The sequence below is a fragment of the Rhipicephalus microplus genome, chromosome 5 (genome assembly GCF_043290135.1).
Source record: "Rhipicephalus microplus isolate Deutch F79 chromosome 5, USDA_Rmic, whole genome shotgun sequence".
NCBI classification, from domain to species: domain Eukaryota; kingdom Metazoa; phylum Arthropoda; class Arachnida; order Ixodida; family Ixodidae; genus Rhipicephalus; species Rhipicephalus microplus.
The window spans coordinates 47,590,743-47,662,831 of NC_134704.1; the positions used below are offsets into that span (position 1 = coordinate 47,590,743).

General features: G+C 46.5%; 2 protein-coding genes across 3 annotated transcripts; one reads left to right on the forward strand and one right to left on the reverse strand.

Moving 5' to 3' along the window:
- Positions 1 to 347: 347 nt before the first annotated feature.
- Positions 348 to 9,743, reverse strand: LOC142817767 (uncharacterized). 2 transcript variants are annotated; one of them, XM_075895374.1, is made up of 5 exons: positions 9,453 to 9,743; positions 7,756 to 7,821; positions 4,719 to 4,737; positions 2,485 to 2,578; positions 348 to 602 (listed from the first exon to the last, which is right to left on the reverse strand). In XM_075895374.1, exons 1-5 carry the CDS (start codon positions 9,613 to 9,615, stop codon positions 504 to 506), a joined length of 441 nt encoding a protein of 146 aa, XP_075751489.1. In that variant the 5' UTR covers positions 9,616 to 9,743; the 3' UTR covers positions 348 to 503. The 2 variants fall into 2 exon arrangements, with proteins under 2 accessions (XP_075751489.1, XP_075751490.1); XM_075895375.1 differs by lacking the exon at positions 9,453 to 9,743 and adding an exon at positions 7,915 to 8,387.
- A 5,818-nt stretch (positions 9,744 to 15,561) lies between these two features.
- On the forward strand, positions 15,562 to 59,672 carry LOC119174607 (transforming growth factor beta activator LRRC33-like). The gene is made up of 3 exons (XM_037425591.2): positions 15,562 to 16,533; positions 52,010 to 52,158; positions 58,974 to 59,672. The coding sequence occupies exons 1-3, from the start codon at positions 15,842 to 15,844 to the stop codon at positions 59,165 to 59,167; spliced, it is 1,035 nt and encodes a 344-aa protein (XP_037281488.2). The 5' UTR covers positions 15,562 to 15,841; the 3' UTR covers positions 59,168 to 59,672.
- The last annotated feature ends 12,417 nt before the right edge of the window (positions 59,673 to 72,089 follow it).

Below are 72,089 nucleotides of genomic sequence, written 5' to 3' on the forward strand. Positions count from 1 at the left end.
AATCAATGGGCTATGCTAGTGGTGATCAGAATGTACTGGGACAAACAGCATTACATGGCCAACCAGAAAGCATAATAAATGTTGTAACACAGCTGAGAATACTTGGCCAGATCTGCAGTCCTTGCATTTGGATAACGAAGGCACATGTTTCTCAGCCAAGTTTTGGGCGTGCATATGGTAGGGATTTCAGTAAGATGTCTCTCGCTTTTCCACTTGCTAGTGTTTTTTCTTCTGCTTGTATATTTGTTAGCTTGGTGTATATATGTAGTTTGTGTCAATGTGGTCGAGGTGTTTTTCGATAATCTTTTTATACTAGGAGGAGTACTCCTCAGTGAATGAAAGCTTGGTTTCTCTTGGATACTCGTGCTTTATACAGTTTGAAAATTTCTATATTTGAACACCGTTAAGCAAGCAATGATCTGCGTCAAGTGCTACATACAAGTCATATTGGGGTAGCCAGGGCTTAACTTGCCCTTGTTTCTTGCCCAGAATATCTTCGGTGACTACAGATTCTTTTTGCTTGAAAAACTACCTCCATAAAGCTTGGCCATCAGCTGTTGCAATGCATCCTTGATTTCTTGAACCTTCGGGTTGGTACTACGCTGTAAGCAGGATAAAAATAATAATAATAAGCAGCGAGCACTCGTGCACCCATATAAGCTGATTGTTGAAATATAAACTAGTTAGAAGATGGCAGTGGGGTTACTGAAATGCCAATGCTTCATTAGAAATACTTTAGCAGTGTTTTGGTTTCACTTCACATGCTTATACATAAAATGTAGATTCCTGTTTCATGCTGCTATTCTGAGCACTGCTGTTCTGTGCAGCAAAGCTTTTAAGCTTATGCAGCAGGAGAGATTAACAAAGTACTGACCGAATGTTCTGAAGGCGAGATAACTTGTGAGATAAACTTGTGTAGGACAAACACGCATCATGTACAAAAATACCAGCAGCTAAAACAGCCTAGAATGTACGTATGCGTCCGCCTTGGTGGATCAATGGCTAAGGTGTCCGGCTGCCGACTTGAAGGTTGCGAGATCGATCCCGCCCGATGCGGTCGCATTTAGATGGAGGGAAAACGGTAGAGGACCGTGTACTGTGCCATGTCAATGTACGGTAAAGAACACGAGATGGTCGAAATTTCCACAGACCTCTACATCAGTGTCTCAATATCTTAATTTTTGGATGTATATCCCCACATATTTATTTATCATCATTAGCCTAGGATGTATTTAAGTTCAATTTTAAAGTTCATGTTGTTCTAGTGTTTATGAAGAGCCTCCTCGCACGACTTACCACAAAGTTGAGTAACAAACGACAACCCACAGACATCGCGGGTTTTGTGCTAACTGCCAAAGTCCTAGCAGACCTTTTCAACAAAAAGAGGGGGCACCTCTTTTATGAGCCTGCACAAGAGATCACAAGCTGAATCCTTGCTTCCCCAGTGCATTTTCAGGGTTTCATGCTTACTTATCAGATCCCATAGTTACTGCAGCACCCACTGAGACTTTGTTGAAAAGATTTGCCAACATGGTGCTCATGCAAACATAAATGCATTAAAAAAATTTTTTGTGCTCACATAACCAGTTATGCTTACATGAATACGATTCTGGATCCTGCCTTAATCTCTTCTCTTTGAAACTTGAGGAAGCCCTTAAGCATGTTTGCAAGTAATCATGGAATAAACTAACTAAAGGAGCTTATTGTCTCACGAATTGACTGCTGCATGAATTTTTACAATTTGTGCAGTACGAGCGGAGTTATAAAAACTTGTTGCACGCTGCAATAGCCCTCTCTCTTCTCTCGTCCCGACAAGCACTGGAAGCTAAGCAGGGAAAGAAGGCGCGGGGGAAGGAGGTACTTCATGCATGCCTCGCAACATTGAGCACTTCTGCTGTTTAATTATTTTCATTTTTTTCAAGCGTACTACTTTTCAGTGCAGTCGCATACGCACACACGTTGCAGCCTTCCAGGGCAGCCCCAGTAACTCCAGAGCATGCCTGCTCAAATCAGCCAATGGTGTGATACTTGGGCCTATGACCCAATGATTTTTTAGTATGAAATCACTTGTCGAGAGAAGGGAAAGCAATGTTAGCTGAGTTTGAGAACTTATTCTGATTTCGAGCCTGCGTGCTGCACCATATTATTTGGCTCACGTTTTCTCGGTAGCCTCAGCTATTCTATGGCAGCGTATAGTGATCCTGCTCAAAAAGTGTTGCAAGGCCCTTTCAAACTGCGACTTGTTTAAATAAGGCTCTCTAAATAATTAACCATTGCATACTCGAGCATGATCAGTGGTCATGAGCAGGTCGTTAGGTACTTATTTTAAGTGAGAAAACAAGTTGTAAAATGTCTTGCCAGGATTCCTTTAACTTAAGTAAAGAGTAGCTATAAATAAATAGAAAAAATAGGGTGGACCACTGTTGCCGCTTGATGCGATGCATCCTATCAAAGAATTCCGAGAATTCAGTTAGCATTACTTACAGATTCAGATGACGCATGTCCTTGTAAGTCCTTGCCTGTGTCAGCCCTCCCTGAATATACTAGATTGTTTCTTGATTGGCCGTGATAACCGCTTCTGAGGGAAACGTGTATGAAAAAAAAAAAAAAAAAAAAGCTTGTTGCTGTGGACACACATTCAAGCATGCTTGTATTTCCACTTTTTGGAACTTAAGCAGATTGCCCTTACGAGCTCTTAAATATAGCACGTGGTGTTATGCAATTGCTTGCTTATTCATGAGTTTACTGGTTAGCTTTGGCAACTTTGTAACGGCACTTCCGTGATTTGATGTCCCCAGTCACAGCTCTATGTCAACTCATGGCGAAGTCGCTGTTGTGCCCATGCTATCAGCCCAGTGGATGAATTCCAAGAGGCAGTGTACTATCAGATATCGTTCGGTCGGCTGCATCGCTGCAGCTTTTGCCCCGGAATACGTGTGTTGTGTGACATGGCAATCATGTGTTGGGGTTTTTGTGCTCTTTCCTTACTTCTTTTTGCTTTGGTCATGTTGCACTATGCACTTGACTAATAGTATTTACTTGCTTCGTGCATAAATGGTTCAGTTGACATATTGCAGCCAAACCTTGTTTGGATTATCAACTTATCTGTATATCTGCACTAAAGGGCACAGAAAAAGGTCTTAACTTCAGAATCCCTCAAGATTTAATGCAATTTGTGTGGTGCCACACATATAAATCAAAATGGCATGTGCCTTAAGGGGGAAGACTGGTCTAACGGACCAAAAAGTGACAAAAATACATTTTTTTTTTCAATTGACAGTATTTGGTTTCAGAAAGTATTTTTCTATCTTTTTGCAAATTCTCATGCCCCAGAAAGTGTTAATTTTTTTTTTGTAATCTTGTTCTGACTGTCCAGATTCTTGGGGTTACCAAAATGCAGAATCTACGAAAAATGGGGAGCCTACTTTGAGGCTTTTTCATAATTTGCCAGCACCTGTGTTCAAAGCTCTGCTACGAATTTATGAGCATTTCAAAACACGCACACCGTGATTGTTGTTTTCCGAAAAAGCTGTGTCGCCAGTTTTTACTGGTTTTTTTTTTCTCGAAAAAGTCAACTTACCGTCTCAAATTTTGAGGCCTTAATATATCTGCAACCAGGGCAAGTACAATAATGATACTTTTTGCTATGGCAAACTGTATGTGTGCAGAATGCAAGTATGGGAGCAGAATTAGAGCACAAGCTTTTTTAATTAATGGCTCATCAAAACTGTAACACAATTTCAACTGGTTTTGAAAATGGAAGCTTCATTTTGCTGTAAAACAATCAAGAAAGGGAAAAAAAAACAAAAAAATCTTGCATACTTTCAATCTCTAGTTATTTGTCTCTGTTGCTATATCTTAAATAGCATATTCAATTAAGCACTTGTTTTTTTATGGCAGCCTTAACCTATAGGGGTGAACTTAAGTTATCTTAGAAGCAAGATGAGTTACAGAAAAAAGTAATAACATATTTGAAATCAGCAGAAAAAACTGCATAGGCCTGTGCAGTTCAGCTTAGATCCCCTTTAATGGCATTCATAACTTAATGCCTTTGCTAAGACCCATTTTACTGAGGTATTTGGGCTCTCGAATGAAAACTTGCTCCTTGCAGTATACAAAAAACATTCCCGATGTTACCATGTCGTGAAATTGCATGTTTTCTTTCCACCTGTACTATAGCGACAGTCACTTCAGAATTGCAAAAGCTTCAGCAAGAGCGGTTCTGTTGCAGATTTCATGAATCCGATTCTGCTTGCAATGACCGAAATTGCTGTGATTAGTCGCAACATGGTAAAAGACTGCAACAAATTCAAGCTAATGGCACCATAGTATCCTTAAATCTACATTTTGCCATTTTCTGTAAAAGATTTCTCTTTATCCCTGAATGCAGATTAGAGACGTTACAATGCCTGATTATATTTTATTATAACCCAAAACTGTCGATTTCGACAGACGCTGTAATCGACACCATCTGGCGACATGCCATTAAACTCAGACGTGTGACTGCTTCACCAAGAGAGATTTTATTTGGGAATTCAATGCCTTAACTACTTAATATCATTTCTTGCGCCCGTGTGGCACAGTTATTTGGCTTTAAAACTGGACATCTCCCTCTGAATATGCCCGACTTGCCTTGACGAGCTAATTTGTCATTAACGATCAAATGCATCTCGCACGCTGCAATGTACTGCTTGGAAAAAGAGAAATTATGTACTTACTGTGATGCTTCTGCACATCCTGCAAAATTGGCAGAGGGCATATATAGTAGCTGTTAAGTGACATTGTGTAAAATAAGATGTTTCACACTATATTTCGATCATTGCTTCCTACATCGACATTATCCCCTTCAGCAGTGGTGGCTACGTTTGTGTGGGAAACTTGTGTGTGCCAGTTGTGTCAACTTGAGGTCAAAAGGGAGAAAGGTACATTGCTCATTCAAGGAAGTGAACCTTCTCCATTGTCGGTACGTCTTGACTTAACCTCAGTGTTCTGAGTGCGACTCACTTTGGTGATGGTACTATGATGTTCAACGGCAGTGCGACGTGCCACGTTCCAGAACTAAGGTCGAAAGTATTACTTTACTGTCCTTGAAATCAATACAACCAAAAACTAATTGCACACACATTTGGGGCCCATGTTTTCATTCTTTCTATATCAAAATGGGCCAGGACTCATGGGACAATATTGAAACCTTAATTACATCCAAATTACAATAACTGAAACTTATGCCAAACAACAAATTGCTTCATTTTCTGTATTGGAATGTAATATTGATTGTGTTGTAATTATGCCATGTCAATTGGACACATTCGTAGACTGTGCATCATAATTGGTGCCGGAAGCAAGTTATATCCTCGTCATACCACTTTGCTAGTGTATTGACATACAGTAGTGTATGATCAGTGCCTTGGTTGAACAATAGATCTTGAAGTTCCTGTAACGTTACTTGTCATAGTGTTTTCAGAAAGTGGGCCAACTCCTTCATTAAAAACTAAATGAAAAAAAATTAACCTAAAAAACAATGGAAGTACACGTATCTGTAGTGCCTTGGCATTGAAAGTTCACCAGCCAAGCTGATATGCTGCACAGGTGTGATAATTGCCCGTTGTCGGAAAAAAAGGGCCCTGGTTCACTGGCCGAATCTTTCCTCAACACTGGAGGCATCGAAAATAATGTTTCGCTGTTCAATTAAGGACAACTGGGCTACAAAGAAACAGACTTTAAATAGGGTCGTAATCTGCTATCGTTTGTTTTTCTTTGTTGCTCTTTCTTTTTCGTTTTTATTTTTGTAGTGTCCCCTTTCTATACTCTTTTATTCCCTTTTTCACAGCATAGGGTAGCCAACTATTCTTATGAATTGACTAACCTCCTTGTCTTTCTGCGTGTTTGTTCTGTCCTGCCTTCTGTCCAACAAAACTCATGCTCTGTTACCTTTTCTGCCTTTCGTCTGCATTTATTTCTCTGTCCAAGTTTATAGACAGTCAGTCTTGTTGTACAATCATAGCTAAATTATTAAAGGAGAAAATCAATGTAGAAGTTTCAGCTTATATTAAACCAGTGCTGTAACTTAACCCAATGCTAGTGCGTTAGTGGGACGTATATTTCAAAGATTGCTTGTTGGGAGTGAGGCAGTCCACTGTGTAGCACGAAGTTTTTAATCAACCGAGAGGTGGACCCTCAACTCTGGAATTATCTGCAGGAAGGGATTATCACGTATAAAAAAATTATGACTTATCATAGCAAGACATGTGGCTCTACAATCTGGCCTGTACTATCTGGAGGAAAATCCCCAGCCCTCATGGACTGTTTGAAATTTACACAGGATACATGTAACCATACCACCAATATTGCAACCAAGAAAGCTATTCAAAATCACTTTACTTGTGAATACAAGGTGAGCCCTCTTTTAAAGACTACGCTGCCAGCTTATTCTGTCAATGTGCGGCAGTCAGTTTTGTCGGCAAGTGGCTATCGCATTCAGGCTGACGTGGTTAACTGGGGTTGAAATGTTTGTGACTAGCTAGTGGCTATCACCTTTCGAACCACCAGCAAGTTAGCTTCAGCAACCTCATTTTCTCGTGAATAGTTGTTTCTATCTCGTTTTCTTAGTCTTACCACGTTGGCTGAATGAAAATTCCCAGCACTGGCAGTGTCAACACTGCCGCTCCCTTATAACACAGCATACTCAATTTTTTTATCAATAACATGGTTATACAGGCTCAGGTGTTGCGAAGCTCTGTGACATCCAGGCAAACAGGTGAGGCGTTTTCTCGTGTCAATGGGTGTTCTTGGTTTATGGAAGACAGACTCACGCATAAAAGTAAAAGGATTTTTCTCTTTAGTGGACCTTTATTGAATTGCTATAGATCTAGTTGCTCTTCATAAAATAGTCACTTTTGCTCGGTTTTGCAAATAAATGTGTACAGTGTGATTACTTCATCTTACTAATGGGTAAATATAGCTTTTCAAGCACTCGCATATACATGGCTGCCTTCTCTGTATTTTTGATTCAGCCTTCAATTTACAGATATTCTTTCGCATTATCTGTCACCTTGCATAGGTGAATCCTTGTTCCTGAACAAACTTAATGTAGCTGTAACACTAATCCGTGGGATCTAGAATATGGGTTTTACCAGTGTTATCGCACACAGTGCAATTTCCTGAATCGGCTCTCTCCTATGCAATATCTACAGAATGCATGACAAAGCGAAAAAAATTGTGGCTATAACGGGCCTAACGTGATAAAGGCCAATGCACATGAGCTGAAAAGAAACTTCAATGATGAAATGCAGTGATGCAAAGCTAGGCGTAAATGAGCATGGTTTGGCACTGAAGACCCTCCCCCCCCCCCCCCCCCAACTTGACCACCTCCATGTCTCTAACCTCAATCTCACTTCCGATGTACTAAGCTATACTCAACCTCCTTTCCCTCACTTCTGTACGCACCCATTAGTGTACACATGGCTATTCTATGCTTTTCCTTTCTTCTTTACATCCTCCTTATATTTCCTTTTCTCGTGCCTTGCTACACTCCATACATAGCTATGCCTTTGCCCTCCCCCATCCTCACCCTCACTGTCCTACCGCTAGGCTTTTCTGTCTACCCTTCTCGTCAACCTCCTTCGCCGTGCTGCGAACATCAAAATACCCGTCTGAGCTCTGCCTTAACAGTTTCGCTGTGAAAAGTTGGTCAGTTCGAAGAGTGACGCGTCAACTTTACCCGGAGTCAAGGTCCTAAGCGTAGCCAGTACTCACCGGCCCATAAGTCAGAGGCTACAATGGCGCAAACGATCAGCAGGCACCAGGAGCACTTCATTGCGGCTGCATAATAAAGAAAAAAAAGCAGTACAGAAAAACGCCAGTGCTTCGCCGCATGGGCGGAACATCGAATGCGATAATATATTCGAACATTACACGAAGTCAGGCCTAGCAGAAGTAACTCTTCTGAATCCGGTCTCTCGTAGCTCAGAATGCCGCCGCTTCTGGAAGCGAAGTGATTTATCGTTTGTGTTCTCTCTACTCTACACAAAGCTGCGAGTGCCATGTCTTTCGATATTGAGCGCGCCCTTTTGATGAAAGTTCGCAGTTGCTGTTCGATTGACGCCACTAGAGTGTGCTAGAACTGTAACGCAACACCTCCCCCCCATCCCGCCACGGTGGCGCAGAAAGACTAGCGGGGCGATTTTTTTCCGCTTGACGAGCCATCGACATGGTCGTAGGCAGGATCTTTTCTTGGGAGTGCAAACCACTGTTTCATGGCGGCTGGGAGAGGGGCAAATCACTGGTGTAGCTTGGGTGAGGGCACGTACTGGTGACGCTTGAGGGGCAGCTGCCCCTTTTGCACCCTCCTGGCGACGCCCGTGGCCATCGATGCCACGCCTCGCAAGAGGGCGGTACAATCGCGTGCGCCCTAAAGCCCCTAGATCTAGGGGCTTTAGTGCGCCCTTCTTGCGACGGAGACCGCGCTCACTTGCTTAGGTCCCTAGATGTTTCATCTAGGGACCTTAGTGCGCCCTTCTTGCGACGGAGACGGCAGTCTACCGCGCTCGCGCGCTTTCATTGGCGCGCAGAACATGCGATACGTGGGTTGAAGTCATCGTTTGGATTTTTTGTGGAGCATGACGGAAATCGCCACGACGACAACGGCAAAGACCCGCCGAGAATGACCGCATAATTCTTATCGGAATAAATTATAACGATTACCGCACAGACTAAGCTCCCAAGTGGAACACGCTCTCTTTGTTTGCGTTGATTGGGTGCACATTAGAGAATCCCAGGTGGTCGAAATTTCCGGAGCCCTTCAATACGGTGTTTCTCATAATCATATGGTGGTTTTGTGACGTTAAACCCCACATATATTATTATCAATATCGCTTTGTTTGCACTGTAAGCGAATCCTTGACGATTTTCTTAACTCTAAAGTCATCATAAACAGTCAACAGTAACCTCAATGTATCCCACTATATACAAAGTGCACGTTGTCTCCCTAAACTGTTGATCGCTAAAAATGACATCTCATTGGTGGCAATGACGGTGGTCTAGCCGACCAAATCTTTTTTCAATGCAGTGTTTTTCACCGTATATCACTTCATGCCAGTGGGGGCACGCCCCCACCCCCGTCATAATTCTGCCCAACAACCCCCCCCCCCCCCCCTGGTCTCTGGGAACAGTGTAGGCTATAATTGACGCAACCGTGGGAAATCCACCCCCTTTTTTATGTAGATATTTGAGGTTCGGAAAGATGCTCAATTTTGCAGTCCGACGCCGCGTTGTGGCAGGAGGGATCACGTAAAGAAGCAGTCTCTATGAGCAATGGCGCTATATCACATGGCTTGAAAGATTCATGTTTGTTAATTAATAGTGATTCCAGCGACCGCAAAGACTACGCAGACTCCGTTCACATTTGCAAAACTTGCAGTTTTAACCGAAGCTAATTGCGTAGGTATGCATACCCGACTCGGAGAGGACTGGTTCAACGCGTCGGCTTTGGCGCTTCGAGTTACGTCGACAGATATTTGGACGATAGCGGGTTATCTTATAACCGTTTAAATCGCGGCCACTGGGGCGCCGGTTTCTGGGGCTCGCCTTTCTTTCGATTCCATTATCTGGGAACATTGCATAACTAAACTGAACAAAAGAGAAAAAGAAATGGGTGAGCGCACCGGGCGGTTATTGTTCCAGTTTTAAATGTCGTTCTGTTCCGTCCCTTATCTGTACGTCTGAAACAGCTTTTTTTTTTTTTAATCGGGGCCGTAGGGTTTTCCGTTCGCCGCCTACACTTTTCTTTTGCTTTTCGCGAGCATGCAGGGACGTGTGGGTGACGTAATGACCTAATTTTTCTTTTTCGCTGCATCTGGATCGGCATGGGGCGAGCAACTAGGTAATAACTTAAAAAAAAAACGGATACCCCAAGGTAAGCCTACTATACGTACCTTAGATCATACCTGAAGGGGCACACAAAAAAATCCGCTTTTATTTTAAAAATAAATACACCTAAAGGTGAACACTCAGTGCATGTGCTTACGATACCATGTTGGTGCGTGCTGATTTCAATGGAAACTGAAGGGGTCACCTCATGTCACAAGATGCTGCCAAATTTCGTCTTTGCCTGAGTGTGAACGCATAACCTCCGGTGCCGGCGCTGGTACGTAGGCCATCGTGTGCACGACGCGTGGTCACGCCACGCGCGCTACAACCAATCACAGCCGTTTCGCGTCCGCCGAGGATAGAACGTAAATGGGAAAGTATACTAAGAAGAAAAGTAGTATGCCAGCCGCACAAGCAGGTTCACTTGCTCCCATTTTTCGATAGGTAAAGAGTTCCTACATTTCTTTCTATATTCCGCATATATTAGCTTGGACGCCGTGATTGATTGATATGTGGGGTTTAACGTCCCAAAACCACTAGATGATTATGAGAGACGCCGTAGTGGAGGGCTCCGGAAATTTCGACTACCTGGGGGTTCTTTAACGTGCACCCAAATCTGAGCACACGGGCCTACATTTCCGCCTCCATTGGAAATGCAGCCGCCGCAGCCGGGATTCAAACTCGCGACCTGCGGGTCAGCAGCCGAGTACCTTTATCCACTAAACCACCGCGGCGGGTCTTTTATTTGCAGAACAAAGCATTGCGTTGCGTACATGATTGCTAAGCATCCGCATAGAGCCACACTGGTCGACACATCGAAACCGTCTCATGGCCAACAAACACGTCACGCTTTTTTCAATTTTTTTTGTCTAAAACATATTGTGAGGCAAGTTGGTTAGTATCCATGATGGAGTAAGTAAGCGCTACTCCACAAGGTTGAAGTTTGTTTTTGTTTTCCTACGGCCTCGAAAAATTGCCCTCACAGTGGCAAAACAGGCCCCCCCCCCACCCCCCCTCCCAGCGAAAGTTCTCGCTATGGCATAGAGCGCGAAAAAAATTGAAAATTTCAATGTGGTGCCTCCCCCCCCCCCTAAAAATTCTGGCTATGCTCTTGATTGCGACGTGTATTTTTACAAATCCACGGCGTAATATTCAAATGCGTATCAACAGCGTTTTTTTTTTTTGGAGGCGGCAGAATGCCAACAGAAGCGCAATAAAATTTTGTAAGCGAACACATGCCTGCCAACCAGATCCTGTCGCTTGCAAGAACATTCCGTGACAAAACTCCCGTCAAAGGGACGTATGGTGTATATCAATGCAGCGCAAACATGGACTCGAATATTTCTCCTTTCCGGTTACAACAAAGGTGACGGGGGTGTTTCCCGTGGCTTGCGCGAGTTGGCTGATTATCCCCTGCCGAGTCGCACTTCTTCCCGTTGCATGGTAAACATGCGCTGGTCGACACGCGCCCATGCCGTACAATGGCTGTTGTCGCTATCTTCATTGGACAGGCCGGTTGTGGCGAAATGCTTGTTCAAATAACGAACAACATGACTAAAATCGCGCCTTCGAGCGCTAATCTTTCTGTCGGTACCCATGTACGTATTCTCTGGAGCAGTACAAAAAAAAAAAAAAACTGTCGCTTATTCCCCTACCTAGTAATCAGTATAACAAGAAAGTGAAACTTGTCTTCACAGAAATATAGTTGAGCGTTTATTGTGCTTTATTTCAGCAACATCAACAAATTGCGAACTCGCGTGAAGAACGGCAAGCAGCCTGAAACTTGCAGCGCGCACCTCACGCAGAAAGCACGCACGAAATAAGAATACACCAGACGAGCGGTGACTAACGACTGTCATAGCTCGACACTTGAAGCGTGCTGTTCAAATGTAAAGAATGACGCACGAAACAAGAGCACTAGTATACACAGGACAAGCGCGAACAGCTGTCACAATTCTTACTTCATCGTGTGGCAGCAGCGTGCTTCTTTCGCTAACGCGGCCGCGGCAGCGAGCGAAGGGACCTTCGTCCGCTCCCGAATTACGAGTATGATAAGCGCGCGCGCAAGAAAGACTATACGCTCCGTGGAGCCGACTAACTTCAGAGCGCACCCATCGCTGAGGTCCCTACATAAAACTTGCTTATCTAGGGGCCTTATGCAACGCGAGCCCGTCGCGCCATCTCGCTACTGACAACGAAAACGCGCTAAAGTTTCGGAGCTCCGAGGACCGCCAAACGATGTATGGCGTCTATACGCTTTGTCTTCTTCATCTCCATGTACTGGCACGTAGCAATATAAGTAGCTTGCCGTTAGCATCTTCGAGAACGTACGCTCCGTGGCATAGTGATTAGCGCCGTGCGCTGCGAACGAAGAGATTGCTTGTTCGGCGCTGCACAACAAAATCTTTCCTTCTTCTTTTCAGGGGCGAAGCTTCCGTGGGTCGTATCTTTCGTGTCGTCGTAGTAACGAGTTTCATTGCATTGCATGTCAATAAAAATGTTGTCACAGAATATGCATGAGGTGAATGATGACGAGTGGGGCGAAGCGTCCGTCCGTGCTTTCGTCCGTCCATCCGCTTCGCCCCACTCGTCATTCACCTCGTGGATATGCTGTGATTTGTTTTATTTTGAATCTGTTAGTACATATTTTACAACGTCATATCCGTGACGGAAATACGTCAGCGAAGCCGTGTGCAAAAGGGGCCCTTGCGCCACTCGATCCTTAGGCGCTCCCCCTTCACCCTCCCCCACAGTGATTAAATACGGTTTTGCATCACGATTGACACAAAACTATAAGGGTGTGCGAATAGGGACATTCAGGAATAAATCGAATCCGAATCGAATACTATTGGTAAAGTAAGGCAGCCATATCCACTACAGGCCTAGTATTCTGCAGCTGTTCATGAACATTAAGAACCTAACATATCCCGTTGCATTTAACCGAAAAAGGATACCACGATTATGTAAACTGAGGTAAGCTCGTATACAGTAGTGAGTATAGAGCATTAGAGTTAACTGCAGGATAAATACCGCAGTTACTTCATTATTCTAGGTGGTAACTTGTCGCCAACTTTTTAGTGACACTAAGGCCTAACCTCGTATAGTGTCTATACCCTCGTAGTCTCTATATTCCCCGTAGGCCAGCGATACCGTACAACTCCCCCATCGATGTAAGACGGTGCATGTGCCGCCGGGGAGCCTCCATGAGCCATGCGCGTGCGAGTCCGACGAAGAGAACGAAGATCTCTCGCCTTCTGAGCAACCGGTCAGCTGTGCGACCACTGTCGTAAATGTATATTGTACGTAGTCTATGGTGCAAGCTACTTGTCATTCACGTAACAGCGCTTCACGAACGAACATCATGAACCTCAATATAATGCTAGAGCATTGAAGGCGCATTAGCTTCGGAACACCGGTGCTTAAAGCAAAAAAACTAGTTCATCTGATTATGAGTAAAGCTTCGATAATCCTGTAAAAGCGTCAACAGCATGCTTATTCACTAATTAATACCAGAATCACTATTCTTTGTTCTTTTAATATGTTGGGCTTTTTTTGTAAATTTCCTTGCCGCTACAGATGATTCAAAAAATGTTCGGTAGCTCGAATATGCGCTATATGATTCAAACGCTGAATCGAGTAGAACGCTTGTTATTCGAAACTTTCGGAATATTAGCACACCCCTCCCTATAGACGAAATCCAGCCGACGCCCAAGATCGCACAAATGTGACTGCATGTAAGTCTACTCGTTATTACCCACGATGCGTGTGAGTCATTCTGGTGCGACCTAGAAGGTTTCAAACCCCCGCGTGCGTGACATGTACATCGTCGAGAGGTGTGCACGGGTTCCGGTATTGTCCGAAAGCCCGAACCTGGCCCGCGGGCCGAGCCAGGCCGGGCTCATGTTGGGCGACGTTTTTTTTTTTTTTTTCATTTCGAACCAGTTCTGGTTCGGACTGCGTTTTTTTTTTTTCTTTCGGGTAGGCCGGGTCATGTGCAATACACGAATCAAGCCCACCTTAAAATTCCGACCGCTGAACAACGCGACAAAGTGCATGTGCAAGTAAGACGGCTTATTTCTTCGTTTCAGAAAAATAGTGCGAAATGGTAAAGAGCAGCCTACCACGAAAGAGCCTTGCTTAGATGTATTCAGTGAGTACAGTAACAATGACCAGAATTTCCCAGTCACGTATAAGGTGAGCTGTGTGATTGTACAAATCGTCCTGTTGCCCTGAATCTGAAATACTAAACTTTTGGAAGAATCAGCCGGGTAAATATCCCAAATTTACCATCACCGGGGAAAAAATACATTGGTAATTATGGCTACCAGTGCGAGCAGCGAAGGGAACTTAAAGATTTGCCTGATACGGGATGTATACAGGAGCGCCGCGCTTCACTGAAGCTCGAGTTAATGAACAGCTTCCTATTTTTACACAACTTGTAATCTGTGTACATATCGCGAATGTGTCGTTTGCGTGTGTCTCACTTTGATAAGTTGAATAAAATGCCACATTACCGGAAGATGATCTTGTCTCCAAAGCAAACCTCTATAATGTCGGGCCGTACCGGGCCCCGGCTTAGGGCTTTTCGGCGCTGGTCTCGGGCGGGCTTTGTAAGCAGTCAAAGGGCTCGGGCTGGGCTCGGGTTCGCAAACTGCGACCCGCACACGGCTCTAATCTGATGCGCCGCAAGTCACAAATGGAAAAATGGTAAGGATATCTATGTATCGTGGCCATACGTGATTTCCTTTATTTTTTTATGGGCGTAGGGTAAGCAGGCGGTGGTGGGAAACCTAGTGGCACGAAATGAAGTTGGTTTGTTCACCTGAGAATAAACCTTCCTTCAGGATCAGCCACGACACCCAATGCCCGAGAGGATTTTTCGGTAAAAAACATAGCCTTAAATGAATGGCGAAAATAAGTCTGCGTGGCCTGTTAAAGACATCGTAAGGTGACACTGGAAAGAGCTCTTCTCCACCTGAAAACACGTGGCGCCTTACTGAAGAGCTGGTTAGGCCAGCATCCTTTCAAAAAAGACTGTCGAATGGAACGAACAGGATCTGTTAAACGAGTGAGTGTATATATATTCGGGCCACACAACCCAGCCAAGAAGATGGTGATGACACAAATAAACCGTCGTCGAAAACCCCCAACCACCCCTGTATCTACGAAGAACCAGTTCTCAGTTCCGAACTCCCGCAGAACGGCAACGAGTTCTTCGTGGGACACTGTCCTCGCATCCGGTATGCACAAGCGGGGGGGGGGGGGGACTATATTATTAACTGCCTGTTTGAAGCCCGTATCTCAGGCATGTACGCTTCTAGACTTGCCGCGTGGTCGTGCTTTTCCTTCTTCTTTTTCTTGTTCTTCAGGAGCGTGCTACGCTGCGAGACGGGTCGGTATACTCTATAACGACAAGTAACAAAAGGGAGAAACGAACGTGCCCGGCCTTGCCTTATCGGGCTTCTTGTCGCGCGCTGCACTCCAGGGAGCGTATAGACTCCCCGCGGGCGTGAACGCAATCTTCCGCTACCTGGTGTCGTATCTCTGAAATTCGGCTGTCTCTTATCAAAGCGATGCGCGATGTTAATTCCCCGCCTGGACATTGAGGGCGACACGTTCGTTGTAACGGTTAGAGAAGAAAAAAAATGTCGGAAGAGTTCAACAAAAAAAGGCAATGAAAAAAAATAGAAAAGAGAGAAAGAAGGTGACGTCCAGCGAACGAGCAGGTGAGGCTGCGGAGTCACTATCAGTCGCCGCAGCGCTCCTCTCCTCAAACCTCGTTGGCGCTTCTTTTCGGTTCCGGCTGTGACAGCAACCGCAGGCGGCAGCAGAAACGTTGGCCCCGGGTAGCGAGGCTTGTGGTAGCAGAGGCGAGGCCTGGATCGAAGGACGGCAAATACTACTCAGACACGGCGCGCCGGTCCGAATCTGGCCATCTACGTTGCAACGACTTACGCGCCGTTCCACGTCTCTCATGGCTTCCCGAAGACCAAGCCGTGCAACTGTTGCTACCCTGGCCACGCTGCGGCTGCCCCTGCTCGTAATCCTCCAGCTGGCGCTCGGGCCGGTCGCCTCCTCGTGTCCGAAGAAGGACGCCCTGCGGCCGTGCAGCTGCTTCAGCTTCCAGAACTACGTGCGCGTCGAGTGCAAGGACGTGGACCGCCGGGCGCTCAAGAACGCGCTCACGACGCTCCGCGGCGCGTTCGTCTTCGAGTTCGAGCTGTCCAAGTACAACCTCAAGGACGTGCCCTCGGACGTGTTCAGCGGCGTTCGCGTCACCGAGCTGTACACGTACATGGCCGACTTCACCAACGTCTGCAACAGTAGCAACCTGTTCGACGGCTTCGACGACAACCTGACCATGATCGAGATAAGGCGCGCCAAGGGACTCGAGCACCTGCACTGGAGCGCCCTGGGACGCCTGAAGAACCTGCAGCGGCTGTTCGTGTTCTCGTCGGACTTCCCCAGGCTTCACAAGAGCTTCTCGCTCATGCCCAAGAGCCTGACGCACGTCATGGTGCAAGGCGGAAGCCTCGAGCACGTCGACGAAGGCGCCTTCGCCGGCCTCGAAATTCGGGACCTGGAGATATCGTTCACCAGGTTGGACAAGATCACCAGGAACGTCTTCCCGACGCCGGCTACCAGTCTCAGCGTCCTGTCTCTCAGGTGCGTCTTCTTTTTGCTTCTTCTTTTATTTCGTGGTGAACCCAATGTACATGATAAAGTCAGTGAGCGCAATTTTTCGAGGACGTAGAAGGAAAACAAACACGAGCTTCGTCCTTGTGGAGTATCGCTTACTTACTCTATCATAACGTACTAGCACGACAACACATTTCAGCCCAAAAACAAAAACAAAAAAACGTAACGTGTTTGTTGACCATGAGACGGTTTCGACGTGTCGACCAGTGTGGCTGTATGCGGATGCTTAGCAATCCTATACGCAATGCTTCGGTCTGCAAATAAAAAAAATATCAACGCGCGAGCAAACTAAACTGCTTGTAGATAAGCAACATTTTGGTTTCCGGCAAACCTGAGTGTAGGTTCGGCTGACATTGCTCGCGATGTATCGCCGCTCTGTAGAAATGATTGATTGATTGATTGATTGATTGATTGATTGATTGATTTGTGGAGTTTAACGTCCCAAAACCACCATTTGATTATGAGAGACGCCGTAGTGGAGGGCTCCGGAAATTTTGACCACCTGGGATTCTTTAACGTGCACCCAAATCTGAGCACACGGGCCTACAACATTTCCGCCCCCATCGGAAATGCAGCCGCCGCAGCAGGGATTTGAACCCGCGACTTGCGGATCAGCAGCCGAATACCTTAGCCACTAGACCACCGCGGCGAGGCACTGTAGAAATGAAACCACATTGATGAAAATGCTTTTGACAAGATAACTTATGCGAACTCAGTAAGTTAAGTTAGAGTGTACTTAAATTCCAATGGTCGATATCCTGGGACTTATCGTGAAGCAATCCTTTCAAGCTGTGCTGTTTTATAAATTTAGTGGAAAACTCTGTTTTATGCATTTGGTCGGATTTTCAGTTACGAGGACTCGCACTTACTGAACAGTACTAGTACTATAATGAGCTCGTGTGTCCTAGACAACGAGAACCTATAGCATGTTTTTGTGTGTCGGGGTTCACGCGGGTCTCTCACAATAACTGTGCACATCTGTCGTGTTTGGAAACTAATAAAAAGCACCGATTAACAGCTTCTCTATAGAAAGCTTACGAAACATTGTCTTCGCGTATTTGCAAGCTTTGGCAGCTAACATTTCTCTGCATTGCAATTATGAAAAGTCACGAAGCAGGTCACAATGCTGGTCTCTTTCTTATATTACAGACCGCATGTTCCATCTTTACATGTGAAATCCTACGTTTGAATATGAGACCTAAATCGAGCCACTATAGTGTAGACAACAAGCTATGGCTCGGAATGTAGATGACAGTCAGGTTACAATGGTGGGCTTGAACCACGCTAAGGCTACCACCGTGCCCTGGTTGGCGATGCGGTTGAGCAAGGGCCGATGCGTACTATATCGGTTCATTGAATGTGGTACACAGCATACCTCTGTCGATCGCAGTGATACGACTCAATGGTTTAATATAGCAGTCAACTATAGAAGCGTGCGTACGCACGCTCTTGCGTTCCTTTGTAATCTCAGGTGCACCCGGGGAGAATTCAAAGGGGCGCAAGGGCTTACGTGCGCAGTTACTTCAGGGCCCGGCACTAAAGCTGGAATTAATCTACTTCGAATACTCGGATGCGACAGAGTTAACCTTGTTCCGGGCTAACTTTTCGTCCTCGTGGTCACTGCCACGTGAGCAAGATAGCAGGTTCTCACAGGGCGGTAGCCAACCGAGCCGGCCGTCTTGAACCGAGCGAGCCCCCTCGACGAAGCTTAACTGACGTCGGTCGCGCTGCATAGGAGCGGCGCGCCGCCGATAAAGCGTTCGGCGGGTACTTGACCTTTTTCGTTTGCTTTCCGCACTTTCTCTGCGAAACGAGCGTGCCCCACATTGTTCGATGTCACGCAACTGTCCCATCATCGCGCTGGACCTCTGCGCTGCTCGTATGTAAACGCTGTGTCCAGTCTGCTTATTTTACCGTCCGTGTGGTTTCGTTGCAGTACGCTTAAATGTATTGTTACGAGTAACTTACTTATTAAATTATTTCAATATTATTTCAATATTATTTTGTAATCAATATTATTTTCGTAATTTCCAAGTGCGTTTCTCTGGACTGCATATTTACCCCAAAAAATGGTGGTACCCGTCATGCTTCAAGCCGAGACGCGGTCGTAGTTGACCGTGCTGTGGCTGATCTAATATGTGTCTTTATATCAACAGAGCCGACTCTAAGCTTTCCACGTCATAGCATAAGCAATCTGCGTTTGAACAGGCTGCTTGCAGTCACTAGCCGCCATTAGTTGTTTATACTGCATAGCATAAAAGATAGCTTTACAATTTTGAAAATAATCTTTGCCTCTCTGTCCATTTCCTCGCGTTGTTGCGCTGCCCTTTCAAAATGAGTTGCTATAGTAGCAACTAGTCCATCAGTACGTTCTTTTGGGCATCGCTCAGGCCTCTCCTCAAGTGCACCAATTGTATATGCTTGCAGCAGCCGGTTGGCCGCTTGTGCATCAGTGTTATTTCATTGTTATATTTTTGTTGCATATGTATGCACATTCTCACGCCGTAATGATAGCACACACAGCCGCACCGCATGCTGGGTCGTCGTGCTATATATTCAAGCACGAAAGGAAGATTGTAGCCAACACAAGGTAACAGCTGCGGACGGCGCCAGAGTCCACAACCAAGCGGTTGACCGCTTTAGACAAGTGTGATTCAAACTGTGACCTGCGCTGGCTAAATGTAGGCCAATACTGGCTATGCTGTGGCTGGTGCTGGCAGATACTACTGGGTAATCTTTCTTGACTGTGATAACAGCAACATTGTCTCTGTTCGATCTTAATGCAATAATTCAGTGGCATGAAACATTTTATAGGAAATTTTATTATGATTGCACGAAAAGTGAAATTAATAGAGTGGCCCTCACACTGTCCGTGCAAGTGCTAAAACGGTTTGTGTCATGGTGCGGAGAAAGAAGCCGTGAATTTGATTACCAGCCTTCGGGGTGTCGCATTTTGGCGCCTGCTGGGTGCAAAACAAGTACTGAAGTGCTGTGCTATGTGAAGTACCGAGGGCAGGAACCGAACCTGCGACCTTCTAATAACGCTATATATATATATATATATATATATATATATATATATATATATATATATATATATATATATATATATATATATATATATATATATATATATATATATATATATATATATTAATATATGGGATGTGACACAACGGGAGCGTTGTCAACGAGGATAAATATATTTATTTCCCAACAGTTTCGGCAGTTTATCTGCTATGGTTGGATAAATAAATTAAATAAATAACTTTTCTTTCGGTGCAGTGAAGCAGCAGGGACATCGAGGTATTTCAGACTCAACCATGATTTCGTAAGTGTTTCAAGTGCTTACTTATAGGTAAGCGTATGAAAGCCAGACCCGTCTTGCTGGGCTTAGACATGAGAAGTCCCGCTGGGGCTAATAATCGTATGCGTGCACGAAGGAAATTTCATGGTAAACGCACACGAACCGTAGGCATGTGCAGGGTTCTCCATCACAATGGGTGGCTGGGGATGGCAGGGTTCTTCAATTGTATCAATTGTGAAACTGTGTTACTAAACCGGGACGTACCCGTGACCGATATAGCGTGGGGGAGGGGGGTGCTGCAGTTTATATAGCGTCATCTATCAGTGATACAAAACTCAACTCCTTAGGGCCTATCCTTGTTGTCCGCGTCTGTCAGGCCGAACCTAAACACCTGCCCAACGAAAAAAGAAAACATTTACGTAAAAACAAAAAAAAAACGACGCTTTATGTCAATCAAGTATATGACAGCACAACGGTCTATGCGTCAATTTTCTCCGTCCTTTATACTAGTCGGTGTCTTCAACGTAGGCATTGTGGACCTTATGACCTAGCTTCGTCCACTCGTCATGATTCGTATAGAGTGGCCGTGGCCCAAGTGTTGCATACCTTTCTGAGGTTGAGGGCGCGGGTGTGAAAAAAAAAAAAACAGCAGACCCGTGCGATATCGGCCAATGCCATACACATATTTTGATCGTGTCCTATGGGAAGTTTCGTAATTCGTAAATGATCCTTGGGTAAACGCGCTTTTATCTCGTGGAGCTGTGTTAAACGGCCAAACGAACTCAATCGCTTACAGTGTATGTAGAGAATAGAAAATACTTTAGAGCAGTGGGAGGCACTCCTCGCTAGCTCAGACCCGGAGGTGCAACTAGCACTCCTGGACCACGTCCGGCTGGCGGCGCGAGCCAGTGGAGCCTTGGACATGGGACCCCACCCATCTGCTCGTGAACCACCTTCTTTTTCAACCCAATAAAGTTATTTCTTTGTAACCGTACAGGGGCGGACTGGACCCACCATAAACACAGAGCGAAGTGTTTGTGGCCCTCAAAATGCAACACCAAATAGCCACTGTGGCTGCTCTTATTGTATATGATTGTGCTCAGAGGAGGGGGGGAAAGGGGGCAAGATTTACTACAGCTCGCCTCCCCCAACTGTGTCGAGTGCGAAAGTAAATACTCGTAATCAATGAAAATTAAACGATGACGTGCTTCGTACAACGGCTTGCCTTTGGTTGCTGGCTCAGGTAAAGGTGGGAACGATTCTTCGAATGCGGCAATTTATTTTATTTATTTAAGGAATACTGCAGACAGTTTTTCACCCTCCTAGCAGGAGAGGGTTACATAAGGTTCCTAACACAGAGGTCAAAACTAGAAGAAGTCGGAGCGTGCACGCAGTCGGAAAGCAGTGAATTCCAGTCTTCAATGGTTCTTACAAAAAAGGAGTACTTGAATGTGTTATTTTTAGGAGCATATGGTCTTACAGTTTTTGAATGATTTAACCTTGCTGAGCGCTGAGGGGGTGGCAGAATGTACAATTCTTTATTTAAACCAGATTCATTGTTGTATAGTTTATAAAAGAAGACTAACCTTGCAATTCTTCGCCTACATTCCAGTGGTTCCAGCTCACATTTATTTAACATTTCAGAAACGGAGGAGAGATGCCTAAAGTCTGAAAAAATGAACCGTGCGCTTAGCCGTTGAATCCTTTCCACTTTATCTATGTCTTTCTTTAAATATGGGTCCCACGCAAGGGATGCGTATTCTAGCACTGGTCGAACTAGGGTTTTATAGGCTGCAAGTTTAACTTTCCAATCACATGACCTCAGCTTCCTTCTTAAGAAGCATAGCTTCTTGTAGGCCTTGGCGCAAACGTTGTCGATGTGAGCGTCCCAGCTAAGTTTCGTATTAATGGTCAATCCCAAATATTTTACGGTATTAACAAATTCAATACTTTGGTTACGGGCATGGTATTTATATTTAAGAGGAGGTTTCTTGTGTGTTACTGTAAGAGCGCAAGTTTTTGAGTAGTTAACAACCATCTGCCACCTCTCACACCAGTCAGCAATTTTGCACAAGTTGTCGTTAAGCAATGATTGATGCAAGGGGCTACTGACAGTTGTATAAATAACACAGTCGTCTGCGAACATTTTCACAGTCACTCCCGCGTCAATATCATCGCAAATATCATTCACATAGATCAAGAACAAGAGTGGTCCCAAGACCGACCCCTGGGGCACTCCTGACAATACATCAAGGTTTTGTGATTGGCAGCCGCTAATTTCTACAAACTGCGTTCTGTTATTCAGATACGCAGAAATCCAGTCCACGAGGCGGGGAGCAATCCCTACACGCTGCATTTTTCGTATCAGTAAAGAGTGTGGTACCCTATAAAAGGCTTTTGATAGGTCCAAAAATATTGCATCTATTTCTTTTCTGTCATTGATAGCATCAGCGAAGTCGTGTATGACTGATACGAGCTGGGTCGTCGTTGATAACTTTTTTCTAAACCCGTGCTGGAAGCTGCCTAATATGTTTTTTGATTCCAAGAACGAAGTTATCTGGCTGGAGAGGATGTGCTCAAGTAGTTTACAGCAACTACTGATTAATGATATTGGCCTGAAGTTCGAAGCGAGCAGTTTGCTTCCATCCTTGTGGACTGGGACAATTTTTCCACACAGCCAATCAGAAGGTAGGCATCCGTCATCCAAAGATTTATTGAACAAAATATATAAGTAATGTGAAATAAGATCCGCATAACGCTTCAAAAAGGCATTAGGGATACCGTCAGGGCCAGAAGACTTCTTGGTATCAAGTTTTAGAAGAAGAAGGCGAATACCATTTACATTTAAATCTATATCCGGCATTACGTTGGGCGAGAGAGGAGATGGTTCCGTCGGATTATTGGTTAAACTCTGTTGACTGAACACACTGTGGAATGTTCTGTTTAGCTCATTAGCAATTGCGTAAGGATCAGTAACTGCGCAGCCGTCAACGCGAAGCTGTTCAACAGATTTTTTGTTTCCGGACAAGTATCCCCAAAACCTCTGCGGAGCGTTTTCCATGAAGTTAACAAGTGTCGTTCCAAAAAAATAATCTCGAGCGGTCCGCATTTTGTGCTTCAGTGTTACTGAGAGGGAAGATATGGCCTGGTTATCTTTACGCGTTGCTTTACGTTTTCTTGATATTGTTCTTTTCAATTGTATTATATCGCGTGTTATCCAGGGGTTGCACCGTTTCTTTTTCTGAAATTTCGGTACGAATGTATCAAGACACGATGCAGTAACGTTTTTAAACGTATTCCACAGACTTAATACGTCTCCTCCTGCCTCAAAGTCACCGAAGCACAAAACAAGTTTATCTATAATAGCTTCGTCATCCGCAGCATGAAAATTAAAGACACTCTTGCTCGCAGAATTCTTTTTGTCCGCAGAATTTTTTGTTTGAATAGATGTCCTGGGTCGCGACTATCGTAATATATATATATATATATATATATATATATATATATATATATATATATATATATATATATATATTCATAGCTCCACGCTTTAAAAATGACGTGAAATGGCCGAATAAGTAAGGATATGCACAAGACAAAATGCGCCAGTTTTTTTTTTTTTTAATCAATTCCCCGGTGCATGCACCTTTTCCCTAGCGGAAAAGCCGTGAAACGTCTTTCTGTCTCGGAGGCTTTCTGCAATACCGGTTATTCCGGCCCCTACAAAAAGTCTACCAAAGCGTCAGATGACTGCACTCTTGATAAGGTCCCGTTTAGAGGGCTGGATATAGCCAGGAAACCGGGCGTGTTGCATCTGGCTTCCTGGATGTAGCCAGCGTGTGACCAAGGTCTGTCTGATTAGGAGTATAGGGCGCGCGCACCACTCTCCTCTCAGCCCATGCGCATGCTTGTGACCTTGCGGCAGAGTATAGCAACAGGCACATTTACGAAGAGCCCACCAATCGGATATCGCTATCTCCCTGCTTAAATATTACGTGGTGTTCTATAAAGAGTGCAATGACTGCATTGTGCTTCGGGTTCGGCTTTGAGTACGCATTGTGTAAAAACGACGCGGGTGATACCCTTCCCTCTGAATTGGACTAGGGGCGCCACTGAACGTATTGACCGCGCACTGTGAGAGCCTAAACAATGCGGTGCGATAAGGACTGCATGAGCGTTATTGTGGAGGCTCTATATAGAGCTTAGCGAAAGAAAACAAAAATATCGTAAGACAATAACAGTGCATAATCTGATCTCAGTCTGCGTTCTGCGTCCTTTGACGGCAGTGTAGCCTATGTTGTTTAGTTTTGTTGTACCGCTGCCCGATTGGTCATTTGAATGACTGCCGTACGTAAGAGTACTAGACAGTGCATCGAGTGCGAAACGTGGCTATAACGATGAACAACGCAGACGCTTTGGTAGTTGCCCCATGCCTTAGTATTTATCTGGTATGCTTCTCGCGATTTGAACACTGTAATATAATATAAAAAAGCCCAAACGTTTATGCTGAGAGTCCCTTGCTTCGTACCACGAGTTGATGAATTGAGTGTAATGTCAAGTTCGACGTAAAAACATTTCGCTATTTTAGTTCGTCTAGAGTAGGCGAAAACTCCTATAGGAACACCCTCCCCCACCTTATCTCCTGGTCGCTCCGTGACATTTGGCGTGGGAAAAAAATAATGATTCGCACCATAAAAAGAGCCGGAGAGGGTGCTGACAAGTATGGCCTGGCAGACTACCTCCCCTAATAGGCGACTCCAGGGTCAATATTGTTTGTTTGTTTGTTGCCTGTCAACTCTGGCCCATACCCACTTTGTAGGATTGGCGAAGAAAACTAGTTGCAGTGTATGTACGATAACTACACAATGATTACCATTCTATTAGTAAAATGTACAAAAAATAAAAAAACGAAAATAAAGAGTAAAGTGACAAAACTTAAAAAAAGAATAAACGTTTCTTATTTCTCCTTCTCCTCCTCCTCCTATTTTTTGTCTTCTTCTTATTGTTGTTGCACTTCTCTTTTTTTGTCTTCTTAGCGCGTACGAGCCATGAAAATTGGGCTAGTTCCGCTACTTAACACTGGTTCACTACAAACGAAGTCTTCGGCGAGCAAAAAAAAAAAATGTGTCATATAATCTGCGCAAATTTCCACTATCACCGCTGGTCCACTAATATGAAAAAGGGAACATATGGACGACAAACACCTACTAATATTTTTGAACAGGCCTTACAAATTATCAAGAAAGACGTTAATGAAACGTCGGGGTTAACCCAGTGTTCACACCGGGGCAGCACCTTTCTACGGAATGCTTGGGTGGTGAATTTCAATTCAACGACGTTATTGTAACGTCTTTCTCAACAATTCGTTAAGCCTATTCAGATATCCTAACTGGTGTTTGTCGCCCATATGTTCCCTTTTTCATTTTAGTGGACCGGCGGTGATAGTGGGAATTCGCCCAGATTATACGACACGAACATTTCTCTCTTTATCTCTCTCATCGTACAAGTGCAATCGCCCTTTTAAAGTATCAGCAATGCTGCCTCTGAAGTTTAGCGCAGTCAGTCGCAAAAAAAAGGGGGAAAAAAATCTCAGACACGCGTGTAACAGGACGTCAGTTCCTGCTTTACATGTGCTTTCTGGGCATAAATTTTTGCACTGTTGCTACGTTTACTCAGGTTATATGCCGTAGTGAGCGCGCGTCGAGAGAGGAAACATATTTTGTGAGGTACACATATTGGTTATATGATTTTACATCATATATATCTAACATCATTAAGCGCAGGTGTGGGAGAGGACGAATAAAAAATATTTATCGCAAGAAACAACGAGAAAGTGGTTTTTACGAATGTTTTTTTTTATTATAATCTCAATTACACCCATCGTGGGGTTTTCGTGAGATTGGCTGTTATTTAGTGATAACGATTCGATAGAAGACTTTGAGTGGAGCACAGCGTCTCTGAGTATACTCTGTTTCCGTACTTCGTCGGAAGTTGACGGCTAGAGAAGTACATAAAGTCGTTGGCTAACGCCGCGTCCCGTTTTGGCCCCACCTGATTTCTCTGCTCTTCGAAGCTCTGTGCTGTCCGCATTGCCTCCCACGTTTCTTCGGTGGCTTGTGAGTGTCCCGAGGTTTCGAAAGTCTTGGGACACTTACATCGTAAAGTTCGGCCATATTGTCATGTTCCGCTATTGGTCAATACTGACGGGTTCATAGGGCTTCATTGGCCTTTTTTTATGGCTTATAATATAAAATGCTGCTGTTAAGAAATTTCACAACATGATGGAATATGACAGTGTCCATTAATTATTTTTCTCGTGGCGGGGGCATTCGGCACCGTTTTGTTATAGAGGTCTGGTGCAGGCCCACTTTAGACCGAAGCGACGATGTCATGTGATGACGTCGTCATATGATGTTAAAAATTTCGGTGCCTTGTTACGTCGTGATCACGTAATATGGTAAAGTCATCACAGATGACTCTAGTTATCTTTTTGCGTCACTGGAATCGACGACGCATTAACACATTTGTCGGGAGCCTCTGTTATGCCGGCGTCACACGGACACATTTGAGAGCGATCAGGGCGAATCCAGATCCGATTTCTTGATCGAGATCAACAATGGTCGCTGTGGCATGGTCCAAATTAATTCGTATCGAGCTTGGCGCAAACATACGTCAAATCGCGATCATCTAGATCCTGAGATCGATGGTTTTGTGACGTTAAACCCCACTAATCAATCAATCAATTGATCCCGATTGGGCCTGATTGCGATTAAAAGTTGCTGTGTAGCAGCTCCTGATCCGGATGAACCTGGATCGCGATCGAAAGTGTCTTTGTGGCACCCTTATTAGCTGTTAGAGTACCCGGCTCCGCAGGTCGCGGGAACGAATCCCGCTTGTGGCGTCTGCATTTCCGATGGAGGCGGAAATGTTGTAGGCCCGTGTGCTCAGATTTGAGTGCACGTTAAAGAATCACAGGTGGTCGAAATTTTCGGAGCCCTCCACAACGGCGTCTCTCATAATGATATGGTGGTTTTGGGACATAAAACCCCCACATATGAATCATCAGAGTACCCGGCTGCACGCTGTAAATATTCTTTATGTCGTGCGCCCGAATATTCATACATCTGACGGATTGGTTGTGCGGCAGCTTCTCTGTGGCCGTTGTTACAAGCCTTTGTGTGTTTGGCCGCACAGAACGAAGCTGAGTCGGACAGCCCGGGTCTGGCGGCAGCAGCTGATAGGCGGAACGCGCGACCCTGTCTTTCGCCTTCGCTCGCACTCCAGAAAAAGTGCTGTCGGCCGGCAACAAGGCGCTCCGACCGGTTCGAGAGCGGGGCACGCGTCAGTCGCGGGGCACGCGCGATTCTTTGCGGGTCGCGTCGAGTCGAGCGGCTCTGAGACAAACGCCGAGCCGATCACTTCGCAAGCACCAACACTTTATGCGTTAAGAATTCTTTGGCTACATATGGATCTGGGCAGATGGATCGATTTCACAAACTCGAAGCACGATGCACAACTCTAATCATGTATCCCCATCTGAAACGTTCATTGACGTGCGCACCGGAGGGAGTATACGCAGAAGGTGTGCCGCCCCACTCCCTGGTCATATGAGCGCGCGCCTAGTCTCCCACTTGCCCTTACTTGTTGATTGTGCGAGGTTACGGCCGTGCACGTTTTTGATGAATATGGCGGCTGAGGGCCCCTCGGGTTGCGTTCCAGGAACGGTTTACTTCTCGCATTTGTGCCCGGAAAGCCGTGTATTACGTACAGTCTGTTGTGACGTCATTGCGACTCTTTATTTCTTCGACCAATCCGTGGTTGGGGGAGGAGGAGCACTGCAGTGCCCTCACTTCCTCCCCCGGTGCGTAGCCAGAAATTTTTTTCTTCAAGGGGGGGGGGGGCACCTCGATTTAAGGAGGGGGGCTTTAAGTAGCCATACTATATGCAATCGCTATGCAATGGCAAAAAAACAATTACGGGGGGGGGGGGGGGGAGAGCATGGGCCCGGTGTGTCACCTCCTGACTACGCACCCCCTTTTCCCCCCCACATCTTACCCTTTCTATGAAAAACCCTGCGTACGCCTAAGATTGTATTTTTTCCAGCGTACTAGTTCACAACTATGTTTTACATGCTATTCCGCATCGAACCATCAAACGGCGCAATGTATATTACCAGTACATCATATATAAAGTACAAAAAGCACAGTTTCACCGCGTGCCTCTTTTTCGGAGTCTGTGGTTCGGTACGCGTATGCTTATGTCGATCGTTGACCAGCACATGGATCGCAGTCTCCACGTCAAGCCGTCTTGTCTCGTGCGCACTATAAATCGATGGAGAGACACCGTCCGCATTATATGATCCCAATTAGTAATTCCGCTCTTTATGCGTGCTGTATGCGACAATGTCCATAGTAGTCCAAACTAGGCAGAAGTTCAGAGTCGAATGGATGATAGACGTTTGAGCATGCAACGTTGCTCCAGTCAACGTTTCGACAACAGGAGTTCTCAGAGCGGCGATTTCCTCTGAGTAAAAACGAGTCCGCTTGTCGAAACATCCGACTCCAGCGACATTGCGGGCTCGGTAAATTTTTAGTGATTCTTCAGTAATCCGTTTTCATCTACTATTATACTGCCTTGGTTTCTATGTCACGTACAGACAGCAAAGAACTCGGCACTTTCGTGCTGCTCCATCGGAGGGCGGCAGCGGCGGCCGCACTCGAACCCGCGACTTCGATATCAGCAGTGCGACGTCGTGGTTTCATGGCTTATTCGCACTTCTTGGAACTAGACGGAAAGACCAAAGAAAATACTCGGGGTGATGCTGACAACCGATTAGTCTTTTGTACTTTTATCTACTTCCTGACAACTAGAGTGAGCGTTGAAGTCGTACCAACTAGCACTAACAGCAGCCTTGTTTGCTCCGACCTGGTCATCTACCTATTTGCTCCACCTTGCAGAAATGACGCTGGTAGTCGCATAAATGCGCAAAGATGAGTCCACAATGTATCGTTCACACAACGTAAGCTGTACCAAAAGTATACAGAATAGCATTACCGATATGGGAGCGGTGTGATAGTATACGCGTTAATAATCTTGGGCCAGGAGGTCTGTTCTGAAGAAACTTTGCAGGCTATAACCGCTATATCATTCGCACTTTCTTATATAGACTTGCGTGAGGTGACCTACTTATGGATTTGTTCTTAATGACTCATACTTGCTCTTGATAATTAAGCACGACTTAGTTACGTGCGATGCTATAACGGAGACTTGTTAACGTTACTAATACGATGATGTGAACACTGTTTTGAAAGCGATATTGAAAGGGAATCGTATACGCATTCGGGAATTATTCGAAAAACTATTAGATATTCCATTATAATCGTTCTCAGAACTGCACTATCCGCACTCCTTTAAACATCAGGTGAAAGGACTGGCCGGCGTACCCAGAGTGTTGTCGACTAACCACATTCACAGTTGCCAGGTTGAATGAATACAATCGATTGAAAAAAAAATCAAGACTTATTACGCCTTCGAATCGCTTTAGGCAAATGCTAAGGAACCTTGTAACTTTCTGTTTTTTTCTATTTCTTCATTACTTTTACCAGTGGCGTAGCCAGTGGGTGACACTCCGGGCCCGTGCCTTTACCCGAGATTTTTTTTTTTTCGCCATGCATATGCATAACGAGATATCACCATTTGCCTGCCCCCACTATATATTGAAGAGGTACCCCTCCCCCCCCTCAAAATACAATCAATCCTGACATTTACGCTAAACACGGTGGCGCAGTCTCTTTGACGCAGACTTCGACAGGTGTCAATGGCGGTCGTGCTTACGGGCAGCTTGCGCGTACCTTATCGCTGTTAAGGCCGACAACGAGGGATCTGCATACGAAGCGTACGCGCCCTCAAGAACGGCTGCGGTACAGTTTGAAGTGTTTTCAATGCTGGATCCATGTATACTGTTTACGTACGTGCATCACCACGTGCGTCTCCACAAGCTATTAAAGCTTAGAAAACGCACAAGCGTGTACGTTTCATATTATCCTCTTGCAGTTATACCGTACAAACAAACGTAGCAGTGGTTTCATACGTTGCTGGAAAAACGGTCACCAATACCCCAGACACTCGGCAAACATAATGTCATTTACACTGAATTCCATTTGTTTGTATTGTCATTTGTTTGCTGTCACATTGGGAAACTTTTATAATTTTTGATTATCTTATTATTTACTAGATAAACTTATTTCTGGTTTGACGACATAACAGCACGCGCGAAAGTTTCTAAAAGGGAGCCACTCTCGACTACAGTGACTGGACGCTAGTCACGTTTCGTTTGTGCTATTTTGGCGTTGTTGCCTGTGCCGGGGCTGTTGATCGTCCGATTGCACGTGTTGGGGTTGACCAAGATGGTGACTACACGAAATCGCCGCCATCGTCTTATTTCTGCAGTCGTGGAATTGGTCGTGCGCCTCGCTTAACTTCTGTACGCACGCCTAGTCATATCGCTGGCCATTGGTTTTCGAGTGTGTCGTGCAGCGGTGGCAAGTAGTGTGAATGGACCGCCTTTATATTCCAGGAGCGCCTTTTTACCCATGAAAACGATCTTTGAGGATACAGGCATGTTACGTGCAAGTTTTATTCGATATTTATTTCTCCAAAAGCGCGGCTCAGGCGGGTCAAGGTCATGTTCATCATTTTAACATGACATTTGTTTTCGTCGTGTGACAGCAATCAGGTAGAATCACATTAGGTCCGCTTAAATGACATTGGAATTGCCGTACAGGGGCGTTGCTTTTCCTGTAACAATGAAACGAAGCTGTCAGAGTCATATAAACACAAGGGTTACAAAGACATCGTATGGGTTGTTATGCCAGCGAGTCCTCGTCAAACGACCGTGCCTCTGAAAAAGGCAATCTGGCTCAAGGCCAGCCCGCAGTCTGCCTGGCGCGTTCACCTCGACGGCGTGAACACGCGCGGCGCTCCTCTGGCCCACGTGCAGTGAGTCAGTTGCGCACGTGACAGCGAGCCGGCGTCCTCGTGTCAGGTGGTCTGACGCATGGCGCGGCGGCCCCCATTGGCGGAATCTGCCCGGACGACCCGCGGCGCTTCTGATTGGACACTTTGGTTGGACCCGGTGCAAATAAAAGAAGCCCTGCGGCGTGTCGCGATCAGCGGTCTTAGGCGAAAGGCTGAACTATGTGTTAGAGAGAAGAGCTCGGCTCTTCGAGTCTCTGTCGGCCCCAGTGCCGAAATTGTAACGCCTCTGTATATATGCTGTACATAAACCTTGTTTAACTCACCGTCGTCTCGTCCGCTCGTCTTATCAGCTCTGCGCAGAAGCAGTCGCGAGCTGATAAACATACGCTACCAAACGGCTGGTGACCTTCCCGGCGGAGTTGAAAGCAGTGGCGCCTCCGGGGCCGTGTTGGCGTCGCCGTCTTTCGCAACAGTGGTGGCTTCGGCGGGATCGGTCCGTCGTTTCTCAACAGTGGTTGGCAGCTGCGGGATCGGCCGGCGTCAGCGACATCGATGCGGTGAGTGCCTGATGTTTTCCCCTCAGTTCACCAGACTACTCTAGCTCAGGTTGTAGTAGTTTAGAGAAGGGCTGTGTGAAGCATTAGAGTGAGCTTTGATCGTTTCAAGCAAAGTCGAAGTGCTTTGAAACCAAAGTTAATGCGGAGGGGGTAAACACGGGAGAGTGAAAAATTGCTTGCGCGTCTTGCTAGTTGACTTATAGTGGGTACGGCAAGTAAATTGTTAACAGGGGCAAACAGCAAGAGGCTAGTGTGAACGATGGAGAACCTTAAAGTGAAGGAACTCATCGAAATTTGTGAGGAACTCGGCATTACTTTGGGCCGTGCGAAACGAAAGCAAGCGATCCTTGAGATCATGAAGGATGAGGGAGTGTCGGCTGAGGAAGTCGATGAGGCCTGGGTGGATATTAAAGCACGCCGTGAGGAGGCTGAAAGGCGAGAAGTAGAAGCTCGCGAACGTGAGGAGGCTGAAAGGCGCGAAGCTCGCGAACGTGAGGAGGCTGAAAGGCGCGAAGCTCGCGAACGTGAAGAAGCTGAAAGGCGCGAACGTCGCGAGCGCGAGGAGGCCGAGCGACAAGAGCGCCTAGAGTTGAAACGACTAGAATTGGCAATCCTACAGTGTTCGCAGGCGCCTAGCGTAGCTTCTCCGACGATTCAGGTCAGCGGTTTCAGAATTCGGGACCAACTGCCACCGTTCGTAGTAGGCGAGGACATGGCGAAGTATCTCGTCAAGTTTGAACACGTCTGTGAGCGAAATGCTTTGGAGCAGTCTCTTTGGGCGCGGAACCTGCTAGCTCTTCTTCCCGGCGAAGTGTCCGACGCATTAACTTGCTTGTCTAGGGAAGCGTTTGAGAGCTATGACGAGGTTAAGGAAGTGCTCTTGAGACGTTACAAGTTGTCACCCGAGGCTTTCAGGCAAAGGTTCCGGTATGCTGAAAAGGGGAATGAGTCACACGTTGACTTCGCGTTTCGTCTTAAAGCCGATTTGATTGAATGGCTCAAGGGCGAAGGTGTGTATGACGACCGCGATAAAGTGGTGGAATGCGTTGCATTGGAGCAATTCTACCGCTGCATCGAGGAGGATGTCAAACTTTGGCTGCAGGACAGACTTGGGGAAGTACAGTTAAATAAGGCAGCTGAGTTAGCTGAGGAGTATTATACTCGCCGAAAGTTGCATAGCAGGGCAGCGCGCGTTGAAAAGGATGAAAAGAAAGAGGGCTTTTCAAGGAAACCTGATCAACGGAAACCCGTTCCGCACCGTAATTTCAAAAAGGACCCGTCTCTTACGAAGGACAGTGTAGGGGAAGGGCAAACAGAAGCGGAGAGATCGAGTGAGGTTTCTACCACACAGGCATTAGAACCGGAAAACAAACGGAAGCCGCTAATCTGCTACAACTGTAAAAAGGAAGGGCACATCGCGAGAAACTGTCAGGAAAAGTTTGCCTTCGCAACGATCCGAGAATCAGAAAAAAACATGCGGTTGTTGGAGCCGTATCTCCAAGAAATTAGGGTCAATGAGAAAACGTGCCGAGCACTTAGAGACTCAGCGGCAACCATGGACGTTGTCCATCCTTCATTGGTGTCTCCGGATGACTTCACAGGAGAATGCGCGTGGATCAGGCAAGTCGCCGAGGAGCAGAGTGTGCGCTTACCAATCGCCACCGTTGTCATTGAAGGCCCGTTCGGTAAGCTTTGCACCGAAGCGGCTGTGTCTGCCGCGCTGAATGGTCGTTTTTCTTATCTTTTCTCCAACAACTCGGAGCAGCTTCTCAAAGAGCAGGGCAAATCGTTCTTCCCCAACTTAGCGTGCATGGCTCCCACGCGATCGCAAGCGCGAAAGCTTTCGCGGAAGCTTGACTTGGTTCCATGCGGTGAACTCTCAAGTGACCTTGTCGGCGGGTCGACGGAACCCCAGAAAGGAAATTTTCCGCATGAGTCATGTGAGCAGTCACGCGAGCGGCCCGTCGCGGGAGCGGCCGGCGCGGTATGCGCTGGGGGAGACGACGTGGCGCCATTGAGTCAGAGCGAGAGGGTTGCAACGCTCTCGCCTGTAGCGGAAAGTGGGAGCGAGCTGCCGAGAGTTGATCGAGAGACGCTCATTCGAGGGCAGAGTGAGGATCTCTCGATTGAAGCGCTAGTGGAAAGCCAAATTGAAGCGCTCGTGGAAAGCCAGAAAAACGCGGCAAAAGTGCTGTCGAAGGAGCACTACGAGAAATCGGGGAAGAAGCGCGTTTTTGAAGTTGATAATCAGGTAATGCGGCGGCAGCCATCCAAAAGGAACAAGCTTGAGGTTGATTGGGAAGGGCCCGCCAAAGTATTATCGAAGCCTTGCGATACAAATTATGAGGTGCAAGTAGGAAGGCGGCAGAACAAAATTTACAACTTGATGAAACCCAATGTTCAATATCAAGCGGTCGTAAATCAGCTGTTGAAGGCTTCAGAGGAAGAGGAAGCAGAAAATTTGAGTTCTAGTGAGGTGATCGAAGGGGGATCGAAAGTAATTTGGGAGCAGATAAACCTAGAGCCTAGCTTAAGTGAAGGAGGACCTGAGAAAGAGGACCTGAGAAAGATTGGTTCCGAGTTTGAAGACGTGTTTTCGGACCGCCCCGGAAACATGAGGGTGATCGAACACGATATCGAGCTAAGCGGTGAGGAGTCAATCAGTAGCAAGCCGTATCGTTGTTCCCCTGTGCAACGTCGCAAGTGTGAGCCGCTCTTGGTGCCGCATAGGTATCGTCGCCTAAAAGTGGCCGGTTACTGAGGTGGAGCATGTTGCTCCACAGCGCAACTTTGACGTTCGCTAAAGAAAAAAAAAAGGGGAAAGGTAAACGCTAATGCAGGTGCATTGAGCAGTGCGTTCCAGCTAGTAACTTCTCAACCTTTCGGTTTCTGGCTGGCGATTCGGGGCAAAATTTTGACCTCATCACGACCTGGGCTGAGCGCTCTCGTTCAGAGTGATCTCAAGGGGCCAACTTTGTGGTATTCTTATTCGTTACGTTGTTGTACGTGGGAAAAAAAAATATTGAGTTGTCATTTTAAGAGTCTTGTGTCCCACATGTGCCTCTTGATGTAGAGGGAACAAAATTCCGATAGACACGTAGATAGGTATATGTTGTACTATACTTTGTCTGGTGTTCTGTCGGGTGACCGAGGGCACTTGCTTGTGTCGTGTGTTGTCTGTTGTCGAACCGTTCTTAGCAAGTTGCAGAACCATCGACAAGTGCTGAAACCGAAGATGGTCAGGAGAGACGAGCGAAGTTGGCCAGCAAGTTGTGACGACGAGCCAGTGGAGCTGGGATCTGTCGTCAAAAATGGGATGTGTTCCCGGAACAGTTTGGAGCTGTATTCTCCCCATGGCCCTGGAGGCGAACCTGGAGGGACCTGGCGAACGAGCGCACCTGACATCCGAGCCCCGTGGAAGCAGCTCGTCTTTCCGGTGCATTGTCTGGCGGCGGGGGTGCTGTTATGCCAGCGAGTCCTCGTCAAACGACCGTGCCTCTGAAAAAGGCAATCTGGCTCAAGGCCAGCCCGCAGTCTGCCTGGCGCGTTCACCTCGACGGCGTGAACACGCGCGGCGCTCCTCTGGCCCACGTGCAGTGAGTCAGTTGCGCACGTGACAGCGAGCCGGCGTCCTCGTGTCAGGTGGTCTGACGCATGGCGCGGCGGCCCCCATTGGCGGAATCTGCCCGGACGACCCGCGGCGCTTCTGATTGGACACTTTGGTTGGACCCGGTGCAAATAAAAGAAGCCCTGCGGCGTGTCGCGATCAGCGGTCTTAGGCGAAAGGCTGAACTATGTGTTAGAGAGAAGAGCTCGGCTCTTCGAGTCTCTGTCGGCCCCAGTGCCGAAATTGTAACGCCTCTGTATATATGCTGTACATAAACCTTGTTTAACTCACCGTCGTCTCGTCCGCTCGTCTTATCAGCTCTGCGCAGAAGCAGTCGCGAGCTGATAAACATACGCTACCAAACGGCTGGTGACCTTCCCGGCGGAGTTGAAAGCAGTGGCGCCTCCGGGGCCGTGTTGGCGTCGCCGTCTTTCGCAACAGTGGTGGCTTCGGCGGGATCGGTCCGTCGTTTCTCAACAGGGTGCTGTTTAGCGCTTGAGTTATAGCCGCCAAAACTATTAACAGGCGAGTACTTTTGCATTCAATCTGTTCCTCGCAATGTGGCTCTGGCAGCCATGTGAAGCGAACCTCACCAGCTGCAGCACGTTACAGGTATTGCGTATAATGTTACAGGTAGTGTGCGCCTGAGTCGCATCATCAGCTGATGTGGCTCAGAGACTTAACAAATAGTGCGAGTAAGTTTCCGAAGTATAATTGCGATAGCAATTATGCGGACACCCTCGGCTGATTTGTGCCGTCGCCGTCATGTCCCGGAGAATATATATTTTGAGGAATGAACAAGACAGAGACAGCACCTTTGCTGCAGGCCGGCCCGGCTGTTCCAATCTGGCTTCCTCCTCTTCTACCTCCATCCTGCGCCCGAACCCCAGCGTCTTTCTCGGTCACCGCATTCGACCATGACTGCGAAGCGTGCGGAGAGGCCGTCGATGCTTCTGGTGGCCGGCGCTGTCTGAATCGTGGTGGTGGGTCCCGGCCACACTGCGAGTTGTTTGGTGGATCTGCAAGGGGTCGGGTGGTCGGCCTCGGCCACACTGGCATCCGGCATAGACAGCTGCCGATGACGACTCCGGTGGACGCCATTGGCTGTGTCGCGGCGCTTGACAACCTTGGCCACGCTGTGAAATTGCAGGAAAAACTCTCCCGTTCTTTTCTGAGCGTGCAGATTTGGACGTTTCGTGGTGCTCGAGTTTCGGGTTGTGGCGAAATCTCGGCGATGGTTCTGGCAGGTGACACTGACTGTTTCAGCAAGGTTGGAGACCAACCCGGAAACGTTGGTGTCTGTCCCGCCGCCGCTGGTGGGCCGAGCTGCAGATGGATGCTCTGCGAGGCATCCGTGTGAACGCATGAGCCATTTCTCGACGTGAGATGTGACGCAGCTCATGGCCGGGCAGCACTCTCGCAACAGAACTCTCGGACATGGTTGAGCCGGTGGCTTCTGGCGAAGTATCACGTGTACATGCGGTGTCCTGGGAGGCAAAATCAGGAGAGCTGGTCCGCGACGATTTCTCAATGGCAATCCCCGCAGCCTGGTTAGCTACCTCAGTTTTCTCGAAGGAGACATCCCTTGAGAACCCAATATTTGCGTGACTGAGCGTCTGTGCGTTTTCAAAAATTAATGTGTGAAGCGTCTGCAAAGATGGCTGTGTCTGCTTAGGGCTCATCTTGTTCGCATCCTCAGAAAGGCCTGCTTTGTGAAGTGGTAAAGAGTACCTGTTGTTTTCGACGATCGTGCAAATGGTCTGGTAGGGTTCAGTGGTGCCTGGCCCGATAGGGTTCGGAGCGCCTCCACGTCCTCGGACACCGACGAGCACTAGGGCGGCATTTCCTGAGGAAGGTCTCGTGGTGGTATTTCCGGGTCTGATACTGATGCAGAGTCCGCGACCTGCAGAGGAGGACTGTGGTCAGTCCGGTCAGGGTCAGCAGCAGGAAACTCCTCGATGTATTCCGTTAATGAACTGGAACGAACCATTGCAACCTCGAGGTGGTGCCAATACTGAGCTCCGTCCTCGGTGAAAGACTCGGACGTGCTCAAGGCACCGGGAATCCGGCCGGAGGTTGCTATGAGCTCCAACCGGTCCAACACTGCTTCCGCACGCCTGCCGCACGACAATATATATTTTTGTTGGTCCTGTCGTACCTGCGAATTCGTATCCCATGCGCACCGCGCCCCACTATCATTGATACGGACTAACTCAACTCACTGCATCAGATGAGTTGTGGTGACGCTTGCGCCGTTAAAACATCGCCCCACTTCGTCGTCGCAACAGCCAACATCTCACCAGAAGTCTTGCGGACTGACGTCATCAACTTCTTGCTGCACAACTTCCGTGCGTTGTGCACTTACAGGATGGGTCGGTAAAAGTCACTGGCTTGACAACCAGTGGCTTGTCGCGTTTCTCGATGCCGAACTTCGACGTCGCCTCCTCTCCGACACAGGCGACTATCCACAGCAACACCTGTTTAGATATTGTGGTTACTGGAGGAGGACAAGAACAACAAGAAAGAAGGCAGGCAGGTTAACCAGGTACATGCCCGGTTTGCTACCCTACGCTGGGGGAATGGGAAGGGGGCATAAAGATGAGAGAGAGAGAGATGAAAGAGAAAGAGAAAAAAAAGGATTGTCAGTCAATGTTGTGGTTACTGCATTCCTGTCCATTCGAGCACAATCGACCATGTTCACTACATTTCGTATGGTTCCTCAATCTCCTAGCCTTACTTCGTATAACAACGGCCCGAATGTTGCTATCGCATTCATTGCTTCGACCTTGTGTCGACATTGTGACTTTTTAAGTCGACGCTCAAGATAGCTTCTAAAAAATCTTACATTAAGAGCTATGTCTTGGCAACGTGTGTATGTGTTCGTACAATCATATGAAAAATCAATATCTCCCTTTTATAGCCTGGCATACTTGGTCGCACAGATAACGTTTTCAGTCCGTTGTAACTTATCTGAATAGAATGGTGTCGATGCCCTGTATCCCGCACAAAGCACTTGAAGAAAAGCAAGGTCGTATAGCAATTTTGCATTGTAGGGTACTTTTTTATTCTTGCTTTCGTTAACTCAGCGTGTCGTCATTACCATGGATTATCTATTATAAACGGCGGGCAAAGCTAAGATATACGCTTCTGAGAAGAAAGTCGCACCATTGATTTACTTATCTTGATCTTTGTTTATTTTATTTAATTATCCCTTTGTCAGGAATTCCACCCTAGCAGATAAGTTCGTTATATGGGTCGCAACGAACCAGATTACGCAAAAGCTCAACTGAAGTTTGCGGTGAAACAATCTACATTGTCTTGTTCCCCGACGACCGGGCTTTAGATTTTTCAGAAGCTGTGGTATACCGGGAGGAAAGCAGTATTTTTTTTTTTGCTAACAAATCTGTGAATAGCAGCGGTCGACAATGAAATTTGAGTGATAATGGCAAGCGCTGACAAAATTTTTCTGACTCTTATATTCATAACGCCAAGATAGGCTTCCATGTGCGCAATAGAGGTCAGGCATCATGATAAATTATCGTCCTTCGGGGAAATGAATTGCCGGTACAACGAGAACAACGAAAGGACTGTTTTTTAAATTATTTTTTACGAGTAAATATTTTTCTATCTTTTTTCTTGCATATGTTAAACTCCAAAGCGTCCAATGTGACCAAATTGCAACGTAGGCCCAGTTAGTCACAGCGCCAATCTGTGTCGTTTATGTGTCTTCCCTCCGTCTTCGTTTCCTTGCGCTGCACATCACAGCCTCAGTTACAAGCTATAGGTTAGGTCAGGTCACACAGTCACACAGACCTTGGATGTAGTCTAGTCAGCCCCGCCGCGGTGGTCTAGTGGCTAACGTACTCGGCTGCTGACCACCAGGTCGCGGGTTCGAATCCCGGCTGCGGCGGCTGCATTTTCGATGGAGGCGGAAATGTTGTGGGCCCGTGCGCTCAGATTTGGGTGCACGTTAAAGAACCCCAGGTGGTCGAAATTTCCGCAGCCCTCCATTACGGCGTCTCTCATAATCTAATGGTGGTTTTGGGACGTTAAACCCCACATATAAATCAATCATGGATGTAGTCTACGAAAAGTCACATTCATTCGCTTGGGCATCGTCGGTTCCGAGCTTCTATTGGATTGTTTTCCAATACATTGTCCCTCGAACTTGATACCTTGTGCGTTGTCGGCACACAATGCCGCGACATTGCTGCGTGGCCGCGAACCCTTTGACACATGACGAGTGATAAGAATTATATCTCTATTCGCGACCGTCACGTGAAGATCAAGGTAACTCACCGCAGGAATGAGCGTACCCTTCGCGCCCTTGTCGAAAGGCCGTGCGTAGCACGGATGTATGTGTGTGTGTTCGTGTGCGTGCGTGTGTGTGCGTGTCTTTAATACCTTAGGTGTACGCGTTGAGCTGCCCTTTGAGTGGTACACGGCAAATGAATGAAGTGGAACGACAAAAAAAAAAAAAAACGCGCGGCCACGTCATTTTGTGATGTAATAACGACGTTGCAGATCTCAAAAACTTGTGACGCAACCATGACGCCCTACGATGACGTCATCACACGGCATCGTCGCTTGGCCAATGGTGGCTGACCCCGGATGCCGTGCCGTGACACACTCGTTTTTGTCGTTCCATGCCTGTCAACAGAATACTCTCATAACATTCATATTCTGCGAAGCTGACGAACCTCGACGAATGATTATGAAAATTCTATGTGCACCGATAGTCTTTTTAATGATTGTTCCGTAGACGCAATAAATTCGATTCAACTAAGTTGTCAATGCATAGCAAAATGATAAATTTGGCAGATACCACGTACCTGGGAATCGACGTTATGCGAAGCATGTGGAGGTGACCGTGTTGCAATTTTTTAATTGAGCGACAGGTCATGAAATGACGCTAAATATATGTACAAATATTGCACGCACAGGCACATGTTGAAGAGTTGCAGATGTTCATATAACCAGTTGTTTGCACTTGCGCAACGATGCCAACTGGAACATGCGTATCAGCAACACCAGAAGCTGATATGAAGCGCTGATGCTCGCGAGGATGCTGGCCCTGAACACTGCTACATAAATCAACTTCAGCACATGGCACCTAACCATAATTCACGTTAACCCGACATCATGGCGGCATGAAAGGAGTACATATGTAATGTTTATAAAATTGGGTAGGTAGCACTGCAATCACTACTGACGTTTCACGAAGATTAGCGTCCATTTGAAAAGCAGTTTCGAGACCTGGCGTAGCTCTGTGGTAAAATCTTTCATTGCCACGCAGAATGCTTGGGTTCGATTCCAGCTGGGACCCTGACATTTATTCTTTGCATTCGTTGGATCAATGCTACCTAAGTCGGGTATTTCTTTACGCTCGTGCGTTAAAATTGTCCATGTGTGTTCTCGTCGTTCCTGGGAGGAAAATAGGAGGGAAAAAATGACAGGGAGGTTAACCAGCCTATAGGCAGCCGGTTTGCTACCCTACGCATGGGAGGGGGATGGGGGAGATGAAAGATAGAGAGCAGAGAGGGGAGAGAGATAAACATAGCACATTCGGCAGCACACGTGCGCATACTCAGTCATTGTTCAGTCTTGTCTTTCGCGGTGTGTGACATTGCTGTTACAGCCGCTTGTTCAAGTCCGTGTCGCGTAGGAATTTCAACAGAGCTTTTGTCGCCTTCTCTTGCAATGTCTTCTCTCAGGCACTTGACAAAATAGTGTCCACAGACATTTGGCTGTTGTCGATGCTCGCAAGAACGGATGCCGGTGACTGTCTCTGGATGTCATACAACGGACAGTCGCACATGATGTGGTGTAACGTCTCTTCGCAATGACAGACATCGCAGAGAGCGTTGTCGGCCATTCCTGTGACAAAGGATTAAGATTTTGTAAATGCCACTCCTAGCCATAAGCGATGAAAAAGGGTGGCTTCTCTTCGCTCGAGCCCGGTGGGCATGCGGAGAGCCATCAAAGAGGATCAGGTGGTGTTGACGATTCATCTCGTTGCTTGGTGGGAACCATAGTCAAAACGGGACTTCACGCGCAAGTCGTCGAAGATTACTGGCTGCATTGGTTCGTGAAAGTGGTATGGCTTCTTCTCGTGTTCCTTCAAGAGCTGCCCTCGCGGTAGTATCAGCATGTTCGTTCCCTATGACGCCGCAGTGACTTGGCAGCCACTGAAACGTCTCATGATGCCCTTTCTCGTGTGAAATGTGGAGAAGGCATCGAATTTCGAAAACAAGCTGTTCGTACGGCCCGCAACGCAGTGCGGAGAGCACTGATTGTAGGGCAGCCCTTGAGTCGCTGAAAATCGACCATTGTTGTGGTGGTTCCTGATTGACCACACAAAGTGCAGCGCGCAAAACAGCTAGTTCCGCTGCTGTAGATGCCGTGGAGTGGTCACTCCTAAAGCTGATGGTAACATTTCTTGCTGGGACAACTACTGCACCTGGCGAACACTGGCGGTTCGTGGAGCCATCGGTATATATATGTACATTGTCTGAGTATTTCTCGTGCAAAAGAAGAAGAGGCAGTTGTTTCAGCACGGGCGATGAAAGCTCAGATCTACTCCGGATTCCTGGTACACTAAGATGCACTGTGGGTCGAATAAGACACCAAGGGGGTATCGATGGTTTAGATACAGGAGTGAAGCCCGAGGGAAGCTTCTCGTTGTACTTCACAATCATTGTAGCGAACGATGCTTGGCGCCTCTCTGAAGGCAACAGTGCAAGGTGATGACAGGGAGCACGTGCGAAGTGTCTGATGTGCGTTCTCAGGACTTCTACAACAATGTGAGTTTGTATGGAATAGTCACCAGCAATTACAGTCGTTCCTGGGCAGATACTAAGTGTCAAGCACATTTGGCGCGTACCACCATACCAGCGGCACATACCCGCCCGTGGGTATGTGCCACTGTCTGGTGGGAAGTGTTTGATGACGTACGCGACGGGATTGTGACATTATTCATGTCTTGACCAGCATGTCTTATTCGTCAAACCATCTTACCCTCCCATGCTAAATTTGGCTCAAGCCAAGTTAAGGGGGTGACCACGAGAGCACCCAAAGATAAGCGGCTAGATAGATAGATACGCTCAAAGTGACCGAAGTTCGCTAAGAAATGCTTCGCATTTAGAATGGGGGAAGCTGCGTACATAGTGCTGCGAAGAAAGATAGGAGCTGGTGGCTTTACCTATGTCTCCTCTTCACCTTCTCTTCCCTTTCCTAACCCATTTGCTGTATACTATGTATTACTATGCTATGACTTACTCTCTCCCTCATCCTTTGCGTCCTTACCCTCACATATATTTCCCACTCGTGTTGCTATACTGCACCACGCAAGTCCGTCCACCAACCTGCGGAGTTATTCAATCATGTGAGTTGCGGAACTTCCCATTGGCTCCATATATCGAAATCCGGACAGATCATTGGCCCAAATGTCGAGAGCGAGCAGTTTGTTGATCAGCGCGCCCACCAATAAGCGCAATAATTGCGTTTTGTGTTGCCACTCCCAGATGGTGTGATAGTCTTTTAACTTCCCAAAAAATTGGGCTATAAGCGTGTCCGGATTTTGGAATGCAGTTTCGCAACTGTATGATCGAACAACTCTGGGTGGCGCGGGGTCTCCCCTGCGTCCTCATTGGATCCAAATGAAGTTCGGCTTTATTAAGCAAATGCAATTCGACATCATTAAATGCTTATGCGATAATGTCTTACTGTAAAGTTTCACGCCTCACTTGGCGAGTATAGCGGTCACAATTGTTCAGATTTCCTCCCAGCAAAATCTGTAGGCAACCTGTAGACAGCATAAAATAATTCCTTCTATAGCTGTTCACACGTTATATCCTCCAGTAAATGCGTTCGTTACACTGTCGCCTTAGTTACGCTTGTTTCGTCACTTACGCACGAAGTTACGAAGGCGACGTCCCCGTGTTCCCGACTTCTTCGCAAGCAGCGCGCGAACTTTGGCACGAACCTTGGAGTAATGACATTCCTTCGAGATATAGAAGAGGCGCTGCCTGATAAGAAACGTCAAGCAAATGCTGGGAGAGAAAAAAAGTATATAAAATAAATAAATAATCTCGCAAGCCGCGGAGAAAGGCAGTGCCAAGGAAGCGGCTGATAGAAGGCCCACTCGAAGTGCAGGTCTTTGGATTCCAGAAAGATCAGAGCCGCGTACTCGCCATTGATTTCCGCCGGCACGCTGTCTACTCTCGAACGAGTGTGCGGATAGGTCTGTAGCTTTGCGCCAGCGTATTTTTTCCCCCCGTTTGTCGTAAGGCAGCACTACATCCTGTTTACGATTGCGAGGTTGTCGTCGTCGGTAATCCACGTAAACGACCTTGATGCGCGCTTTTACGCAACGATACAACAGGGATTGAGGCATGCTGCTTGGAACTTGATGGTATTGCCATGTCGGCTCGGTGTATGACGCAGACTGTTACATACATACATACATACATACATACATACATACATACATACATACATACATACATACATACATACATACATACATACATACATGCATGCATGCATGCATACAAACATACATACATACATACATACATACATACATACATACATACATACATACATACATACATACATACATACATACATACATACATACATACATACATACATATATACATACATACATACATGCATACATACATACATACATACATACATACATACATACATACATACATACATACATACATACATACATACATACATACATACATACATACATTCATACATACATACATACATACATCATCATCAGCCTGGCTACGTCCACTGCAGGACAAAGGCCTCTCCCATGCTCCGCCAGTTAACCCGGTCCTGTGCTTGCTGCTGCCAATTTATACCCGCAAACTTCTTAATTTCATCTGCCCACCTAACCTTCTGTCTCCCCCTAACCCGCTTTCCTTCTCTAGGAATCCAGTTAGTTACTCTTAATGACCAGCGGTTATCCTGTCTACGCGCTACATGCCCGGCCCATGTCCATTTCCTCTTCTTTATTTCAACTATGATATCCTTAACCCCCGTTTGTCCCCTAATCCACTCCGCTCTCTTCTTGTCTCTCATGGTTACACTTACCATTTTTCTTTACATTGCTCGCTGCGTCGTCCTCAATTTAAGCTGAACCCTCTTTGTGAGTCTCCAGGTTTCTGCTCCGTAGCTAAGTACCGGCAAGATACAGCTGTTATATACCTTCCTCTTAAGGGATAATGGCAATCTACCTGTCATAATTTGAGAGTGCTTGCCGAATGCGCTCCACCCCATTCTTATTCTTCTAGTTACTTCAATCTCGTCGTTAGGCTCTGCGGTTATTACCTGCCCTAAGTAGACATAGTACTTTACAACTTCAAGTGCACTATTACCTATCTCGAAGCGCTGTTCCTTTCCGAGGGTGTTGTACATTACTTTCGTTTTCTGCAGATTAATTTTAAGACCCACCTTTCTGCTCTCCTTGTGTAACTCCGTAATCATGAGTTGCAATTCGTCCCCTGAGTTATCAGCAATGCAATGTCATCGGCGAAGCGCAGGTTACTAAGGTATTCTCCATTAACTCTTATCCCTAACTGTTCCCATTCTAGGCTTCTGAAATCCTCCTGTAAGCACGCGGTAAATAGCATTGGGGAGATTGTGTCCCTCTGCCTTACACCCTTCTTGATTGGTATTCTGTTGCTTTCTTTATGAAGCACTATGGTAGCAGTTGATCCCCTGTAGATTTCTTCCAGAATGTTTATATATACTTCATCTACGCCCTGATTCCGCAGTGTTTGCATGACGCCTGATATTTCTACTGAATCAAACGCCTTCTCGTAATCTATGAAGGCTATGTATAGTGGTTGGCTATACTCTGAACATTTCTCTATTACCTGATTGATAGTATGAATGTGGTCAATTGTTGAGTAGCCTGTTCGAAATCCTGCTTGTTCCTTTGGTTGATTGAATTCTAATGTTTTCTTCACTCTGTTAGCAATTAACTTTGTAAATAGCTTGTACACTACAGAGAGCAAGCTGATCGGCCTGTAATTCTTCAAGTCCTTGTCATCTCCTTTCTTATGTATTAAGATGATGTTAGCGTTCTTCCAAGACTCTGGTACCCTTCTCGTCAGGAGACACCTCGTAAACAGGGTGGCTAGTTTTCTAAGACAATCTGTCCTCCATCTTTCAGCAGATCTGATGTTACCTGATCCTCACCAGCAGCTTTGCCTCTTTGCACGCTCTCCAAAGCTTTTCTGACTTCTTCTATCATTACTGGTGGGGTGTCATCTGGGTTACTGCAAGTTCTTATCGTATTAAGGTCGTGGTTGTCTCGGCTACTGTACAGATTTCTGTAAAACTCCTCCGCTATTCTGACTATCTTATCCATATTGGTAGTTATTTTGCCTTCTTTGTCCCTTAGTGCATACATCCGACTTTTGCCTCCCAAGTTTCCTCTTCACTGCTTTGAAGCTTCCTCCGTTTTTTAGAGCGTGTTCAATTATCTCCATGTTATACCATCTTACATCGCATACTTTACGTCTATTAATCAACTTCGAAAGCTCTGCCAGTTCTATTTTGTCTGTTGTACTTGACACTTTTATGATTTGACGCTTCTTAATTAGGTTCTTCGTTTCCTGGGAAAACTTGCCAGTGTCTTGTCTAACTATCCTGCCTCCAACTTCCACTGCACACTCCGTAATGATACTCGTCAGATTATCATTCATTGTATCTACGCTAAGGTTGGTTTCCTCACTAAGGGCCGAGTACCTGTTCTGCAGCGACACTCTGAATTTCTGTACTTTCCCTCTCAGTGCTAGCTCATTGATTGGCTTCTTGCGTATCAGTTTCTGTCGTTCCTTCTTCAAGTCTAGGCGAATTCGAGACCGTACCATTCTATGGTCACTGCATCGTACCTTGCCAACCACTTCCACATCCTGCACGATTCCTGGGTGTGCAGTCATTATAAAGTCTATTTCGTTCTTATTTTCGCCATTAGGGCTCCTCCATGTCCACTTGCGGTTTTCTCGTTTTCGGTAGAAGGTATTCAAAATCCGTAAATTATTGCGTTCTGCGAATTCTACTAGTAGCTCTCCTCTGGCGTTTCTAGTGCCGATGCCATAATCTCCTACTGCCTGGTCTCCAGCCTGCTTCTTCCCTACCTTTGCATTGAAGTCACCCATCACTACAGTATACTGTGTTTTTTACCTTACTCATTGCCGATTCTACGTCTTCATAGAAGCTTTCAACCGAAGCGTCATCATGGCTGGATGTAGGCGCGTAAGCCTGTACTACCTTCATCTTGTATCTTTTATTCAGTTTAATTCCTACCACCCTTTCATTGATGCTATAATATTCCTCTATGTTGCCAGCTATGTTTCTGTGAATTAGGAACCCCACTCCCAGTTCTCTTTTGTCTGCCAAGCCCCGATAGCAAAGGACGTGCCCATTCTGTAGCACCGTATAGGCCTCATCTGTCCTCCTAACCTCACTGAGCCCTATTATATCCCATTTAACACCCTCTAGCTCCTCGAATAGTACAGCTAGACTTCCCTCACTAGATAAGGTTGTAGCGTTAAACGTTGCCAAGTTCAGGTTCCAATGGCGGCCTGTAGTCCAGAGATTCTAAGCACCCTCTGCTGCGTTGCAGGTCTGACCGCCGCCGTAGTCTGTTGCTTCGCAGCTGCTGAGGACTGAGGGCCGTGAGTTATTTGGCGTATCCATGTGGGAGGTAGTGGCCAGATACTGCACCAGGGTGGCCAATCCTTCTCTGGTGAGGGAGTGCGTTTTCGGCGGTGGCTACCGGTGAGGCCGCACCTCAGGCCTCTTAATGCAGTTCCATCAACTCGCGGTTTTTTTTTGTCTGACTGTTGTTGCTTTCACAGATTGACACTGTTTTCCGCTCCTAAAATTTAAAATTTTAGTTTGTAATAGCAGTATTTGTAGCAGTTGAACTCCTTGTATCTTCACGAACAAATAGACACCACTCTGACCCTCCTAGGACCAAAATTGCTAAAGTTATAGGTAGATATGTGCAGACCTCACTTACCCGTGCTGTTGACGCGGCCGCTCCCGCTGTTGGAATAATCTGTGCTTATTGGCTGAGAGGTGGAGGAGCAGTTCTGGTACATACATACATACATACATACATACATACATACATACATACATACATACATACATACATACATACATACATACATACATACATACATACATACATACATACATACATACATACATACATACATACATACATACATACATACATACATACATACATACATACATACATACATACATACATACATACATACATACATACATACATACATACGCGTTAAGCAGCTTCAAGGAGATAAAAATTGGCCTCGCATCTGCATGTAATCTGCAAATGTCGTCAAAAGACGATAGTCTTGTGTGTGGAGAGAGTGAACAAAACATTTATTTGATGTTCTCGCAAGAAATTCGGTGAATGGTATTCCGGAGGCGCTGCGTTAGAGTGCCTCGAGCGTGCAGCGGAGGTGAACGAGCGCATCAAGTCACATCACACGTGAGACATGAGTGCCATCTGGCAGTGTTTTTTTGGAAAACAAAGTGCGTTGCCCTGAGACGGGCGTGCGCGCCCGTCTCAGAGGTGATAAGGTGTAAAACGCCATGCGACGGGTAGGGGTTACCACCGTGTCTTCTTAGCAAAGCGTTGAAAACACTCGCCTTTCCGTGCAAACATTACATGGTCAGCGCAGCGTCATAAGCGCTACGGTCCTTAGAATTACCTATGTATGCCTTTTGTAGTAAAATACGAACATGTAGAATATATACGTGTTGTTACGATGCCCCAGATATGCGCAATAGTTGCTTTTTAATTGACAATCGCACACGTATGAACGCTGATCATTGAGCAACATCTGTAGGCGCTGCGGATGGGGTCGGCCGTTCAGGGTATCGGCTGGTGCTGTTTAAAGTACCCGGTTCGCGGTAATGGTGGACAAACAGACAAATACATAGACAGACAGACCAAATATTTTTTTTTGTCGAAGATCCCCAAGAAAGACTATCGTCTTTAAAATTTATCGTGCTTCCACCGTTATACGGCGCGCCTCATGATGATATCTTCGTTTTTACCCGTAAGACAAATTTTCTCTGGTAAGCGCGACTTATTGCGAATAGGTAAGCCGATGATGGGCCATCCGGTGTGACGTCGTTCACACGCACGTGCTCTCACTGAGTGACGGCACAGCACGCATGTGACCACCTGTGCAGGTAACCAATTCCTACACTTGCGCATACGCTATTACACAGTGCGTCATAAATGCGAGATGCAGTTTGTAGCTTGAGCCGCGAAGGTGTTACACTTGCCGCTGGCGTCCCTCTCGCGGAGAAAATTTAAGAGATGCTTCGTTTGCGAAGCATCGTGTATTTGTTTCGGTAAAGAAGTGGGTAGATAGAGCACGTCCGGCACCTATATGACCACGAACCGATAGTCCGTGGCTGGGTTCGACAGCCACGTCATTGTCGTCAATAAAACTCTTCTGGTTTTTCTTTATCAAGTATATGGCCATCTTACAAATGTGCTTTCCGTGACGGAAATGACGTCAGTGAAATCTCGATGGGCCTCGAAACAAAACACTTTCGTAATGCATAGACGACGGCTGGATTTGAGTTCTGTGCTTAAATTTTCGAAGCCCTATGCTGTACAAAGGCGCACGCTATAGCTTTAAACGACTGAGTAAAACGTGGTAAAGATGCCCGGCGTGTAGGGATCGAAATGCGTATTTCACAACGCTGGTGGTTTCCTCAGAAATTTCTTTAGCCGAAACTTCCTTGCGCTAAACGCTTGGTGCGTTTTCATAATGCTGGCCGATTGTCAGCGTGATTTCTCAATGCTATTTGCATCGACAACGTTGACACCATGCAGTCGATCTGTGCTGTATTCTTAACAACAAAACTGTACCGGACTCAGATCCTGGAGGTTCCTTCGTGGCTGTCGACGCAAAACCATTTCATGAATTCAAGCGCTAAGTTATCTTCGTCGGAAATACGCTTGCGAGATCCAACGAGTCTACTCTGTTCTATTAATTGTTTGACGTAACCGCCGTCGTAGCTCATCAGGGAGGTGTCGTGCTAATCATGGTGCCTTACCTGTCACGATAATTTGCCGGTTTTTCACCATTTTTTAAAGAAACCTCCTTGGGTTTTACGTCCCAGTACCACGTTATGATTGCGAGGGGCGCCGTATAGTAGAGGGATTTGAAAATGTAGGCCACTGGCCACCTCGACGTAAGCACACGGCCCTCTAGCAGTCTGCCTCCATTGAAATGCGGCTGCTAGACCACTGCCGAATGTTCACCTTGTATACCTTTTATTTCACCGGGGCGAGTTTAGCAGCCCATAGATGATCGCAAGGCGCTGAAAATCAATGCGGTCTCTACCACTATACTTTCACCTTCGCAGGTGTATGGCGGTTTTGCTGGGTAAGATCTTAGAAAAGAATGAATACCTAAATTGTTTGTTAATTACAAAATAAAAGTTGAACATTCCCTTCGAAAGCGTTAGCTTTGGTTGAGAATTTGTGATGTTATCTTTGGAGAAATAAACCTATGGCATTCAAGCTTTAGTGCTAACAGCAGGAACACAAATATGAACACAAACTATGGTGTACTTCTCGGTTTATTGCTTCTACCCTGTGGTTTTATTATATGTTATTAAATGCACCAGACGAAGGCACACCGGTAGACAAAACCGGATGTGATCAAGGGTAAAGGAACGGCTTTCAGTTCTCCCATAGTAGAGTACCAATTATTCTAAATCGTTCACCAATTTTTTATAAACACACAAATGTGGGTCCGTGACACTCTTCTCTTTAGCCGGGGACGGCTTACTGCTCTCCCATAGTTGGAGTACGAAGTACTCGAAATCGTTAAACTATTTTTCTAAACACATCTTGCTTCACCCCAACGTGTTGATGCTGATGAATTCTGATTATCTTTATAGTTGGGACGGCTCCTTGCCCTTCCGCAGTAGAGTATGAAGTACTATGAATCGTTAACCCCTCTTTCACGTTGTCACCACCGTCGCGAACTCGTTCACGGCGTAATTTTTTTCAACACGGCCTCATCAAGTGTGAGGCCTAAGGTGGATGGCTTTATGCTCTCCCATAGTATACAGTACATAATCCTCTAAATTGTGAACCATTTTTTTTCTAAACGCACACTTGTTTTTATAAATGAACGCAGAGTACATATACCTGTCGCACCATATACCAGCCACTCATTTTAAGGGGTGGTTCCCTTGAGGTGAAACCGGAGAAAAAAGGGGGGGAGGGGGTCGTGGCTCTTGTTTGCAGAGGTTATTATCATTGCAAGAACCACTTCAGAGCACAAATATTAATTTGTGCCCTTGGTGGTCCCACTCGTTTGTCGTAATCGGTGATACAGGTACTGTAGGGATGGGGGAGACCCCAAAAGGGTCCACAAAGCAGAAGTGCTCAAGACTGTTGGATATTGAAGGAACGGCTTACTAACCAAGCGAAAACGAAAAGGTTTTATTTTGCGTGTCTCGCTATTATGTGGCACTGCAGTGACGTCATTGTGACACGCTGCACGTGTGCTGTTCTGTCTACTGATGACGCGCTCGGATGACGTAGCAAATCTCGCCCATGTTACCAGTGGAGCCTTTGAGGCGGCCGCCGTAGCCTGTTGGACCGGCGATGGTGGTGTCTCGTATATAGGTTGGCTAGAAGGTGGCGATATCGCCGGAGCGGGGTCAAGTATGCCCGCTGGCTTGAGTGGCGGTGGTGGTTATGGAGCCTTCTGGCTGCGTCGTGTCCGAGTTGTGTGGGCAGTTCGTCCGCGTGACGATGTTGCTTGTCGTCCGCCGTGGACACAATCGCCATCCGAGCCACTTGGGCGCAGGTGTGGTGGGCAGCCATTTCGGCGGGCAGGGAAAACTCAGTCAAATCAGGCTCTCCTGCAAAGAAATAAATTGTAGAGAAGTCCTCTGCAAAATGTGGTTTACCGCCTGTGCTCCCGAGGCAACAGTCCAGGCTGATCCGTAGCTGGTACCCAACAGCAGTTCGGATGGAGACTTGCCAGCCTTGACAGGGGTCCGTCGGTAGCGGCATATATCAGCCCAACAGGAGGGTGGCCCCATGCTGAATGCGGGCAGCGGGCACCGGCGAGATCGCCTTGTCTGGACTGAACAGTTCCGTTTTGTGCTCAGTTACCACTTCGAAGTGGGTACCGTGCAGACAGTCTCTGAACCTGGTCACGCCATATACGAGAGCGAGGGCCTCCTTCTCGAGTTGAGAATAGCTTTTCTGGGCTTTTGCTAAGGTTCGTGATCCGAATCCTTTAGGGTAGTAAACGCCTCCAACTCGATGCGACAACACTGCTCCCAGATTTACTGCTGACGCGTCACATGCACTCTATGCGAAGGGGCTTGCTTAGGTCAAAATGAACTACATGGTTTGCATTCACCGCCTGCATTCTGTTGCTGTCAGCCCCCGGGCTATTCTACGTCCTTTACCAACAATTAGTATAAGGATGCTAAAGTGGACGCATGGGGCAAAATTATGACGTAATATGTTAACAGACGTAATAATGCTTTTACTTACCTGAGAGATCTGGGAGGGTGAGGGGGGAGGGCGTCGCGTGGTCGTTTTTGGGGCGTGGGCCGTTTCTGTCTATGCAGTGTCCGAGAAATGCGACTTGCATTGACCTGAACTTGCACAACTATTTATACGGCTTTGGTAGGAGAGGGAACACGTTTAAGATAATCTTCCATGGTAGTGTTTGTTGTTTAGATTGGTATTGGGCATGCGCAGTAACTCTGAGTTAGGAGCATACTAACACGATGCGCTTGTCTTTATCAAGCGCGATACAAATGCGATTGCGAAGTGAATTGGTCTTGCTATCACCTAAATCACAGCATCGCTGACCAAGCACCATCGCATCGCTGATTGAATCCCATGATTGTACTTCGCAGGCACAACAGGATACGCTCTCTACCGGAGGACATGTTCAGCGACATGCCCGCCCTGACACTGCTGGACGTGAGCAACAACTACTTGCAGACGCTCTCAGAGAGCTCCATGGCGCCCGTTCTCAGGAACCTCAGGCTACTGGAGATGAGCAGTAAGTGTTCGGGCTTTGTCTATGCCGCAGGGTACGCATCTAAGGTGGGGGGGATCATGATTTCTAGCTCCGTAGTTCGTGTCCTTTTTTTCGTGCAGTCTTTTTAGCGCTTATTTGTACTAGTTATCTATGCCAGTAAGCTTGATGCCATCTTCATCATGAGTCGCGACAGAATTAATGGAAAGTGCCACGTCTTTTCAAAAGAGGCTTTGAATGTATCATAACAATAACTTTTGGGACGGAACGTCCCGGAATTACGATATTGTTATAACGGACGCTGTAGCTCCGAAAACTTTGACCGCGTAGTGTTTTTCAAAGTGGACCTATATCTAATTACACGGGCCTCAAGCATGTTGTCTTCATAGAAATGCGGCCGCCGTGGACCGGATTCTATAGCCTGCGACGTACGAGCATCGCTCAAGCCCACCATCGTGCTTTAAGCGGCTCGACTGCTGACGCGAAGGTCGCCGGATCGAATCCCGGCCGCAGTGGCCGTATTTTCGATGGAGGTCAAAATGTTCGAGGTGCACGTTGAAGAGCCCCGCCGCGGTGGTCTAGTGGCTAAGGTACTCGGCTGTTGACCCGTTGGTCGCGGGTTCGAATCCCTGCTGCGGCGGCTGCATTTCCGATGGAGGCGGGGATGTTGTAGGCCCGTGTGCTCAGATTTGGGTGCACGTTAAAGAAGGTGGTCGAAATTTCCGGAGCCCTCCACTACGGCGTCTCTCATAATCATATGGTAGTTTTGGGACGTTAAACCCCACATATCAATCAAATTACGTTGAAGAAGCCCAGGTGGTTCAAATTTCCGGAGCCCTCCATTACGGCATGTCCTGGTTTTCGGGAGTTAAATTCCAACAGCTATTATTGTTCAAGCACAATGACCGGTAAATCACCGCGGCGGGTTGGATTGTTTAGTCAACCATGCAACTGGTTGGCATACAGCGTGGTTGTATGGTTTATTGATTCGTGGTTGGATCGAATCATTGTACCACCATGCACGGTTGACCGTTCTGACCTATGGCTGTCGTGATTGCTACAATAGAGAGAGTGAAAGACAGGACGAAATAAGGCCTAACCGGTTCCGTTTTGTAACAATATAAGATTGATTTCGGCTGATTTCCAAGATTGAATTTAGAAGTCAAAGTTCTCTTTCGTAAGTGCGTCTCCCCACTAGTATGCCGGCTTCGCTTTTGTTATGTCCCGCATCGTGGTTGCCTGGAAATCTTGGTGGTGGTAACAACTATTAATAACTCCGGAAAATTCGTGGCCTGCGCCTAGGCAGCCCGCGAGGAGGAGGACTGGAAACCCCGTCTCCTCGCGGGCTTGCTGGATGGCCCACAGTTGACTTACGGAATTTGTTCGCCTAACGTTTCACCGAGTGGGGACCTATTGGTCCCTCTAAAGTCATGAGTAATAGGTGGCCGGGAAATTGTTATCGAGGTTACCCACTTCACGTTCTTTCTCTGTTTTATTTTTCAAAGATGATAATAAGGACGACGATAGTCTTTCTTGGCATACTGTGTTTAAAAATAGTGGTTAACGATTTAGAGTACTATAGGTACTCTACTATTGGAGAGCATGAAGCCTTCAATCTAGTTCTTTATATTATGTATGTTCCAGTGATTCAACCACTTGGCGAAAGTTTAACGCTCTGCTCAACGCCCACCCATCTTGATCTGGTGGCTGCGTTCGTACTTGCGAACATTGTCAGTCTAAGAAAACTAATATTACGCACATTTGAGGCGCCACATCAATACATAGGTGTCAGGCAGTGTGTTTTTTATTTAGAAAACGCATGAATAGGTAATTTTGAAGACCGAAGTGCTTATTACGCTACTCTGACAGTGCCACGCTGTAAAAGAGCGGGTATTTATTACGCTTCGCTGAAAATTCTGGAGATTTAACTAAAACGACCCGGGGCTCTATACGCTCTAAAAAAACTTTTCGTTTCTTCACATTACTGCCAGATGGCGCCATATCTTACGCATCGTTTGCAGACAGAAGACTATCTATCGTTTTTCGAAGTCACTTGCAGCAAAACATGAAGTTACGCGACCGGATTTTTTTTTTTTTTGTGCAACGAGTGATTTTGTTTCAATCGGGACCCTCTATACGAATCGCATGCAACGACGTGCATGAGCTCAGCAGCAAGTAATAATAATAATAATAATAATAATAATTCGGTGTATAAACGTCCTGAAACCAAGATATGGTTGTGATATACGCCGTAGTGCAAGGCATCAGAAATTTTGAACATTTGCTTTTTATTTGGCGTGCACCTACATCTAATTCCACTATAGCTTCTATAGCAGTGGTTCGCAACCCTTTGAGACGGAAGGCCGAGGTTGAACAGAAGCCCACATGGCGCGGGCCAGAGAGAAATAAAAATCTGTGAATTGACAATAATGTTAAGGTAGAATCATGTTTATTTAAACTGGAAGAATAGACATGCTTGTTGAATACCAACAGAGCTTATTTTACAGTCGAAATCGGAGCATTGCATACGAAATAGGAAGTTATAAAGGGAGTAGCAAAGAGGTTCGCAAGTCTTGCCGGGGGTCACATAAATGTCGTGCACAGGCCACAGGTTGCAGATCGCTGCTCTACGCACTTCGCCTGCATCTAAGTTCGGGTGCCGTGCACGGCTGGGACCTACAAATGCCGATCTGCAAGTGAGACCGCCCTATCGGCCTTGCGAGGACGTGACGCAACGCCCGGGTAATTAGCGAGGTCATTGCAGCGCACTCGACAGACACAGATCAGCCGCGACGCAGAAGATTCCTGGTCATTGTCGTCTTATCTCTGCCCACAAGTCCCAGGCACGTGCCTCGATGTCTCTCATGCAATGATAGCAGCTTGAGGTTAGGAAGCGCGATTATTTCTACAAAAGAGCATAGCGCGACATCAAGCGAGGAGTGAAAGAAGGGGGTGGACATAGAAGAGAGCGGAAAAGAAAGCCACCACCTTTTTAAACATGTGCCGATCAAGGAGGGTTAAAAAAATTGCTGGAGTGGAAACGATTGCGCAGAACTGAAGCCGTTCCTCTGGCAAGATGGCGGCGGTGGCGGCCGTCTTACTAGGGGCATGATAAAGTATCACCGTTCAGCGATTAAAATTGAAGCGTTTCCCTCGCACGCCCAACGAGTTTAATGCGGGAACTTTTTCGGGTCACATAGTGCTCCAAGTGCGTCTTATACAGTTACTAGTTTTCCTTAGAGAGCCTCTAATTGGAGGCAAAGTTCTTTACTTCAGTCATCCATACTCGTTTTTGTGTTTTAGCCCCGCCGCGGTGGTCTAGTGGCTAAGGTACTCGGCTGCTGACCTGCAGGTCGCGGAATCGAATCCCCGCTGCGGTGGCTGTATTTCCGATCGATGCGGAAATGTTGTAGGCCCGTGTGCTCAGATTTGGGTGCACGTTAAGGAACCCCAGGTGGTCTAAATTTCCGGAGCCCTCCACTACGGCGTCTCTCATAATCATATGGTGGTTTTGGGACGTTGAACCTCACAATCAATCAATCTAAGTGGGCACTATCAGAAAAGAGCATGTTTCCGCCATCTTGGCAGTGGCAAAAGCTGGCTTCACTTCTGCTGGCAAGGCGTTGCGGGAGCTTCCACTCCGATTTTTCTTTAATCCTCCTTGGTGTGGATGGATAGATGAAAGAACATTATTAATGTCCAATAGGCCGCACTAGTGTCGTGTATAAGGAGAGAAAATAAGAGTAAGCACTCCTACAGCGTACACAAGCCAACCTCCTCCGAGGCCGCTTGCTCATCGCGTGTGTGCTCATGTGCAATGTTTCTCCTGTCTGATTTCCTTTTTGGTGGACTCATCAAAAATAAAAAAATACAAATACGAGGGCGTCCGCCTAGTGGCCAGACGTCAGCCCCTTCGGGTTCAGCCCAAGGAGGCTGGCTTTTGTTTCTGTTTCGCAACACGCTGCTGAGCGTTCGCGTTAAGTGTGCTCACGACTGTAGGTCTCTTTCTGTAGTAGGGTAAATTGTATACGTCTGTTTTTTATGTAATTTTTCGGGAATCGCTGCGAGTATTCGCATAAAAAGTTCACGGGCTCACAAAGAATGCTACTGCTTATCGTGTGACACCCCTTTTTTATGCCTAGATTGTCTATGCTTCCTATGGCCCACTCCAAAATTTTACTCTGGGTTCACTTGTATGTATTTTTTATCTGCAACCACCAAAAGGAATATAATGATATTCAGCCGTGCTGTTGTAGAGACTCATAGGTTATATCTGAAGTAAAAAAAATATATCTAGGACATCTTTTATGGAGTAGTTGTGAGAAAAAAAATACTGCATGCACAAAGCCGCTTGATTGGTGTTTGATTTTTGTAGAGCGTAACTTTTTTTACAAAATCAGCAATTCTATTTAGTTCAGATTGTTTGCAACAAAATTGTTGTAGCTTATGCATGCAGTTTCATCGAAATGAATTCAATACTTGTTGAGAAAAGGAACACTGTTGTGGCAAAATGTTTTAAAAAACGCCATTCGGGCAAAACGTAGTTTTATGCGTGTATGGATGTGCTAGAGGGCGCGCGGCGCACTTTGCCGCGGAATTTAAAGCGCTGGAGCGGCCGCTCAATATCGGGCTTTCGGAGGTTTGTTCCTCAGAGTGCTTGGAAATTTTCGGCGTCAAAATTGCATTTTTTGTGGGGTTTACCATCACAGCACCTTAAAATGCGAAACATGCGCTTGTTCTGTACGTTCTTTTCTATGTGGACAGTCACTGTACCTTTATGGCACCATAAATTCATATAATTTTACTGCGCGTGCAAAAAGACAGAAACAAATATATAGGAATAGGTGTTGCGAGGCCCTGAGCGTAGATAGGCTTATCACTCCATGCCTTGTATAGAAACCGTCCTGGCGGAGAGCTATTCAACCTCTAAATGGCGTGATTTGCGCTCACGCGAAGTTCTCTGTTCAGCCAGTGTTAACTGCGACAGCTGGAGCTCCGATAAGCTTGCCCATGTCCTTGCACGCAGTACAACATGCGCCTATACAGTTAAGAATAGCAGCAGAAGCGAGGCTTCGCACACTGATTATTTCACGGAGCCGATGATCAGGACTGTAAGGTCAGTTGTTGCGTGCGCAGTAAATGCATATCATGAACGCGGTGGGAAACGTATTCGCCGATAGGTCTATTCAACTTTTCCTGTGGAACTGTCCTTAGCGTGAAAAAAGAATTAATTAAGTAACACAGGGACATTTAATAGCACGCGTGTATTGCATTATCACAGTGTTGCCAGCGTGTATTAGTGAGTATTAGCCTCTCTACTCGTATTTAGTGAATAAATATGTTCGGTTTTGCACAAATTAAATGCGTAATTCAATATAACTAGTTGCGTAGTATATTGCACTTAATTGGACTAGTTGGTTCTCCATGTCGACGATGCGGGTGCGCTTTGAAGACGCGCACTGGAAAAAAGACGTACAGGACACAGACAGCGCAACTTGTCTGGCCTTTTCTTTTCTCTGTAGTTTATACGACCTGTCATGGTAGCTTATGTGCTGAGGTTTCTCAGTGAACTTGTATTACCTTAGCACGTGCCGTAGCAGTCCTATAGTAGTAGTCGTAATTGCAGTAGTAGTACTAGTAGTAGTAATCCGTTGAAACATTATTGGTGGAGCCGGAAGGCCGCGTCATCTCGTTTTCACCAATCATATGTGTGAACGCACATTTCAAGTAGAGCATATCATGTTATCTGGCTAGCCAATCGTACAGGCTTTCGTGTACAGACTTCGCCTGATTCTATATAGGTGTAGTCTGCACCGTTGAGGAGCAAGCTGCTTATGAGAGGAATGGCGGCGCTAACGACCGTCAACGCAACAGCTTCGCCGTTTGGCCATCTAAACGGGGAGGATGGGCTGAGGAATTTAATTGCAATAAGAAGCACATAGACACTGTCCGCAGGTTTGTGCAGTCGCCGTCGTGCTCATATAAAGTTTAACTGGATAACGTCGCCCTGCGCATCGTACGTTCTACGCACTAGTAAAAATGCGCGAGGGCTAGGGACGAGCGCCCCCATCGCGGTGGTCTAGTGGCTAAGGTACTCGGCTGCTGACTCGCAGGTTGCGGGATCGAATCCCGGCTGCGGTGGCTGCATTTTCGATGGAGGCGAAAACGATGCAAGCCCGTGTGCTTAGATTTGGGTGCACGTCGAAAACCCCAGGTGGTCAAAATTTCCGGAGCTCTCCACTACGGCGTCTCTCATAATCGTATGGTGTTTTTCGTACGTTAAGCCCCACATATCGTTGTCATAGGGGCGAGCCCGGCTACAACAGATAGGAAAATAGCCGGCCGTCTCCGCCTCACGAAGGGCACATGCGGTAACGTCACCCCGTGTGTGAGGCCTAGTGTCGATGACTCGTCAAGCAAAGAGGAAACGCCCCGCGGCGCAGAAGCGTGAAGGGGCGCCGCTGGGGAGGAGGAGTGTGGGCTCTGTCGCTTCAGAAGCAACTTCGAACTTCGCTCGTCAAGGCGTGATAGCGAGCGCTGGCGCACGCGCTAACTCGACAGAAACTAGGGGACAGCTTGTAAACTTGATGGGCCTTCAACGCCTATACGTCTCGTTTAGAGAACTAGCAGCACGAGAACCGCTTCGGTCCCTGGAGCGGCCGTATTTTCTTAAACCAGCATTTAGGCGAGATCGTATCCAAAAAGATTAGCAGCCAGCCTGACTTCGTATGACATTACAGTAGTTTGCTATGGCATTCATTGATTCGCCCTTGTGGCGAAACCGTTGACTTCGTATTTCTTTTTTTCTTAACTACACCATCCTACGTCTGTGCTCGCAGATAACCAGTACTACTGCGACTGCAACCTGACGTGGGTGGGCCGGGCGTTCACCAACTCCAACTACCTGGACCGGTTCTGGCAGCGCAACGACATCACGTGCAACGCACCGCCTCACCTGTACGGCACGGATGTCTTAACGCTCACGGATGAGAACCTGGCCTGCGCTAACCTGGTTTCGCTCAGCACGCAATGACACTATCCTCTCACCTACTGAGGGTCGACAATGCCAGCTAGTCTTTCACGTAAGACCTCCTCAGTGCGGCCAACAGTCGCCCGGCCGTGTGTGTATTTATAAGCACAACGCCGAGCCTGCTGCAGACCACCTTCCCTGACCGAGGAGTGTTTACGACATTGCTCCGTACCGTGTCACCAGTTGCGAGGGCGCACGCACTGCACGTGTGTTGTCGTATGGCACCAGTTCTCGTGCGCTACGTGTACAACAAACAGCGCCTAGCAATACGACGATGCCGGTCCAAGCTGTTTTGTGCGGACGCGAGCAGTTTTGTGTGCGGTACGTGCATCGGCGCCAAAAACAGCCCGTCGTTGGAAGTCGTGGATCTGTGATAGAATGGGACACTACGCCACATCGCGATGCATCGCAGCGATGTTGATCTGTCTCGCCACGTCAGCCGTTGAACTTTTCCTACATCGTATGTAAAACATCACGCTATATACTATACTGTGCATCCCCCTTCTACCGCATGTCCTTTGTCATCTTCTCGTTGTGTTTTCTTCGGTGACACTACGCAGCGTCAAACGCAAGAACTGTGCACCACGAGTTTCTTTTTTTTTCTCTTCAAAACAGACATGTTGCCAGACAAGTGGCAGGATTGTGCCAGAACGCGCGAGACACGCCAGGACCTTGCCGCTGAGGTTATGTACACTGTCGATGGATAACTTTCTCGCGTGTTCTCTAGTTTTCACGACACGAAATAATCTTCAACTTTTAGCTAAGAGGAGTGGCGAACATGATGCCTTTAGAAAGTAGCTTACCGTGTGTGTTCAAGTGTTGCTCTTTCCGCTGCACCGTTTTTGTCCAACTGTGCAGGTGTGGCAAAACCCGCTTATGCGCAGTCTGCGGGAGGTGTTGGTAGCAGTGGGGACGAAGGAATCGTAGTGCGTTGCTATAGAGAATACCCCAAAGATTGTCTGAACAATACAGAAGGTCACAGGGAGACGGAGTTTTGAAGCGAGCGGTAATGGACCAGTGAAGGATGTCTCTGGAATGGTAGTTTCCTCCGGATGACTCACTCAGCACTGTTTATTACCTATAATAACTTAATAACACTTCAAAGCGCACCGAGAGCGATAATGCTGAAAGAAAGAGCAATAATAGATGAATAGTAGACTTCTGTTGCTGAAAGTAATCTATCGACGGTCGACCACATGGAGCCCATGATGAGCTATGCGTCGGTGACAGGGACGGCGCCAGGACTTTTTCACCGGGGAAGGGAGTACCCGAGAAAGGTGTGTTTATTCAAGTGGACAAGAACTCGGGTAACTCATGCATTCTTCGGACTACATTTGGTTTGAGTGGGGGGGGGGGGGGTATGGGGAGCAGGCGAAAATTAGGGGAGGGGGGTGCTCCCCCACTGGCGCCGCCCCTGGTCCGTGAGACTAACTAAACCCTGTGGCTTCCAGTGTCAGTGAATCTCGCGTTTGTTTGGGTCAACAGGATTCGGTTCTTCGTCTGTACCATGCTGTAAAATTTTTCGAAACACATTAGCCTGCATCTTCTGCATAAATAGCTTGAGCTCCTACCAAGGTGGTGTTGTGAGGTTAAAGGTTACTACTTTGATTAGCACACGTGATTCCTGGTTTCTGTCTCCTTTCGCTGATCACAACAGGCATAACCTCTCATATTGCAGGTAGCAAACTTACCACATTGTTTGCATTGCTGTGCTCTGTTCAAGCGCTCGAGACAGAAATGCTGACGTCTGTCCTGCTGCGAGACTTTATGCGGTTCAACTGCGAGACTTTAGCGAAACTGCGTCCATATGAACACGCCTGGCGTATTGAACGTTAGCCTGGGAATCGCAATAGTATGTATTTTCAAGGTGAGATGGAAGTTGGATGTGCCGGGAGCTCGTCTAACAAGGAACGTCGTTATAGAGCCAACCTTTCAGCAAGGGGCGTGTCATTGTTGGCGTATACAGCAGGAAAGGCAGTCCTGATGACGACAAATCCATGTACTTAAACCTAGGTCTCATGGACGTATATGCTTTTCAACGAACGCAACTTCATATATGTAAAAGTAGCGACTTTTCTGGTTTGACGACGTTCCGTATCTATAATAGCCTTGAAAGGCGTATTCATATTTCACGCGTACGCTTTCGGCCGGAATAAAAATATGCTGGAAATGCACAAATCACAGTATTTTAAGGCTGTTTTAAATTCAGGTCTACGTACATTACTTGTTCCTCGACACAAACATTCCTATTCTTAATTATGCTACAAAGACTCCTACAGCTGTTGCAAGCCTACTATGTGCCTAACTCATCATCATGCGTCAATAAACGACTCGACATCAAGCTTGATTGGCGTACGACTCGTATGTTTTTGTTTCTAATGTGCATTTCAATGGTGTGCGCATATTTTCTTTCCTTTTTTCGATGCAGTGTTGCACATCCGTGGTCTGTATTAATTCTAACCATCGCAGCCAATCTACTGTTTGTTTAAACTGTTTTAAATTATTTGATATGCCCCTGACTATCCGTATACACTTTCAGTCACAACGTGCAGGATTGCGAACCTCCTGAACTTCTGCTCACTATTCTTCGACACCTGCCCCGTGGATTTTTACTGGACCCTTCCATCACACGCTTCAGGGGAGTGTGAAGATGGACACCGTGGGAAGGAAAAAGGCGCTGCTTGCAGCACAATACAATCTGTTCTGCCTCAGTGATGGTTGACCAACATAATTGCACGGAACTACGTAAAGCAGTCGCTTGGACTTGACCCCGGTCTCTTGGCATCAAGAAATAGCCGTGAAATGATTCCCAGGCGTTGACTCACGCAGACGGAAGTCACCATGGTCGTACTTAATCTAAGATAAAGAGACTGCTCGAGTGCACCTCTATACCGCCCTTCGACGAATTAGGGACTGTTCGGCACTCCGATTGCACATGGAAAAGCTATATGTGAACGTGCACTTCAACCAAGTTTTGAGAATCAGATTCATCATGCTGTGCAAAGGGCTACATAAACCATTCAGCTTTTTCTGAAATACAATGAATTTGAAGCTTACTTACGACGACTAAGGGCCATTCGAAGGCGAGCGTTAAGAAAAACAGGAGAACCAAATGACCTCAGAGAGGCAAGACGGCTGCAAAAGCAGGTTCAACGCCGTATTTGCGCACTGTAATCTAACGGATGGAAACTATGCTGCCAATCCTTCGATTCACGTCAGCGCCTGCCGTAAAAAGACCGTGTGTGCACTTCGTGATCTACCACACCGGCGTTTTCTTCTTTCAAGTATCCTTCTCTGAAACAAGGCCGAAGAGAGATCAAGGTGGTTGAAGAATTCTGTGCGAAACTGACTACACGTGCTTACACCTAATGTGGCAATGTGTGCGTCCTGGGAATCGTGACGTATGGACCACATCTTTTTAGCACAGGAGCTTGAAACTGCAATGGCCACCTGCAGACGCTCATCGTCGCCTGGTCCTGACGGGGGACCAGGCAGTTAGGCGCTTTGAAACCTTGGGTATAAGGCGAACGACACGTACTGCCGAATGTCTACAATGAGTTCTGGAGCAAGGGCGTGGTTCCACAAGTATGGAAATGAAACTGCTTGGTACCGCTACTCAAGCCTGGTAAATAGCCCCTAGATAAACCTCCATGGTAAGTCGCCACGGCCCGATGAGGTACCCTATGGCCAAACCGCTGCCTTGAATGAAGTACCGATATTTAGGTGTAATTATTGACCGCAACCTATCATGGACGACACAAGCTTTGTATTTGAAGAGACACTTAACGCCACGACTTACTGCCTTTGGTGAGAAGTTGTGGGGAACATCGTGCAAGAAAATCGCGACATCGTCGCCAACTAGATCGATGTACCGCCAAATGCGTGACCACCCGCTCGGCCATGACTGTATGCTTCAAGTTCGGCAATAAAGTCGAAACTTCGGTTAGTATACGTGACGCTAAAGTATAAACCATTGGTCTGTTACCTAACATTTCTACGTGAACTAGCGGTTTCTGAATCGAATAGTTGGGACACATTTTACCATTGATTACCTCTCCTCAGCGCCAAAGAAAATGCAGTACAATGAGCGCTGCGCTGCTCTGGATAATAAAAGCCTTTCTCTCTCGCACACACAGTGTAGTAGCATGAATGAAGACATGAATGTGGCAGTCTCGCAAAGCCGCCGTGGAAGCAACCATGAACGTCTACGGTGATGAATAAACAGCACCTTTTTACAGAATCTTAAGTCAAACCATGGCTGCTTAGCACACTACTGAAGGTCCTCTTTATGGGGAGATGTGTACGATTTTTGAAAAGAAATTGTGCACATGTCCAGTGTAAAATTTCTTTGTGTACGTTTTCATGAGATTACCTTGCTGTTGTTAGATCAAAACAAATTTATTTTGCGTCATGTGGTATTGTTTTTACATTGCCAACGTGCAGGTATTTGTACAGCGGGGGCTAAGGTGACGTTTTTGAATAGAGTAAAAAAGGTGCAAGTGACGCCGGGAGCTAAAACTTCTCTTTTTTATCACCGTAGTGGGACCTGTGTAAACTTTCTTTGAAGAAATAGGGGTGCTTTTTACCTTAGGTTGCGCATTGTTTTATTTGTAAACTACAAGAATCTATAGACCGTGTTTTTTTTTCTGCATTGTTGAGCAGGGATTTATTTTTTGGATGTTTTGCAGTCAACAGTGAAAAAAAAACAAATTCAAACCTGGGCGACCCAGCACGCCCGTGAAGCGGCGTCGAGGCAAACCCTTGACGTCCCCTCATGGGAGGCCTAGGCCCGGCCACCTAAACCTGCTGGTTTTTTATAATAAAGTTTATTCCTCCACCCTCTCTCTACCTTCGTAGGTTTATAATTGTTGCGGACGAAGACGGGGGTGCTTTGTGATGCAGTTTTGCTTATGGGCTTCCACTGCATCTGGAAGCGAGAATGGCAGGTTGCCACTTTGATAAGGATGCATGGTCTGCACGGGCTATTCAAGGAAAGCATCCGTTGGTTTCCTGAAATTTGTAAGGTGGCACTGGAAGCAGCACAGTGGTTCTCAAGACCACAGTCGCTGGGGAACTTGCGGCGATTTTAAGCCTGTCAAAACCAGCACAGTGCTGATTGACTGCTCACGTAAACTTGGTTCAATGCGTGCTTTCTTACCGGTGTTGTGTGCGTTATATGCTTGGTACCAAAACCAAGTAATAAATCAAACGAAAAGTTGGTGCTTAGCTCAACCGTTAAAGGTGCTCGCCATCGCAGCGTGAGGAACTATATAGGTACGAATTTCACCTTTTTTCTGCCGGGAGGACGCATACACATGGTTCATGTTCGGGAAAACAAGCATTGGGCTTAACTAAATGAAAACTGATTGCGGGTGCATATCTGATGACAACGTTCGAGCTCGCTACGGCTCAACCTTCATAAAAAAAGGTAAGTTTATAGCCTATGGTCCTTGGAATTGCATTCTCCGGTTCTTAAATAGTTGTCCCATTTTCTGAAAAACCTGATTGTGAGTGTGTTTCTGAAATAAAATGGTACGCCTATGGCCTTTGAAAATCTTCTATTTTCCGCTTCCTCAAAGATTTGCCCAACTTTACTTTGTGAAAAGGGATGGCGGCTGCATTTTTGATCAAAAAGGTAAGCCTATGGTAGGTAGGATGGCTTCGTTAGGACGCATTCACATGGTTCATATACATTACGGTAAACGAAGCATTGGTTTTTAGCTGAATGGTCAAGGCGTTCGCATTCAGAGCGTGTGAGGACACGCTCGAATCTCAGTGCCGTGCCGATGCCCTTTTCTTTCTTTCATTGGTAGGAAGCATTTCCATTGTTCATGTGAATTCAAGCCAACAACGGGTTAGCAGTTAGCTCAGGGGCCGAGGCACAAGCTTTGGGAGCATGGAGACCTACGTTCGAATCCCAGTGGTGCGATGAAAGCCTTTTTTTTTTTTTTTTGTGGGACGCGTTCACGTGGTTCATATGTAATCGGTCATCAAAGCGTTGGCGCTTAGCTTAATGGTTAAGGCACGAGCTTTCGGTGCGTGAGGGATTACGTTCGAATCTCGGTGTTCGGATACATTTTTTTTTTTCTTGATCGGTAGGACGCATTCGCATGGTTCATGTGTATTCAGGACAACAAAGCATTCGTGCGTTGTTTAGTAAATACCTTCGCCTTCAAAACATGAGGGACCAGCTTCGAATCCAAAGGCCGCATTGATTTTTTTTCGCCGATTTTTATTATCCTTACCAGGAGTGAGTAAGGCTTGAACATTGTTTTACCAATCTTGACCATTCATTGCGAGGAAGATGGCGCATAAGGGGGCCCTTTAGCTCTGAACAAACGCATAGTACGCGCTCCACTGCAAGGTGTGGAAAATTTTAGGCCCTTATCGCCCTTGATAAAGCCCAACTTTAGTCTGACGTCATACCTTGCCGTGAGGGCGCTCACGTTACAAGACGTGACGTCAGACAAAAGTGAAGCCCTATCAGGGGCGATAAGGGCTTCAACTTTTTTCGCTGGTTTTGAACCTAGATTGTGGGGAAGCCAACTACTCAGGGGAACATTTAGCTCGAAACAAACGTGCAGTACGCCCACGTGAGAAGTTGTGACGCCAGAAAAATGTTGAGCCTTATCAGTGATGATAAGAGCCCCAACTTTTTCGCTGGTTTTGACCCTGCATGGCGGGAATCCAACTACTCAGGGGTACATTTAGCTCGAAACAAACGTGCAGTACGCCCACATGAGAAGTTGTGACGCCAGAAAAATGTTGAGCCTTATCAGTGGTGATAAGAGCCCCAACTTTTTTCGCTGGTTTTGACCCTGCATGGCGGGAATCCAACTACTCAGGGGTACATTTAGCTCGAAACAAACGTGCAGTACGCCCACGTGAGAAGTTGTGACGCCAGAAAAATGTTGAGCCTTATCAGTGGTGATAAGAGCCCCAACTTTTTTCGCTGGTTTTGACCCTGCATGGCGGGGAATCCAACTACTCAGGGGTACATTTAGCTCGAAACAAACGCGCAGTACGCCCACGTGAGAAGTCGTGACGCCAGAAAAATGTTGAGCCTTATCAGCGGTGATAAGAGCCCCAACTTTTTTCGCTAGTTTTGACCCTGCATGGCGGAGAATCCAACTACTCAGGGGTACATTTAGCTCGAAACAAACGTGCAGTACGCCCACGTGAGAAGTTGTGACGCCAGAAAAATGTTGAGCCTTATCAGCGGTGATAAGAGCCCCAACTTTTTTCGCTAGTTTTGACCCTGCATGGCGGGGAATCCAACTACTCAGGGGTACATTTAGCTCGAAACAAACGTGCAGTACGCCCACGTGAGAAGTTGTGACGCCAGAAAAATGTTGAGCCTTATCAGTGGTGATAAGAGCCCCAACTTTTTTCGCTGGTTTTGACCCTGCATGGCGGGAATCCAACTACTCAGGGGTACATTTAGCTCGAAACAAACGTGCAGTACGCCCACGTGGGAAGTTGTGACGCCAGAAAAATGTTGAGCCTTATCAGTGGTGATAAGAGCCTCAACTTTTTTCGCTGGTTCTGACCCTGCATGGCGGGGAATCCAACTACTCAGGGGTACATTTAGCTCGAAACAAACGTGCAGTACGCCCACGTGAGAAGTTGTGACGCCAGAAAAATGTTGAGCCTTATCAATGGTGATAAGAGCCCCAACTTTTTCGCTGGTTTTGACCCTGCATGGCGGAGAATCCAACTACTCAGGGGTACATTTAGCTCGAAACAAACGTGCAGTACGCTTACGTGAGAAGTTGTGACGCCAGAAAAATGTTGAGCCTTATCAGTGGTGATAAGAGCCCCAACTTTTTTCGCTATTTTTGACCCTGCATGGCGGGGAATCCAACTACTCAGGGGTACATTTAGCTCGAAACAAACGTGCAGTACGCCCACGTGAGAAGTTGTGACGCCAGAAAAATGTTGAGCCTTATCAGTGGTGATAAGAGCCCCAACTTTTTTCGCTGGTTTTGACTTTGCATGGCGGGGAATCCAACTTCCCAGGGGAACCTTTAGCTCGGTACAAACGTACATTACGCCCACGTCACAAGGCGTGACGTCAGACAAAAGTTGCGCCTTATCAGGGGTGATAAGGACCTGAACTTTTTTCGCTTGTTTTGGTCATGCATTCTGGGGAAGCCAACTATTCAGGGGAATATTTTTAGCTCGAAACAAACGTACAGTAGGCCCACGTGAGAAGCTGTCACGTCAGACAAAAGTTGAGCCTTATCAGGGGTGATAAGGGCCTCAACTTTTTTAGCTGGTTTTGACACTCTATTGCAGCGAAGCCAACTTCTTAGGGGAACCTTTAGCTCGGAACAAACGTACCGTACGCCCACGTGAGAAGCTGTGACGTCAGACAAAAACTGAGCCGTATCATGGGTGATAAGGGCCTCAACATTTTTCGCTAGTTTTGACCATGCATTCCGGGGAAGCCAACTTCTAAGTGGAACATATAGCTTGTAACGAACGTACCGTACGCCCACATGAGAAGTTGTGACGTCAGACAAAAGTTGAGCCTTATCAGGGGTGATAAGAACCTCAACTTTTTTTTCTAGTTTTGACCATCTAATGCGGGGAAGCCAGCACATCAGGGGAACTCTTGCCTCATAATTCTTCCATTGTAAACACCATTGCCCCGATGACCCCAAGCAATGGGGCATGATCGGACGTTTGCTTGATCAAACAAACTGGGCGTATGGTCACATTCTTTCGCTAGTCTGAAAACCTTGTAAAATGGTGTGTTGCTCTGCAGCGATTATGCGTAGAGCGTCAGCACCGAATGCAATCAACGACTAAAAGTGCGCGTCTGCCCATGCATACGTCACCTAGAATGAATATAAACAATAAAAAACTACGAAACTTACAGTTTATTGTTCAATAAAAAATAAAATTTTATACAGTGTTCGGAGTCGAACCTAGCCCCTTCACTCATAAGGCAAGCGTCTTAAGCGTTAAGCTATGCGCCGGAATCTGCAGAGCGCGAACGCTAGTGAGCCAGGTAACTGCACCGTACTTGTGATAATAATAATAATAATAATAATAATAATAATAATAATAATAATAATAATAATAATAATAATAATAATAATAATAATAATTTCCTCTCTGCGGCATCTTTGTGCGCCTTGTGTCACTGTACGGGTGACGTGAGGGGGCCAGCCGGGTTGCACCGTGGTTTCTGCCACTGTTTTTGATTGCAGTAGACGCGCTATAGCTTAACCGTCCTGCACCTGTGTACTCGTGACTCGAAAGAGAGGAGATGCAGAGGTAGAAAGTCTATGGCCCATTCACAGCGGGGAAATGGCCATACAACGAAGCTGTCCATGCCTGACAATCCCCTTGCGGCATTCCTTGCAGCGACCCTTGGCGCCCTCAGTAGTACCATAAACCATTTCTTACAGTGTTGCCTCGGCATCGTGAACTTGCATCACAGAGCCTCCGCTGGCACTCGGCCTCCACTTGACGCAACACTGCGTCTTTCACACGGTGACGTGCATACTGTGTCCAGCGAGCTCGTGTGATGTCCTGAATACGCCGTTATCCGATTTAAATGAAGGAATGACAAAAACTTTATTAATGAGCTCTCCGGCGAATGCGCCGGAAGAAAGTGGTCTCCTCTTCACGGGAATCCAGATGCGCTTCTCGCCGCGTGGCCCCTCGTGACGAGCAGCAGCTGGTCTTTTAGGGCGGAGCTGCAAAGCAAGATCATCCGCTGCTATCTAAGGGGCGCGACAGGGTGGGGGAGCATATTAGTGGTTGGGTGAGAGAGGAGCAGTGGCGGGGGATTTTGGTGTAATTTACATACTGCTATCATGCGTTCCTCTTTTTTGGCACATGGGCCATCCCTGGCTGTTCTGGCTCGGCTGCATTCCTTAAAGTGCATGATGTCTGTTTATATCTCGATATTGCTCCCTTGCTCTATCACTCCATTGTTCTCTATATTGCTCACGCATGGCGTGCACACTTCCCACGTGCGCCCTGTCCTTTCATATATGAACGCGACGCGACTCCAAATCTACACGCCACACACGCTGACGCATTGTAACGTGTACAAATGGTTAGGGCTTAAGACCGCTAGGATAAAAAAAAAAGATTCGCCTGTTCGTCTCGGGCAATGGAAGAGATTAACTGCAAACGTGTCTAGACTATACCTTGCTAACAGCGATACTTGAAAGTAGCATAAATGGAGTTCAGTGCGAATACTTACACTTCAGTTAGGAAGGTGCCAGAGTACAGCACATATGTACGACAAAGTAGACCACTATTTAATTTTTTTGTTTACACTCAATTCCATGCAGACGGAACTTCGACTTCCGGTTTACTCGGGGGCGGCGTCACCGACTTGATTCAGGGGAGAGGGTGGGGGAGTATACGGCTCCACTAAATATTGTTTGCTCAAGACAATAAAATTCTTGCATGTCATGTGACGCGAAGGAACAATTGCAGTTAATTACAGGGGCTACACGAGGGTATTTTTTATGAGGTGGGTGGAGAACATACTTCAAGCAAGTTTATTCGGAGGGGGCAGGTGGGGGCAAGTAGTTGGAGAACTTTTTCCGAGTTTTGAACATGTTCTTTTTTTAGGGTGGGGGCAAGGGGGGGGGGGGGCAGGCAGTAATGTTAGAGGGGACAGCTACACCTCCGATGGCGGCGTCCTCGATTGGCAACATCCAGCAAGCATAAGAAGCGACACTTACCTTTGGAAGGGCTTTTCCTGGGCATTCGACAATGGCTTCGAAGAATTATGGGGCATTTCAGCCCATGAAGCGTTACTTACAGCACCTTAACTGCTTCTGAACTACTGTAAACACCATCAACGTTGTATCCTTACGAATTTTAGAGAATTACGAATATCTGAACCAACATTTCGATAATTTCAGCAGGTATGAAGGAGCTGCGTGACATTGAACATTGCCTGCAAAACCCGAGTATTCAGGTACGCCCAGTCCAAAAAAACGTTTTGCTGCTTTACAAGTGACCATTGTTGAATAGCAGACCTCATCATGGCAGAGATGTCAATTCAAAATGTCGAGATTGCATCTGCATGTTAAGTGTTAAACTTTCCCACCAAATAAGTACAATTACTTTGAACAATAGGGGGACAAACTTACATTTACCCACAAGGGGATACATAGAACAAAAATGTTGTGCTTACCCTGATGGCCCTTTGTGGGGGTAGATCAATCCTATTGAACTCTTGTTTAAGTCTCCTCCCCCCCCCCTCTTTTTTCCCCATAGAGGCAAGACCATTTGTGAAAACAGCTCCGGCAACACGCAGTGTTAAAATATTCATCTTTGGAAACATTTACCTTCTGCTCTGTTCGGATTATCCTGCGAGCATGTTGCATTTGTCCTTCCAATGTCTTGCAAACTATCTTATGAATGAGTCGCAGAGCAACGTTGTGTGCGCAATCAGGCTTGAGTCAAGGCAGCCGAGAAGCACTCGACTGGCCGAGCACCAGCAAGCGCTAAGGAAGAAAACGTAACACACAATGTACGTTTTATTTTTATGCATTGCAGTAACTGCAAATTTTGAAACAAATAATGTAAACGAACACAACAGCACAAGTCCCTTGACAAAGAATCTGTTCAGAAACCTACACGTGTAGTCAGGTCAGATATGGAAGGTAGATGGGAACTCGCTTTACTGGGCAAAGATGGCATGTGGCAGTACTATGGATTAGAATGAACGTATTACATGCTGTTACATGCTCTCAATTGAACAAGCCATATGTAAGCAACCAGATGCCTTAGCCAAAGGAAGGAAAAAGTACTGAAATGGTACATGCCTCAAAGTACTTTGTAAATGTGGAGCGATAGAAGAAAGGCATTGTGAAACTACAAAAGTGCATAGCAGCATATGTAATAAGAAATTAAACACAATCATCAGTACTTCTGAAAATCAGGATGTCTCACTAATAAGGGCATTAAATATAACTTCGCCCTCTACTAAATTGACACATACGAGTCAATGGCATTTCTTCCTCAAAGGCGTTTGCACACAAGTCAGTACTAATGGGGATGTACACCGGCTGTAAACAAACGGTCACTTTTCCTTTCGAGGACATTGCAGAGTGCATGAGCAGGACTATTTCTTTAGCCACAGGCGATCGGCGGCTATGCTTCAGTTATCTGGGCGGGGCTTATACGGTCTTCAAGTTGTACCCGACTATATATTGATCAACAGGGTTAAGAAATATGTATTCACCACATTTATCTTTATTACACAAACAATGGTCGACAAGTATAGCTTGGAAGTAACCAACCGGGTGGGGCAATTGCCTGTAAATTTTGCAAGACTAGTTTCGCTGACAACCTAAAACATCCTTAATTCTAGCGGGCAAATAAAAAACACGCCCCTTTTAAGACAATTAAAAGGCACTATGCGACACGTACTTATGATCACCAGAGTGACAATTAACATTCTAGAACTTCCTCGGGAAAAACTTCACCCAAAGAAAATCTCATGTAGTTTAGCCACAAACTAGATTAGTGGGGCGAAGCGTCCGTCAACTGTATAAGAAGTTGTCAACATTGATTGATTTTTGGGGTTTAACGTCCCAAAACCACGATATCATTATGAGAGATGCCGTAGTGGAGGGCTCCGGAAATTTCGACCACCTGGGGTTCTTTAACGTGCACCCAAATCTGAGCACACGGGCCTACAACATTTCCGCCTCCATCGGAAATGCAGCCGCCACAGCCGGGATTCGATCCCGCGACCTGCGGGTCAGCAGCCGAGTACCTTAGCCACTAGACCACAGTGGCAGGGCAAGTTGTCAACATTATGAAAAGTACTAAAGCCATCTAGTGATTAATTCTTATAACTAACCAGAAGTGGCTACTTCTGCAATGTGCTACTGCGAGGGATACGGCCAGCACCATGAAGAGCTTCGCCCACTAAAGG

Coding starts and splice junctions, on each gene's coding strand:
- LOC119174607 (XM_037425591.2), top strand. CDS start 15,842: ATGGCTTCCCGAAGACCAAGCCGTGCAACTGTTGCTACCCTGGCCACG. Junction 16,534..52,009: donor CTCAGCGTCCTGTCTCTCAG/GTGCGTCTTCTT, acceptor TGTACTTCGCAG/GCACAACAGGATACGCTCTC. Junction 52,159..58,973: donor CAGGCTACTGGAGATGAGCA/GTAAGTGTTCGG, acceptor CTGTGCTCGCAG/ATAACCAGTACTACTGCGAC.
- LOC142817767 (XM_075895374.1), bottom strand. CDS start 9,615: ATGTTCCCAGATAATGGAATCGAAAGAAAGGCGAGCCCCAGAAACCGG. Junction 7,822..9,452: donor ACCAGTCCTCTCCGAGTCGG/GTATGCATACCT, acceptor TTTATTATGCAG/CCGCAATGAAGTGCTCCTGG. Junction 603..2,484: donor GACATGCGTCATCTGAATCT/GTAAGTAATGCT, acceptor TCCTGCTTACAG/CGTAGTACCAACCCGAAGGT.